The sequence below is a fragment of the Callithrix jacchus genome, chromosome 20 (genome assembly GCF_049354715.1).
Source record: "Callithrix jacchus isolate 240 chromosome 20, calJac240_pri, whole genome shotgun sequence".
In the NCBI taxonomy this organism is placed as follows: domain Eukaryota; kingdom Metazoa; phylum Chordata; class Mammalia; order Primates; family Cebidae; genus Callithrix; species Callithrix jacchus.
In genome coordinates, this window is record NC_133521.1 from 10,232,520 (window position 1) to 10,304,608 (window position 72,089).

General features: G+C 38.5%; 1 protein-coding gene across 4 annotated transcripts; it reads right to left on the bottom strand.

Annotated features, from left to right (window-relative positions):
- Positions 1–3,150: 3,150 nt before the first annotated feature.
- Positions 3,151–39,691, bottom strand: LOC144580513 (uncharacterized). Of its 4 annotated transcripts, XR_013530073.1 has the most exons (7): positions 39,030–39,691; positions 14,037–14,124; positions 10,747–10,825; positions 8,949–8,997; positions 8,419–8,585; positions 5,397–5,435; positions 3,151–4,060 (listed from the first exon to the last, which is right to left on the bottom strand). XR_013530073.1 is itself a non-coding variant. In XM_078357361.1 (5 exons), exons 1-4 carry the CDS (start codon positions 39,202–39,204, stop codon positions 5,433–5,435), a joined length of 345 nt encoding a protein of 114 aa, XP_078213487.1. In that variant the 5' UTR covers positions 39,205–39,691; the 3' UTR covers positions 3,151–4,060; positions 5,397–5,432. The 4 variants fall into 4 exon arrangements, 1 of the variants encoding a protein (XP_078213487.1); XR_013530074.1 differs by lacking the exon at positions 14,037–14,124 and having other exon boundaries at positions 39,030–39,192; XM_078357361.1 differs by lacking the exons at positions 8,419–8,585; positions 8,949–8,997.
- Positions 39,692–72,089: the final 32,398 nt, after the last annotated feature.

Below are 72,089 nucleotides of genomic sequence, written 5' to 3' on the forward strand. Positions count from 1 at the left end.
CATTTGTCCATAATGTTTTAAGATATCTTTTTCTTTAGCTGTATGCTGTAAATCTTTTCATGTCAAAGGGTTTATATATGTATCATTTCCATTAAATGCAATATTCTCCTGTATACCATAGTTTTTTTAACCAGTTCTTTATTGGCATCAGCTATTCTCATTGCTTTAACAACCCTTCACATTCTTCTACAGTTATTTGTTTTATCGTCTTTCTTTTCTCTACAAAAAAGTTCTTAGTTTCTACTCACTTAGAAACACTGAAGAAGACAATAGAATAGTCAGAAAATTACGTGCCATTTTAAATACATACTTGTTATATATCTATTAGCAAAGGAGGTATATGTACTTACAAATATCAACACATTGATTGATGTATTTGCCTTAGCTCTGCTATGTGCAGGAACAAATTGGCACCAAATGTCAGCAGCTAAACCAAACAAATATATATTTCCTTCTCTAGGGAAGTCTAACATGAGACCAGTGGTCTTTCTCTATATTTTAACTCTTCCATATGGAATACATCAATTCCAAAATTGCCTTTGTAGGAAAGGAGAAAGATGAAGGAGGCACATAGGCAGTTAGAGATCTTAGCTCAGAAACGACATGCATCCCTTCTATTCACAGTTCATTGGCCAGAATTGATCCAACTGAGATCTCATGGCCCCAACCCAATTGCAGAGGTAACTGCGAAACTGAGGTGAGTGCACTGAGATTCAGTTAGCATTACTTGCCTCTGCCATACTTGGCTTCAATGTTTTGGGAATTTCCCAAACATCGATTTATGTCTATCTATAATCTAGGTGGCTATCATTATCTCAGTCTTCCAGAAGAAGAAAGTAAGTTCAGAGAAGTTAAGCAACTTGCCTAAGGTCACTCAGCCAGTAAGTGGTAGAGCTGGGATTTAAAGCCCAACTGTCTGAGTCTGAATTCTGTATTCTTAATGGGTAGATTATGAAGTTGCATAAAGATTTATTAAGTTGCATAAAGAGAAACTCTAATTCAAAAATAGTTATGGGGTGTTGAGCCATGAAAATCTACCCGCACATAAGTAAATGATTTCTTACTGACCAAAATACAATGCTAAACTCCTGTGCACACACTTGGTATACATTTATGGATTGAATGGTAAGGTCTAAACAGGCTTGTGCATTTTAAAAAATAAGTCATGATTTGATTCTATGAGGAAACTGTATTTATCTCCTGATAGCAACTAAAGTGAAAATGACTAAGAGCAATAAAAATCCATTTCGCTATTTAGTACAGTTTGTCAGACTAGAGAAATGGGATTGAATTTCAAAGCCACAGGCAAGCTGGCTGCAATCTGCAGCTACACAGTTGATGGGGTTTTTTTCTTCTTTATTTACAACTCTTTTGATAAGCCTTCAGCAAGTTACATAGGTTGTTCTAGTTGTATCTCGTTTGACTGGATTAGAATACTTGATGACAGTTTGGATAAGTTTGAGGCAGATGGTTCTTGACATTTTTCATGGCATCAGTTACAAACCATGCAAGAAACTCTTTCATCCTTTGTTTATCCTTCACTTAGAAGCCACTATAGTAGATCGTTTAACTTTCATTTTTCACAGTGCTGATTAAGGCATACTACAAGGCAGATGTTATTCTGTACCATTTTTAACAATTTACATTTAGCACCAAAGCTGGCTTTGTACTTGTTCCAGTGGATCAATTCACTTTTTTAAAACTTCAAGGTCAATCTCTGAAACACTGTGGCTTCCTTAACAATTTGAATGTTTCGTAAACTTCTCCTGGTTACAGAAGCCCTGCCACCATCCCATTTATATGTGTTTGCAAGTCAGCACACACATACACACACACACACACACACACACACACGCACACGCACACGACAATTCAATAGTTCCCTTCCTCAACAGAGTCAAAGCATTATTTAAGAGGCAGTTCATTAAACAAAGAGAAGAGTCTCAAAAAAGTCTGAATATAACCTGTCAGAATATCTTAATTTTTGCTAAAGCAGTTCTAGAACCAGAAGTGATTGACAGTCCTGAAGTATAAGATTCTTTGCTTCTCACAGCTGAGATGCAGAACAAAGAGTAAAAAAGATTTTCCTTTTCTTTTTCATGTTTTAGTGATTTAGCAAATTACATCCTGTTTAGTTCAAACTAAGACAAATAAGAATAGATAAAAGCATCTTTAGATACAATGCAATGTTGACAAATAGGCTCATTAAGCACAAATTGTGACAAAATTCAATTGCACCTTAGGAAAGCACAACCTTTCACTTTCTTTCTTCTGAAATAACATTAAAGTTTCATCCTCTTTACATACAAAAGATAACATCTTTCTCAGGAAACAAGTGTGTGGAAAATCTGGGAAACGGTCTACATGAATTATGCTCATGTGTGTTCCCCACCTCATTAGAAAGTAAGGAGTTGAGACAGGATTATGGGACATGCAAGTGGAAGAGCTTTTTCTTTAAAAGGAAAAGAAGCAAAAAATAAACAACAATAACAACAAACGAGTAAATGGAGGGATCCATGATCTCCTTCATTCTGCCATTTGAAGAACCAATCCACAAATAAGCAATCATCCTTAAGGGCTAAATGGAACATTGAAAGATCATGTGCTCAAGCCCTTTAGATAAAATACAGTAATTGGAAAACCAGCCTCTTCCTTTTCCCCCTTTTACTTGATGAGGGAAGAGGCAAGGAGAATGTAGACAGGAAATAATTTTATTTTTTAAAGTTGCACTTCCAAACCAGTCTTTATGTAACTCAGGGTAACCATCATGGGCAGCCTGTCCTCTAACAAGGCAGTTCCTTAAATAAGAGTGAGCCTAAGGCAGAATTTGATAGTTGTAATAAACAAAGAAAAACTGATGCCAATTTGCATATTAATAGGCAAGGGAATCCATCCAGATCAAGCGCACTTTCAAAAGTGGTTCTCTTTCTTACTGTGTTTTTAGCTAAGGTGGGTCTCTGTGTAATAGTATTTGCCTTTTGTTATACATGATTATAGACTTTAATTTACTTGAACAATTCAATAATGTATTGAGAGGAGGAAGTATAGGAAATAAGACAAGCAGGTGTTAAGGGGAGTTGTTTTAATATAAGTTTTACTATTAGTCAGGTACGGTAAGACCAACAGATCAGGAAACAATTGCCATCGAATAAATTTTATGCCCACAGATTTCAAGAAGAGGGGACATGCCAAGGGGGAGGGGGCCACATGGAGAAACAGTGGAGTAAGCCAGAAGACAGAGGGAGAGAGGGGAAAACTCTGACAAGTGCCATAATTATGGTTTTCTCAGGAAGAAATGAGCAAGGCAGGGTAAACAGGCAGAGGATTATACAATTTGAATAATTTCAGCGGGCTCTGGGCACATGGGCTGTCCTAGTTGTCTGGTACCCCGTGCTAGGATGATTAGAGCAAGTGGATTGTGGTCTGGAGTGTGAAAACCCCATCAGGGAAGTGGTTGGAGGTGTGGGCTCTGGATTGGTTGGTTTGCATTCGAAAAGCATGCTTGTGGGTGAACTGTTTACTATCTTTAGGAATTGGCTAGCCTTGAGATGGGCAATCCCTTCAGCCCCAGATGTCAAAGCATCAATACACGGAAAGTGAAAGACATGGTTAATGCATGAGGGTAGTTTTCTCCAACCTCTCTGCTGAGGGCAGGCCAAATATATTGAGTTGAGAGCTTCAGTATTCTAAATGGTGACCAGTGATGACAGACAGGCAGTGCAGTGCCTGGCTGAACCAGGAGCAGGAGGCCGGAGCACACAAGTTGTAGTAATAACTGCCCAGAGGGTAAATCAGGAGTCATACTAGATATCTATCACTGCGGAACAGTGTGTCCCCAAATTTAGTGGCTTAAAACAACAAACAAGTATTTTCTCAGAGTTTCTTAGGCACTAGGATCTGGGCACAACTTAATTGGATGTCTTTGACTCAGGGCCTCTCACAAGCATCAACGTTTGGCTGACTGGGGCTGCAGTCATCTTCAGGTTGGACGGGACAAGATAGGCTTCCAAGCTCACTTACACAACTGTTAGCAAGCCAGTGGCCCTTGCTGGATGTTGACCTATAAGACATCAAAGACATTGGTTTCTTGCTATATGGACCTCTCCACTGAGTATTCATAATATGGCACTTGTTCTCCCAGAGCAAGATCCCCGAGAGAGTTATAGGGAATGAAACAGGGTGGGAGAGGTTGGGCAAGATGGAAGCCAGAGTCTCTTTGTAACCTAATCTCAGAAGTGGCATCCCTTCACTTCTGCTGAATTCTGTTCCTCGGAAAGAGTCACCAGATCCAGCTCACACAGTAAGGTGAGACTACCAGGAAGTAGGAATTGTTAGCCAGGGTATATTATAAGCTGCCTGCCACAGGAGTGAGCAGAAATTTTAAAAACAAACAAATGCTAAACACAATGGCTCATGTCTGTAATCCCAGCACTTTGGGAGACTGAAGTGGAAAGATCACTTGAAACCCAGAGTTGAGGACCAGCCTGAGCAACATAGCAAGATGTCTAAATAAATAATGAAAATAATTAAATTAGCCAGCGGTGGTGGTGTGTTCCTGTAGTCCCAACTACTCAGGAAGCCAAGGTGAGAAGATTGCTTGAGCCCAGGAGTTCGAGATTGCAGTGAGCGGTGATCACACCACTGTACTCCAGCCTGGGCAATAGAGTGAGATCTTTCTCAAATAAACAAACAAAAACACCAAACACAAAACATCTCCTTTTCAATTATGTAATAGTACAAAGTAGTACTTGTGGCTGTGCTTGGATTACAACTGCACCCATTTTACAGATGCATCTGAAGAGAGAAGTAGTCTTCTCATTCATCCCTCAGCTAGTGTCAGGAAAGATTAAATGTCAATCCTACTAACTTCCAGGTTCATATGATCTCTTCAATATACAAGAAAAGTACAAATGTAATAAATAGAAGTTCACAGTCTGAAAATATATAGTGTTCTGTGCAAAGGGCTAAATAACACTGACTGTGCAAACTCAAGAAGTATTGCTACTATGGTTGTATTAGCCTTTCAGCTTGGCAAAGATTAATGGGATTGATATTGCCCAGTGTTAAGGAACATATGGAGAAAAGACACTCTCATACCCTGTTGAAGGGAGTATAATGGGTATGAAATTTTGGCAGGCAACTTGGCAATATCTATCAAAAGTTAAACTTGTGCAGACCCGTTGATCCAGCAATTCTACTTCTGGGAATTCAACCCAAGGAAATAATCAGGCAAGCACAGAGAGAAGTATGTGCAAAGATAGTTATTGCTATGTTGTTGAAAGCAAATAAATGGATGGATAGATAGATTAGATAGATAGATGATGGTTGGATAGGTGGAATAAATAAACTACTGATTAGATAAAATAGAGACACTCAATAAAACTGGCAATTTTTACCTGCATTTATTGGCAAGGAACCGCCTCCATAACCTATTACTGGAAGAAAAGAGAACAGGAATATGAAAAAGAAAACACAGTAATTTTATATATGACTAAAAAGTTTTATTATAAAATGTTAACTGTGATTATTTCCCAATAGACGATTTCTTATGATTTCAATCTTTTGTCTGTATTTTCTTACATTTTCTGTAATTTTTTTAGAACTAAATAACAGATGTTACTTTTTATTTGGGCCATTTAGAAACCTGATCTTTGCACAGAGTATGGCAGTTGGCTTTATTTTTAACTTTTTTATGGAAAGGGTTACACAGTAAACACCCATTCTCAGTTTATTAAACATCGCGGAGACAATATTTGTAATGAACAAAGGGCTTAGGCTTTCAATAAAGGAAGCGGGAATTTTTGTCTTTTTTTTTTGGCCGGAGCAATAACAATGCTACTGTAAGTCGGAGATCTAAGGACACTTTATGTAACTCAACCACCATTGAAAAGCTTTTTCCAGTCAAAACGCGTGCTTGAATTAGTTAGAAGAGCATGCTCCCAAACAATAACTTGTTGCTTACATGTTGTAATAATTGTCTTGAAAAACAGTTCATTAAACCTTGCGCACTTGATTTTTCAGCCCTCTGTCTATCTAGATGTTTCCTATCACAGACTCAGCTACAAAATGGGCTTCTTCTTTCACTCTGAACCCAAGCCAAGAAGACATCTGTGCCCTCAGCCCTTCCAATATATTCCATCTGCTTATTTCTCCACGTTGAGAGCAATATGGAATTTACAATGCTGGCTTTTGTATACACCCTTAAGTCATGTTTTTTTTTTTTTTTAATGTGACTTTTCAGCCAGGTGTGATGGCTTATGCCTATAATCCCAGCACTTTGGAAGGCTGAGGTGGGCGGATCACCTGAGGTCAAGAATTCAAGACCAGCCTGGCCAACATGGTGAAATCCTGTCTCTATTAAAAATAGAAAAATTAGGCATGGTGGCAGGCACCTGTAAACCCTCCCTTTCTTCTTTGTTCCTACTTTTACTTTCTTTTGTGGATACCTAAAGGTAATCTCAGCTACTTGGGAGGCTGAGGCAGGAGAATTGCTTGAACCCAGGAGACAGAGGTTGCAATGAGCCAAGATCATGCCACTGCACTCCATCCTGGGTGACAGAGTGAGACTTCATCTCAAAAAAAACAAAAAGTGACTTTTCTAGGGTTACAAGTTTTGTAAAGAAATCCCAGCACTTGAATATTCCCATTTGGACAATAATTGGGAAAGTAGGCTGAATCTATTGCTGTAACTGGGACTGGCATGAAAACTACCTTCTCTACAAAGGTCTGTGAAATTAGCTTATCATCAGAAGTACTCTGGTCAATCAGTTTCCTGCTGCTTGCTCCGTTAAGACAGCATTATCGTCTGCCTTAACAAAGTAGAATGGTGTCTTTAAAATGAACGAGACATTTGTTTGGCATTTGTCTTGCCATACAGAGAAGACATAGGTCAGTCTGTCCTTTTGACAAATTGACCCCAAAGAACAGATCTTAGAAACAATAAATATGTCATACGTGTTCCATAATGGAATAGAAAAATGGCCCTACTCACTGATCTGCTTACTTTGTAAATAAGAAAAGAATTCTTTGTTATGCAAAAGGAGGAATTCAGCTTATTTTCACTGTTAAAGAACATTTCTTCATAATTCTTAAAGTTATTAGGAGACAATTTGATGTAGATTAATGTATGGCTGGCTTTTATCACCTAGATGAAAAGAATATCAGTGCTAAGATAGGCATAGGAAACATTTTATGATTTAATTATTCTAAACAATCTTGTGCTGTAGTATACAAAAGATAACAGCTAATATACTGCTAAACATTTGCTGATATAGAAGTCAAGACAAAGAAAGAAGATTTCATTTCAAAGGAAAAACACACTGTCCAAAGGAAAAGCTGCTGTCATGGGGTTTTCAAACATAAGTTAAAATGATAAAAATTAATAATGGAGCTTTAAAGAGCTTACATAGGAACACGATTGTGGGGCCACAGTTTCCACTTCAATATTTCATTCTTTTTTTTTCTTTATCCTAACAATCTTCTTTCCTGCTTTTCCTTTCCCTTGTGAATTCCTAAAAGCAACCTGTGTTGATATCCCATGGTAATCCTATTTTTGCCTTTGAAACAGACCCTATTTCCATCATTGAATATACCCTCAACATCTGCCTAACAGCGCTTCTCGTTGCAATGAAAATGCACAAAAAGGCATGATAGTGAAAGTGCACTTGGGAGCCCAGCATCATTCTCTTATCCTTTGATACATTCTAGGCTTGGAGAAGCCACACTGAGCCTATTCAAATCCCTCTGACCTTATTCTCTGAAGATCACTGAGGTTAGACTAAATGAAAGACGGAAAAAGAAGACGTCAACAGGCTCCAGCTGGCCTAGTTTTCTCTTACCCACAGCTCTTCTTACTGACTGCTGATCCAACTGCCCAACAATGATTCTGGTTCATCTCTAGACATAGAGGCAACAGCCTTCCAGAAACTTCTTTACCAAATACTTTTTGTGATCCCACTTTTGCAGTTGGACACACCTGGCTCCCTAGATTTTCCTACAAGTTCTAACTTGTTGCCCTGTGCCCATGATTTGAGAGAGCTGGTTAGTGATTTTTATCTGATCCAACAACTCCCCTTTCCAGACCTTATTTGTCCAACTCCCCCAACTTTTTGTAAGATCTAATCCCACAATAGGTCCTATAGTCCCTAATAATTAGAGTGAGTTCTGCTCCCTGGCTGAACCCTGAGTGATATAGCCATTGCTTGGCTCTGACCATTATCCAAAGGAGGAGATGAAACAGGCAAAGAAGTGTGCAAGTCCAAGTCATGCTCAGGGCTGCTGAGGGCACAGGGAAGGGAATGATAAGCCTGGAGAAGTGATGAGTAGGGGAGACCCGAGATCTTCTAAGGCAGCCACGGTCAATTGGCTAATGCATCCCCAACCTCATTCCGCCTTACCTATATCCCTTTCCCAGCTCACCTGTCAGTGAGAGACAGGCATTTCACCCAGTCTTGCCAATGAAAGATGAGCAAATGTCTGCAGGGAGGCTTCAGGGAGGCTTTCGCTTCCTCACAAAGGGGAAGGGAGTGAAAGAAGAGCTTGCAGATACCATTTCTCTCTTTTTTCCTGCCTTGACTTCATGATGCCTGGAACAATAGCAGTCATTTTACAGCTATGCTACAGAAAGCAGGAAGAAAAAAGCCAATAACACTAAGAAGAGTAGAGCAGAGAGATAGAGCCCAGGTTCATGATGAAACAGTGAGCTAATGGCCCAAGCACAGGGCTGTCTATCTTTGAGCTTCCTGCCAAATAAACAACAAACATCTTCATGATTTAAGCCAATGTTATTTCTATTTCCTGTTACTTGTAGCCAGAATGTATTCCTTATCTGTATAGCTAGCTGTTCTCAAGCTCTCTAAGTAATCATGAAAAAAGAAAAAAATGGACAGAAAAGAAAAATTTTGAGTACCCCACTGTGTGTGGAGCATGTGTGAAGCACTTTTACTCACCTGTTCCTATTTAATCCTCACAGTTACTCAGTGATGTAATGCTATCATTCTAGAGAGGAGGGAATTGAGACACAGAAATTAAAAGCCTGTCTAAAGTCAATTAATTTATGGAGCTATAATTTGAATCTTCTGATTCAAAGCTCAATTTAGTTTTAATCAGGCCATAGGTAAGACATGTTCTTTACCCTTTTGAGCATCCTTAGGATTACAAGGGAGAGGTTAGAAATGGAGGTTTCTGACTCATTGGCGTTTACAGGATGAAACTGGTATGAAGAAAGGATCTAACATGCAGAGATAACTAAAAGGCAGAATAATATTTCTTAAAGCTATGAGTTGTTCATCAAGGGAAGTATTGATGTATAAGTGATCATATGGTTGTTTTGGGGGCTGTTCTAAATAAATTCCAGCAGTGTGTAATAGAGTGATCAAAGTGATTTATTTGATTTCATCTAACTCGAAGATTTTTTGACTTCCGAGATATGGCAAGGTGTTTTTCACTTTATTCTGGCCACCGAACATTTCTAAAATGGGAGTTGTTCTTTCCAGTACCTCTATCTTAAAGATGCTATCCCTGAGGGACAGAGCAAAGATCTTTCCTAGTTACTGGTTTAGAAAATAAAAGCCTTTCCCTGCCTCAAGGCCAGACCTTAGAGAAAAATCAACATGACTGACAAGCAACTCATGAAGCTGGGAAAAGAGCACCAGTTCAATTTACAGGGATGGAGAGGTGATTATAGGCTGAGTATAGTCATGAGTTTATATACTAACAATAAAGAAAAGAGTTTCTGGTCCACCAAAAATATACTTTTACTTTTCTACAAATAAAACAACGAGCATAGGCCCAATGAAACACAAAAAGAAGAAAATATTTCCCTTTGACAGGATTTTAAATGATTTTAAAAAACATTTCAGCATAAGGATTTGACTCTACCCAGCCAGAACTTTATTTTTAGCTAATGGTGATCTCTCAGGGAATTGACTTGGAAAATAAAAAAAACATTGTATTATTTAGTCCTGATGATAATTTTGGAACTTATTTCTGCATCTTTAGAGACCCTCTAGAAAGGGTATCAGTGAAATGTAAGTTGTCTTTGAGGTAATATAAGGGAGCTTCTTCTTCCTACTGTAGCATTCATGGATGCTTGATTTAGCTTTTTGAGAGTCTACTACATGACAGGCAACTACAAGCTTTTCAAACAAACCTTGAAATAAAAATATATGAGCATAGAAATGATAAATACAGTGAACAACGTGATTAACAAATACAGGATTTCGGAAGCAGAAGGAACCATATGCATTGTTCACCCTCCCTAGAAGCATCCCAGTACTTCCGCTGTCTCACCCTGGAAAACGTGTCTCTCACTTTTTCACTCTGTGTCTTATAATTAATGCCACCTCTGACCACCCTACTTAATTTGGGTGTTATTTCACTATTCTCTATCAGGAAACCATACTTATTTTTCTCTCTAGTGATTATTACAATTTTAAGTTTTATTTCATTTGTTTGTTGGATTATATATTTTCTGTCTGTTTGCTTTATAATATTATCATCAAGAGGGCAAGAATGATATCTGCATTAACGTAGTTTCACACAGTACTTGGCATTGAGTAGACACTCACTAAATACTGAATTGATGAATAAATGGATGATGAAAAGCTGAGAAAAAGCTTCATGGAGGTGATTTAATCATGATAGGTCTTGAAAAATAAGCAGCATTTGGTAACTGAACACATTCAGGGCTGAGGAAAGGTATATTCTGGGTGTAAAAAACAGCATGAAAAAAACGGCAGCACATACCTTGGAAGGTAAGTCAGTGGCCTTAGAGAAACAATGACTCCTACATGATGTGATGGATTCCCTCCTCAATCTCATATCACTGTAGTCATTCAGGATGAACAGAAAATGGAGTAGAGTAGAAAAGGAAACATCATTCAATTTGTCATTGGTTCGTGACTTCATTTGTCAATCACAATTTCGGAAAATTTTTTAAAACTCACAACACATGAATGCATTTTGACAGCAAAATGATGCAAACATTTTCATATTGTACAAGGCAAAATATAAAACTTACTTTCTTCTCTTTATTTCATCCTACCCTATTCTTTCTTTCTGCTCCAGAGTTAAACACTTAAACTTTGGGAAACTATATGCAGCATTTCCAAACTTCTCCCATGCATTTGTACACATATCTACACACATGCATTCACACCCGCCTCCATATGAATATATTCATGCATATAAACACATACATTCACACACATATATACATAATTACAAATCTCTAGCAGGCAGAAAACAGCTCAATAACCATAGCTAAGAATGTAGAGGATTCCTCTGATTCACCATGGAAGGTCACCATGGAATTTGAGTTTTGTGATTTTTCAACTCTGAAAGTAGAGTCTTGGCCCTCAGCTTTCCTAGACATAGGTGGGAAGTGTCACTTAAGAACAACAGATTTGACAGGAAATGCTCTGGACCTGTATTCGGCATATCTGTACACGTGAGGGGCTTTTCTTCTGTGTCCCCCAAAAACTCTCTAATTTCTATTAAATTTGAGAACTGACTCTTCCTGAACCCCCAGTCCAATCCTCATTCAGTGCACTGGCCCCAGTCTGAAATTCTATAGCCTGCAGCCATTCTGTCAAAAAGAATTTCCTGAGTTCCTGTGCACTCCATGCTACATGCGGCTGCTCCTCCCCACATTCCTTTACCGACTGTAAGTTTGTCTTTTCCCCATGCCTTGTGCCAACGAAGGGATTGCTAGTCTTGGAGGAGAAATAAGAGGAGCCCTGAAGACAGGCTCCAAATGATGGAGGAGACTCCCATTAGTTCTCTAAACACCATGCATGCTCCACTTTATTATGTATCAGCTGCCCAGAACAGACACAATTTAAGGCCTCAGAAACAAACCCGAGCTCTTCCAATAAAACAAATATTTCACAGTTCATTTAATTCAAGATATTGAAAAGACCTGCAAAGCCTCAGGGTTACCCTCTCCCCAGGGAAGCCACTGTGTTTGAGTAATACAGATGCTGCCCCCTTCCCAACTCAGCAGCTGCTATGACAACACCAGCCTCCCTGCCCTTCTGTTTGTTTTCTGGAATCATCATTGGATTCATTCCAAAGGAGGCTCAGGTGGGCTAATCAGGGAGAGTCATAGCAAAGTATGGCTGTGGAATAATTGCAAGTGTCTAAAAAGGTATGTAAGCATTCTCATCAGTCACTGCTGAGTGCCTACTATGTGTTGGGCGCTGTTCTAGGTGCAAGGAATACAGCACTGAACAAGACAGACAAAAATCCATGGTTTGATGGAGCTGATGCCTTAGTGAATAAAAAAGACAACAAATACATAATGCATAGTGTGTCATATGCTAATGAGTGCTGTGGGTAAAATTAATGGGGGCCACTGGGAGCTCTGGGGTAAAAGAAGTACAATTTTAAGTAAGGTGGACAAAGAAGGACTCACTAGATCTGGTAGAGGCATTTATCCAATTTTAAGGACTTTGGTCTTATTAAATCAATTTCAAAAGAAGAGTTTCAAGGCAAGTTTCAGCTCTGGACTGAACATCTAAGAAAATATTCATCCATACCCCATCCCTTCCTTCTCTTGGGAACTGTCATTGGTCCCCACTGATGGCTCCCAAAGAAGCAGCCATGTTCTTACATGACACTGGCCATGTTTGACCCACTCAACAGGAGGCAACTGACTGAGAACAAGTGACCAAGTCTCCTTCCTGAGAACTTTGTAGACTTGAGACTCAGAGAATATGTCAGAAGCTCTCAGGTACAAAACTCAAGAGTATGGGTGGTCATGTTTTCTACTTTGTGGAAATGATGGAGGGTGAGGTTAACCAACAGAGAGCAGCAAAACAAGAGCAGAATATTTCATGTTCCTGGTGAATTCCCCCCAACCCATTCCCACAGTTAGCTTATCTAAACCTTCCTTGGGTATAGAGAGGCATGGAATCAAGTAGCTAGAACCTGCTGAATACAGAGGCTAGGTCTCATGGGAGGACTGCAAAGGACACATCTCTAAGACAATTGGAAATTATTGTAACCCCACATGGTGGTAAAATTCCAAGCCATAGAACACTAAAACATTAGTCTGTCATCACCACACCTTTTCCCTGCTGATAAAATAACTTAGTCCTAACCGTAATTATATTGGTCTCAGTGTTTTATTGCCCTGAAGAGGGGATCCATAGATGCTTTAACCAGAGTAAATTTGGAAATTGCGATGGATTGGATCTAGACAGCCAATCCCCTACAGATCATCTAAGTGGTCTACAAAGACAGATGCCTGGCCACTATTTGTCCCAGATCCACTTAACTGGAATAGCTTGGGCAAGGATTCAGGCACTTGTATTTTTCAAATGCTCTCTAGGATTAGAGATATTCCAGCAAGTATATGGAACTGCTAATACGTGCCATGTTAGTTCAGACCTTGGGCACTTCACTATGCTCCACTATGTAGAGAAAATGTGGGAACAGCAACTATGGATAAAGAGTAAATTCCAGCCCACTGATCTATTGGCTGTTCCTTAAACATGTTACCTCAGAGCCCTTGCACTTGCTGTGACCTTTGACCAGGACATCCTTCCACTAGACATGCTTGGTCTCTGCCTTCCTTTTCATAATTCCTAGAGTGTCACCTTCTCATGAGGACTTTCCTGGCTCCCCTATCTAAGATTTCAAACTCACTCCCATTATTTCCTCCTACTCCTCTCTACTTTTTTCCTCATTAGCCTTTGTCACCCTTGAATACGTTATATTTTGTATTTACTATATTGTGTTCTCTCTCTCTCTCTCTCTCCTCTTCTCTCTCCTCCATTAGAATGTAAGCTCCATGAGTCAGCAATATTTCCAGGATCAAGAATAGTCCTTGACACAGATGAGGTGGTCAAATATTTGTTGGGAGAAGGAGTGCCTTTTGGTTGTGTTTCACGGTAGTTAATGATCCTTTTCTCATAGGTGGATATTAAGAGTCATTTTCATCTTTATAGTTAGGAATCAGGTTTTCAACAAGCGAGTCAACCTTCTACACAGTACCCCAACACATGGTTTTTTGCATCCAAACAGATTTTTACCTGCTTGAAGAGCACCTGAAAAATGTTGCTCTGGCTGAGAAGGGAAAGTTACTGGCCAAAGCAGAGCCCAGGGCCAGCTGGTTGTGATCTGGCAGGAAGATGAAGAGAAAGTTCACACTTGTATCAGCTAGCTCTGGCTCGGGAACCAGACCCACAGGAACACAAAGCCTCCCTCTGTAAAGTCTGCTGCTTAGAAAAAGGAAAAGAGCTCCCTGTAAACTCACCAACAAGTTTCTGTTTCATTTCAGAGTCTCTCTAACAGGTTGAAAAGCACCAAGGAAAATGTGTGCTGAAGGTACAGAAGCAGGATTTAAGGGAGGGGAGAGGTTGCGAAGGTGTCTTTTATACAAAGTGTCCCATATATGTGTAGGAAACTTAGTATTATCCAAATGTTTTCCAGATACCAAGATGAAAACAGAGGCTCAAAGGCTTTTGCAAGAGAGGACTGGAAGGAAAGGTGATTTTTCTGCCTTGGAAAAAGATAAGAAGAAATTATCTCTGCAAGAGCTCAGCCTCCTACCCCCAATTTTCTAGTTAATTTTTAATGGACAAATAGAAATTATATATATTTATGGTGTACCACATGTTTTGATACATTGTGGAGTGGCTGAATCAAATTAATTAACATATGCATCACCTCACATACTTATTTTTTTGTGGCAAGAACATTTAAGATTTACTCTCCTAGGAATTTTTAATTATATAATATGTGGTTGTCACTATGTTGTACAATAGATCTCCTGAACTGATTCTTCTTGTCCAACTGAAATTTCAAACCTATTGACAAACAGCTCCTGAATTTTCCCCCACTCCAACCTGTCATCACCATGCCTGATAATAAAATAACTGAATCCAACACTAGCCACATTGGGATCAGTGTTCCATTGCCCTGAAGAGGGGAATCCACAGATACTATAATCAGGATAAATGTAGAGATTATGATGAATTGCATCCAAAATAGCTGGACAACTATCTGATAAACACCATTTTATTCTCTACTTCTGAGCTTGATTTTTTTAGATTCCACAAATAGGTGAGATTGTGCAGTATAACATTTGTCTTTCTGTGACTGGCTTATTTCACTTAGCCTAATATCCTCCAGGTTCATCCATGTTGTCACAAATAACAAGATTTCCTTCTTTTTAAAGGCTAAATAGTATTCCATTATGTGTATATACCACACTATCTTTCTCTGTTCATTTGTTGCTTTTTTTTTCTGGTCTCCTCTTTTCTTCCCCAACACACAGAAGAATGTCCCATCTTTTCTTAAGTTTCCACTGAGGAACTAAAGACAGGAAGTAAATCCAGAAGAGAAGTGAGGCTACTTCCCATCTTTTCATCTTCCACAATCCCAGTGGGATAGTCTTGAAAGAAATTTACTCTTAACAGCAAAGTGGTGCATACCTTCAAGGTCCATCTCCAAGTCAGAAGTGTGATAAGACCTAAAGGTTGACTTCTTATTTCCTTTATCTAAGAGTGATCTGAATTACCATTAAGGCATGCCACTAAGAAACACAAGGAAAATAACAGGAAATCCTGTTACCTGACCATTTTTTGCCCACCTCACCTATGAATGAAGTGGCTGCCTCAATGTTAGAGTGTAATTGTTGTTGCTCCTTTCCATTCCTTCACTTGAATTTTTGCAATCCCTGCCTTTCTCCTGTTTTACTGAACTCTTTAATACCAGAAACTTCAATTTCTTCTCCTCTGCCTCCTTTTTCCTTTGCCCCATCATATAATCTGCAGTGTCATCAAATTAATCCTCCTAAAACTAAATCCTGACTCTCTCAATTACCCAAATCTTCCATGATTCTCAGTTGCCTCCTAACACTGAAAATCCTTTCCTGGCATTTTATTCTTACTTCCTAGTCCTCTCCTGTAGGTAGGGCATCTATATAATTTATTGTTCAAATGAGGACAATTTCATCTGGGACAAATGCAAGCTGAATGGGATTCTTGAACCTAAGTTTAAAGGCATAGTCAGAATGTCTTAGGAAAACTAGGATGTAGCAAGCAATCAATCTCTCTATAGATACATCTTACTCCCAGGAAACTTGAATGCTCATTTGCTAAACATGTTCTAAACTTGGCTGCCTCTATTTTTACACATTATTTCCCACCTGCAAAGAGTATCCACCTCTGTAACTTGATTTCTTCCTTTTCTGCAACACTTCCAGATCATGCATAGGACCTCTTGTCTTAAGATGTCTTTGTAGCTCTAGAGTGGAAAATTCTAACTTCTTCTTTCTTCCCATTTAACACTACCTATAACCCTTTTATGGCATTTAACTATAATATATATACAAAAATATAAGGGCCTTGAGGGCGGTACCATGACCGATTCATAGGTGTAGCTAATGTGCAATGTAAGTGCAAAAAGACAATAGATGTTCAAAACCAAGGCAGATACTTCAGAAAGAATCAGTACTTGGTGAGTAACTTTAGAAGTGGCCATCTGATTAGGAATCAGTAAGAGGACTGTAAAAGGCTGCAAAAACATAGAAGGGGTCTGCACTCAATTGCTTGAGTTCCATTTAGTTCTCACTCTTCTTAAGGAAGCTGAAGGAAAAATCATAGCCAATATACTGTAAGTATGGTTTAATGCAAGAAGGGTAATATGAAACCCCAATTAGGGAACTCATATCTGCAGAAAAGGACTTGGCCCTAGAGAGGAAGAAAAATAAATGTAATTTACATATATGTGTGTGATGGGGATATATTTAGGTAAAATAATGACTGTAAGGCATCTAAGGTATCAAAAGATTTATGATTCCCAGAATTAACCGACTTTTTCAAGTATCTGAAAAACCTTAAAGTCTCTGTTGCAGCTGATGAAAGGACCAAAAAAAATTTTTTCTTGTCCTTTTCAAGAAGGTTGCCTTTATTTGCTGAGCCTTCCATGTAATCAGGTTCTTCATCCAGAATCCAAATAATTTCTCCAACATCAGTTCCATCTGGCAACAAAAGGTTAGAAGGCAAACAGGGCAAGATAAAATCACTTTAGTACTAGTGAACCTTCTAAATTTGTACTGTAGTAGCAGCCTTACACACAGATAAATTATTATTGTTTTAACAATGTGCTTTTAGTTTGTTTCTTTCTTTTTTTCTTTTCTTTTTTTTTTTTTTTAGACAGAATCTCATTCTCTTGCTTTGTCGCCCAAGCTTGAGTGCAGTGGTGTGATCTCGGCTCACTGCAGACTCTGCCTCCTGGGTTCAAGTGATTCTCCTGTCTCAGCCTCCCAAGTAGTTGGGACTATAGGCACATGACACCATGCCCAGCTAAGTTTTGTATTTTTAGTAGAGATGGAGTTTCGCTACATTGGCCAAGCTGGTCTTGAACTCCTGACCTGAGGTCATTCTCCTGCCTCAGCCTCCCAAAGTGCTAAGCCACTGTGCCCAGCCTAACCATATGTGTCTTTAAAAGCAAGAACCTATCCATGGGATTGGCATATTACATACTTCTGTTCCTTTGATCTCAGAGAAACTCTCATTCCCATTTTACAGATAGATACTGAGGTTCAAGTGGTTTATGTGTTCTTAGTACAAGACTACTTCAACTAATATTTGAAATAAATAGTTATTGTGATGGCTAAAACTGAGTGTCAACTTGATTGGATTGAAGAATGCAAAATATTATTCCTGGGGGTGTCTGTGAGTGTGTTGCCAAAGGAGATTAACATTTGAGTCAGTGGACTGGGAGACGCCAACCTACCCTCAATCTGAGTGCGCACCATCTAATCAGCTGCCATTGTGGCTAGGATAAAAGCAGGCAGGGGAACATGAAAGGACTAGACTTGCTAAGTCTTCCAGCCTTCATCTTTCTCCCTTCCTGGATGCTTCCTGCCCTGGCACATTGAACTCCAAGTTCTTTAGCTTTTCAACTGTTGGACCTTCCATCACAGACTGAAGGCTGCACTGTCAACATTCCTACTTTTGAGGTTTTGGAACTCAGGCTGGCTTCCTTGTTCCTCAGATCGCCTATTGTGGGACTTCACCTTGTGATCACATGAGTCAATTCTCCTTGATAAACTTCCTTTTATGTACACATCTATCTTATTGGGTCTGTCCCTCTAGAGAAACCCTGATTAATATAGTTATGTTCTAGTTACTATTGCTCTCTGAAGAGCTACCCTATAACTTATCAGCCTAAAGCAATCTTAAAATATATTTTAAAATATATTTACATATTCTGCAGGTCAATATCTAGACAGAAGAGCACAGATGGAATGGTTTGTATGTGCTCCAAAATGTCTGGGACGTCTGCTTGGAGTTCTTGATGTCTGAGGATGACTTAATGGCTGCAGACTGAAGTCATCTCAAGGCATCTTTACCCATTTCAGGAAATTCATAATGGCTGCTGGCTGGATCCTCAGGTGGTGCTGTGGACCACAGTATCTACTCCCTGTGGCTTGGGCTTCCCCTACATATATTTGGCAGCCTCAAGTTAAATGGTAGCTCTAAGCTGGGTGTAGTGACTCATGCCTGGAATCCCAACAGTTTGGGAGGCCAAGGTAGGCGGATCACCTGAGGTCAGGAGTGCGAGACCAACCTTGCCAACATGCAGAAACCCTGTCTCTACTAAAAATGCAAAAATTAGTCATGATGGTGCATCCCTGTAGTCCCAGATACTTGAGAGGCTAAGGCAGGAGAATTGCTTGATCCCAGGAGGTAGAGGTTGCAGCGAGCTGAGATTGCACCACTGCACTCCAGCTAGGCGAAGAAGTAGACTCAAGCCTGTAATCCCAGCACTTTGGGAGGCCAAGGCAGGTGGATCACAAGGTCAAGAAATCAAGACCATCCTGGTCAACATGGTGAAATCCCATCTCTACTAAAAATACAAAAAATTAGCTGGGCATTGTGGTGTGTGCCTGTAGTCCCAGCTACTCAGGAGGCTGAGGCAGGAGAATTGCCTGAACCCAGGAGGCAGAGGTTGTGGTGAACCAAGATCGCTCCATTGCACTCCAGCCTGGGTAACAAGAGCGAGACTCTGTCTCAAAAATAAATAAATAAATAAATAAAATAATAACTTTAGACTCAAAAAGTAGGCGTCTTAACAAACAAGATAGAAAGTGCATTGCCTTTTGTTACATGGACTAGGAAGTCACACAATGTTACTTCTGCCACCTTCTATTGAATCTACTTGACTCACAAACCTTCCCAGATTCAAAGGGAGACAGGTAAAAAGAGAAGGGACATAGATACTCTCTTTCACTGGGAAGAGTGTCAAAGATTCGGTGGACATTATTTCAAACCACGACAAGTTACAAATAAATAAAAAATAAAGTGGTTCTTAGACCAATTCTGCTTTAACGATGTATTTTTACTATTCACAATATTCCAAGTATTATATTTATGAAGGAGGAACTTTCAATGTAAAAAAACAGGAAGAGTGAAATATTGAGGAGGAGCTTGCAAACGAAAATTTATACACAGACCATGCAACTAAAGTAAATGAATGAGAGGGGCCAAGTACCTTAGCAAGGAGCTTTCCTCATCAAAGAGAACCAGGAGATCTGAATTTTATGTGAACCTGGTTTTCTAAAATGCTTTGTGGATAGGAAGAATACAAATCACAAGCTACCAGTTTGCTATTTCTGTAACTGATGGATAATGCTCATTTATTTGATAAATATATATTAAAAATGACTAGTGTTTTCCTGGGAATTTTCTAGGCCCTAAAAGTTAATAACAGGCAAACTCCTGTTCTTTATGAAGAGTGAGTTTTCCATATCATAAACAAAATCCCCTGGTTAGGACAAATGAGCTTACTCTTATCTTGAGCATCGACTTTGTAGAAACAGAAATAACTGTCCATCTGTTCTGAAACTTTACAGAATCATTATTTGTTCCATTAGCCCAACAAATGAGCTGTCATCAGTAATTGCCCCATGTATTGTTAATACTTTCACTGACACTGTGTCAAATCTAACTCAGATTTTTGAAAGATTCGTTGATCAGTGTTCAAACACTTTACTGCTGTACTTATATGCCTTGCTTATATACTTTATAATTAGAACACTCTTTCAGTAAAATGTTCTCTATTTTTTGTAATAAATATGTAATGAATATGCCCTCCCCTACTCTGCTAAGTCATCTAAAGAAATATCTGAACCCCAAAAGGATCACACAAATTAGTAACCCTTCCTGTTTTTATCAGTTATCATTAAAAAATAACCTTCAAGGCTTTTATTTCCAGCCAAGATGCAGTAACAGAGACCCTTGCCTCCAAAACCAAGAAAATTCACACAAAATATGTAAAACAATGATTTTTGAGAGAATGGCCATTGGTCAACAAAGGAAAGTGGTCCCTGAAGGAAACAAATGAGGGGAGCATCAAAGTTATCCAAGCTTACTCCATTGAGAGAGTTTCCAGCCTAGGGCACAGGAAGGGGAAGCCCAGGTAGAGCTGGGTAGAGTCACTGGAGTCCAAAAAGAGCAAGACAGTTAGAGCTTATCGGACAGAGCACCAGAAAGAAAGAGTTACATAGAGAGAGATTCAATACATCTGCAGAGAATTCTGCTGGAGTTTTCAGCATAGTATTGGCAAATATCTGACTTCTAATCAAAACTTACCAGGCATGCAAAGATACGGAAAAATTGATTACATAAGAAGGAGAAAAATCAATCCATTGAAGCCAACACAGAATTGACCCTAATGGGAAGGTACCTTAAAATTATTATAATTATATTCTAGATATAAAACAAAAACTAGAGGAAAGATTATCCATGCAAAGTAGAAACATGGAGGTTATAAAAAAGCATCAGTATTGAATTTAGAGAAATAAAAACTACAATATTTAAGAGGAAAAATACACTGAATAGGATTGGACATTGCAAAAGTAAAGATTAGTAAATTTAAAAGTATAAAAACAGAAACTACCGAAAATGGAAACGAGACAGGAACAAGGAATAAGAGAAAGATGAACAGAGCATCTGTAAGCTGTGGGATGACTTCAAGCAGTGTAACGTATGTGTGATTGCAGTGCTTGAAGGATTACAGGAGAAAAAACATATCTGAAGAAATAACAACTGATTTTTCAGAACATACATATTCTTTTCAACTTCACACAGAAGATTTACCAAGACAGACGATATTGTGAGCCATAAAACAAATAAATTTTCAAGGATTCAAGTCATACGAAGTATATTCCCAGACTCCAATAAAACATTAATAACACAACAATATGTAGAAAATCCCCCAAACATTTGGAAACAAATTCATTTTTAAATAATTCATGGATCAAAAAGAAATTAAATTGTATATTACAAATTATTTTGAAATTAATGAAAATAAAGGCATGCATATTATTATTTCCATGGAATACTACTGAAGCATTACTTAGAAATAAATTTGTAGCCCCGAATGGCTATATTGGAGAAAAAAAAGTTTCAAATCAATGACCTTACCTTTCACTCTATGACACCAGAAGGAGAATTACAAATGAAACCCAAAGTAAAGGGACAAAAATAATAAAGATTAGAGTGGACATAAACGTAATTTTTTAAAAGAGAAAAATTAATGAAACCAAAAGCTAGCTCTTTAGGAAGACCAATAAAATTGATAAATCTCTAACCCAACTAATAAGAAAAAAGGAAGAAGACACAAATTACTAGTAGCAGGAATAAAAGAGTCTACAGATCATATCACTATTAAGTCCACAGACATTAAGAAAACTATAAGGAGATATTATAATAATACTATAAATAATTGTATACCAATACTTTTAAGAACTTACATGAAATAGGCAAATTATTTGAAAGACCTAGACTAACAAAGCTCACTCAAGAAGAAATAGATATCCTGAATAGGCCTATATCTATAAAGAAAATTAAGTTTATAGCTAAAAACCTTCACACACAAAAAACCCTCCAAGCCTAGATGACTTTACTGGAAAATTTTACGAAAGTCTATAATGAAAAATTAATACCAATTCTACACAAATTCTTTGAGAAATTGTAAGATGACAGAATTCTTCCCAACCCTTTTTATGAGGCTAACATTGCCCTGATACAAAAATCTGGACAAAGATGTTACGCAAAGAGAGAACTTTAGGGAAAAACCTCTCGTGAATATAGATGTAAAAATTCTCATTAAATTTTAGCAAAGTGAATCAAATGACATATAAAAAAGATAATACATCATGACCACGTGGGATTTATTCCAAATATAAGATTGGTTTACCACTTAAAAATCAGTCAGTATAATTCATCATATTAACAACAAAAACATATGATAATCTTAATAAACATGTAAAAACAAGCATTTGACAAAATTACACATCCATTCCTGACAAAACTCTCAGCAAACTAGAAATAGAAACTTCCTCAACCTAATAAAGCGGTTCCATGCAAAACTATAGTAAACCTCAAACTTAAGAGTGAAATACTGACTGCTTTCCTTCTAATACTAGGTATATGACAAAATGTCTACCCTTACTACTTCTTTTCAACATTGTACTGCATAGTCACGCTGTCGATAAAGCAAGAAAGAGAAATAAAAGGCATCCATATTGGAAAGGGAGAAGTAAAACTATCTTTATCCACAGATAATATGAGAGTCCATAGATAAAATATAATAAAAATCTATCAAAAAGCTAAAAGAACAAGTAAATGAATTCAGCAAGTTTGCAGGATATAAGACCGTATATAAAAAATCACTTTTATTTATCTTTACTAACAACAATCAGAAATTAAAATTTATAAGCAATATCATTTATGACAGCATTGAAAAGATTAAATATTTATGGGTAAATCTGACAAAAGATGTGCAAGACTTATATGTTAAAAACTATAAAATATTGTTTAGAGGCATTAAAGAAGACCTAATAAATGGAGAAATATGTTTTATATTCACAGATTGAAAGATTTGTATGTTAAGGTGTAAATCTCCCTAAATTAAATTATTTGATGTTGGCCAGATAGTTACAAATTTTCTCTCTACAGTGGGGAATCACCAAGCCTTCAGCTTCCTTTAAAAATCCAAATTCTGTATCTTTCTATAGCCCTCTGTTTCATGTTTCTGCATTATACAAGAAAGCCCTGGCTTTTCTATTTCTTAAAACTCTTATACAGTACTAAAGATCAGAGGAGGAGCCACCAAGATTCCAGTTTTCTTTCAAAAATACCTCTCAGGGCATCTGAACTCCATAAATCTACCTGGCACCAGCACGGCATGACCTAATACCAAACAAAGAAGCCCGATATGGTTGCAGGAAAACACAAAACAAAGAACATAAAAAGAACAAAAGCCCTTTTTGCTTTTTCTTACGTAAATATAAACTTCTTAACAACTACAAAATATTCACCAAAGAGTCCCTACTACTTTCCTAATACAATCATGACATGCATGAATACATCATGTGACTTGGCATAGAGTGCAGAGGTGGTCTGCATTCAAGTTCGGGATCCATTCCAAATTTTCTGGGTTTAAATGGCTTAACTTCACTGTCTCCATAAACTGGAGAGAATGCACAAATCTTAATCATAGAATTATTGGGAGGATTCAATGAGATCTTCAACACGAAGCACTTAACACAGTACCTAGAGCATAATTAAGTGTTCATTAAAGAATAATAATATTTCTGATTATTGCATTTGTTAATTATGACTATTATTAACATTTTTAGTGACACCTGGCATCTTGTCACCTTTTATATTGAATTCAATGTTTTTTGGGGCCTGGCATGTAAAATGTATGAGCTAGGAATTATATGGCATGCAAAAATAATGCTCACGTTTAAGAGTTTTCCATTTAAAGGGAAGAAGGTAAGGTGAAGGGGCATTTATAGTCTTATTCTGTCTCCTGCAAGCCTTCTTCCTGGCTACAGCCGTTAGGAAAATCCCCTCAACCAATGACATTTATGAAGCCATGGATTTGTGTTGTAGAAGACATAACTCACTGTTCTGCTCTTTCTGCATTTCCTTCCCCTGTGTTTAAGGGGTAAAAAGCTATGTCAAGGAGAAAAGATCACCTACTCATATTGGTGCTTCCTCGGAGAAGGTGTATGAGTAGACTGCAGAGGGACAGCGGTGTCCGGCCCAGATACTGTGGGGCAAGGGGCTGAGCCATCTTATACCTCTGAGGCCCACCTGATTGGGAGCATTGTCCCACCTCCATACGAGGGGAGAAGTAGCCTGTGGAAGCCTCCAAAAGCTTTCTCATGGCAGGAGAAGAAAGGGAAGCTTTCAACTTAAATAGCTGAACACAGAAGGTTTAATCAGCAGAGAGACCCTCATTCAAGTAACATAAGATCTGGGAGAAAAAGGCAAGAGAAGAGCTGGAATCCAGTCAGGGGTTCCCCCGCCCCCGCCCCTTTCTTTCTTTTGCCAAAGCTCTTATAGGCCATGGGGGAAGAGAGGAAAAGGGATGAGTTGCACGACACAAAAGAGACTGCTCAGAGCTGATGCCAGTTTGGTACCTTAGAATAACCAAGTTAAGGCTGGGATATTGGGGCCTCTTCCCAGATCTCAGTAAATGAGTGAAAATGCTTCTTTCAAAGCCATTTACTCAACGAAAGCAGAGCATACCATTAGGAATCAATGCCAAGGTTTGACAGGGGTTTTGCTGCATTTGGAAGGAGGGATAAAAATTCATGGTAAAAAGTAAAGATGTTAAGAGGTAAAAACAAATAGTAGAGTAGAGTAAAAAAAGAAACCTTGTCATTTAATAACTGGTAGAGAGTTCTGATCATGAAGTGCACTGTAAGTGGTTCACGTCTCTGAGCTGCTTTGGGTGGAAGGTTCTATAAGACAACAATATGAAATCAGAAGACAGCCAAACTTTACTGCATAGAAAGTTGATGGGAATTTAGAACTGGACGGAGAAGCAAGGGATAAGGTGAGAACACCATGGTGGAAGGCAGTGCATACAGCAAATAGTAATGACTGAGAAAGTCTGGCATGTTTTTAAAAGATTTGATGTCTAATATGTATTTTTAAGCCGTTTGCAATTTCAAAACATCAGCATCTCTGCCATTCAGGCTTGGAGCAAGATCTGTTCAACACACCAACGCCTGGTGAGCACAGCTTGTGGTAAGCAAGGTAACAGTGCTATATTCCAGATCTAGGAGGCCGAGGAAGAGAACAGGAGCCAGATGTGAGAACTGAAAATGTTTCAGAGTCCACTAATTCCAGTAATTTGACAGAGAATTTTCACACAATCCCTCCCTCCCCTTCCTCTAGCTTCTGTCCCCTACAACACAAGCATGAATCCCCATGGAAGAAACACTGCCCTTTCCCTCTGCAAGCAGGATGGGAATTCGTACCAAATTTTATATACATCCAAAGGGCAGAGTGACCTCAGCTTATCCTTGAGTTAAATTAATTAGCACACAAAGCAAAACTTGGTCACGGAGAACTTCCTGAAAGAACATATGAGACAAGACTCTCCTGATTGCAAATTGGATTAAGCACAAAGAGCAACTTAACCCAGGAAGCCCAAACCATGGAAAATGGAGCAGAAGCAGTTTCAAGACTGGTAACATCCAGAGCCCCAAATATTGTAGGGGACCCCCTCCGTCTTCCATTTGTCCCTCTCTCAGTGGGTCTGTTTCATTCTTTCCCACCACAGAGAGACTCGTCCCTGTAGTTTTTTAAGTTAGCTTCCAGAGGAAGATAATTTGTCTAAACAAACAAAATATACCCAGAAAGTATGGAGAAAACATTACCCAGGGTATGTTATATCAATCATATTTCCAGATGTTGATGCCAAAAAGCTTTCTGATTTTCATCTGTGATAGGCTGGCAGCACCTCTTACTTCAGGAGTGTGTTTCTTACAAAGGATGAGTTCTGCCTGCTTTTGTCCCTCTTTCTTGTTCTGCCTTCTGCAATGGGATAACATAGCCAGAAAGCCCTCACCAGATGCAGGGCCTTCAAACTTTCACTTCCCAGCCTCCAGAACTGTGAGAAATAAATTTCTGTTCCTCATAAATTACTAAGTCTGTGGCATTCTGTTATAGTAGCACAAACAGACTAAGATATGCCGTGTACTTTTTCCTCAATGTACTCATCATATTTGTGATTGCATGTTTAGGTGATTCTTTGATTAATGTAAGCTTCATGAGGGCAGGAATCATGCCTATTTTGCTCACCATTACTTCCCCAGCACCTAGCAGATGGCCTGGCACAAAGTAAGTACTTCATAACTACTTTGAGTAAATGAACAAATGAGTGAACTAATGAATAAGCACATGAAAGAATAGATTGATGGATGAATGGATGAGAAAGGAAGACTAGGATAATAATCAAGAATAATGGGCTTCAGGCATTGTACATTTTCTTTTAAATTAAAGGGGTGGGAACATTTACATTGCTCTGCATGCATGACGGACATTGAGCTACATATTATAGATTTGATTTAAAATCAGATCATCCTGATTCTAATGCCCATGGCCTTTTAACTCTCCTCTGTGGCCTTCTACAAATGAAACGATAAGTTGGAAACCAAGGAAACTAAGAAATGCAGAAGAACCAATTATTTCTTCAAAGACATCTATAATATATAAGGCTAATGAACATCATTTTATACAACGAACACTTAGATATCACTCACTGTGTGCCAGGCATGGTTCTAACATTTCACAAATATTAACTCATCGCAGTGAGCTGTGTTCCAGCCACTGCACTCCAGCCTGGGTGACAAAGCGAGACTATGTCTCAAAACACACACACACACACACACACACACACACACACACACACACACACAGCATTAACCCTATGAAATAGCTTCTTTTTTTTTCTCCCCCCCGCCCTTTTTTTTTGGTTTTGAGATGGAGTCTCAGTCTGTCACCCAGATTCCCAGACTGGAGTACAGTGGCACAGTCAGGTTCGCTGTGACTTCTGCCTCCTGGGCTCAAGCGATCCTTCTCCCTCAGCCTCTTGAGTAGCTGAGACCACAGATGCATGCCACCACACTCAGCCAATTTTTATATTTTTGGTAGATAATACCAAATAGGACTTCACCATATTGCCCAGGCCGGTCTTGAACTCTTGAGCTAAAGCCATTCTACTTCAGCTTCCCAAAGTGCTGGGATTATAGGCATGAGCCACCTGCACTGGGCCCTATGAAATAGCTTGTATTATTATCAAAGACGTCTCTTGGAGTCAAAGAGATCAAGTAACTTGCCAAAAACTATACACATGACACTTGTGAAATCAAGATTTGAGCCCACGTATGTGGCTCCAGAGCCCACCACTCTGTGAAATTAAAAAAAGAACTAGAGCTTAACTAAAGCCTCAAAAGATTTTTTTCCTCTTTCACAAATTCACAAATAAGAAACAGGGTTCAAATTTTGTTCAAAATGGAGTAGGCACATTTCACTCTGTCTCTCCCACTCAACAAAACTAAAATTACTGAACCAAATGCACAGAGCAGCTAGTACTCTGAAAAGTAAATGGTAGCAGGCAGGTTAGGGCAGAAAACCAAATTCTGAATATCAATAGATTAGTGACGAGCTCCCTGTATTTCCCCCTGTAGCTCCTCTTGACCCAGAGTCAAAGGCATCCTGAGATCAATAACTGCATGTGGAGAGCAGAAGGGAAGGATTAACAAAAATATCTGTTTCTGGTCCAAGGAGTGGAAAAGAGGAGGTCCTTTGGATAAGAAGCAGTGGGGGAAATGCCATTTGTTAATTTTTTAAAAAAATTTTCTCTCAGCCCAGCCCCAGGGCAATTACACAGTGGTGATGGTAGTGGTGGCAACAGAAGCTGGACAAGTGCCTGAAACTCAGATGGAAGAGAGCACCTCTTTCAGACCAGAGAGGCTGATACCAAGGATGTAAGGATAATGGGCACTGGTCTTTTTCTCTATATATTATCTTGCACTTAGCCCCAGAAGCAGACACATTGTGGGAAGACAATGGCAGAGAGGAGAAATTAAGTCACAACTTTTAAGTCTAAAAACCAAGAAAGAGGATTCCTGTGGCCCGTTTAGTATCTGGGAGATCACTGAATGTAGACTTGAGAGAACAGTACCAAAACATTTTGTGTAAACTCAGAAGAACCAATTATTTCTTCAAAGACATCTATAATCTATAAGGCTAATGAACATCATTTTATACAATGAACACTTAGATAACACTCACTGTGTGCCAGGCATGGTTCTAACATTTCACAAATATTAACTCATCACAGTGAGCTGTGTTCCAGCCACGCACTCCAGCCTGGGTGACAAAGCCAGACTATGTCTCAAAACACACAAACACACACACACACACAGTATTAACCCTGTGCTATACATACATTAATCTGATCTCGAACAACATAGCGAAAACTTTAAGAACTGAACTGAATGGTAGACCACTGTTCCATCTTCAAACTGGCACCTGCATGCCATTCACATGGGATGGATCAAAATGGCAGGGCAAAGGCTTTGAAAACTGGACTAACATTCCAACAGGAGCTTAGAGGAGGCAGGTAGAAACTTGTAGCCTGAACAAAACATAGCTGGATGCCTGCTAAAACAAAACAAATAAATAATTAATATCCTTCATATTATTTAATAAAAGCAAGAGTGTCTACGATAACATTCAAAAAGTCCACAGTTGGAAAAAAATAAGACAACATACACCAACCTGAAGATGAGACAAATGCTGCAATTTCCAGACCTAAACATGAAAACATCTCTTTTAAACATGCCCCCAAAGTAAAGGTGAATCATGTTGCCCAGGCTGGTCTGAGGTGAATAATCCTCTAAAGTGAAAAAGATGGAAAATGTCAGTAGGTAAAATACAGAAAATATTTTAAAAAGCAAACGGAAATATTGGAACTGAAACCCCACAATAACTGAAGTCAAAACATTTACTTCATGGGCTCAGTAGCCAATGAAGATGACGGAAGAAAGAGCTGGTGAACTTGCAAATAGATCAATAGAAATATTAAATCTAAATAGCAGTGAGAAATGAAATTGGGGGAAGAAAGGGTGAACAGATTTACAGAGAACTATAGAACAATGTCAAAAATCTAGTATTCATGTCATCAAAATCCCACAAGCTTAAGAGGTAAATTAAAATAAAATATAAGAGATATTTCAATAATCCAAAAAAAGGCAGGAAAGGAAAATAGAGAAACAAAAATAAAAGATATAAGCAGAACATTTAGTGCTTATATTAGAAAATAAGAAAAGTCTCAAGTTAACAGTCTATGCCTCCACCTTATGAAATTAAAAACCCAAGAGCAAAATAAATCAAAGCAAAAAACAATAAAGATAAAATTGAAAATTAATAAAATTGAAACAGAAACTAATAAAAATAAAGTTCCATAAAATTGATAAATCTCTAATAATATTGTCAAAGAAAAAAGAGAGAAGACAAAAATTATCAAAGTCATGAATGAAAGATGGATTATTACAACAGAGCTACAGACATTAAAAGCACATTAGATAAATACCACAAATGACTCTATGCACATAAATTTGACCATTTAATGAAATAGACAAATTCTTCTGAAGCCCTAAACTACCTTAACTCACTCAAGAGGAAACAGATTACTTGACTAGTACTCTAACTATCAAAAATTAAATTCTTAGTTCAAAATTTTCTTCGAAAGAAAAATACACGTCCAGATTCTTGATAAATTCAGCGAAGCATTTGAAGGAAAATATTTCCAATGCTACACAATCTTTTCCAGAAAAAAAAGGAAGCTTCCAGACTCATTTATGAGGATAGAATGACCTCTACCAAAGCCAGACAAAGACGGTTAAAGATATCACAGACAAATATACATCATGAACATAGTAAAAATTCTTAACAAAATGTTAGCAAATCAAATTTAGCAATATAAAAATAAAGAATAATACAACATGATCAAATAGGGTTGATATTAGGAATGTAAGCCTGGTTCAACATATAAAAATAATTTTTAAAAATTCATCATATTAATAGACTAAAGAAGAAAAAACTCCTGAATATATAAATTTGTGCAAAAAAAGCAGACACATAAAAAAGAAAAACTGAATGCTATTTTTCCCCAAGATCAGGAAGAAGCCAAGGATGTCCACTCTCACCATTCCTATTTAACATTATACTGGGAATCCCACCCAGTGCAATAAGTCAAGCAAAATAAATAAAGGGCACACAAATTGGAGAAAAAGATATTAAACTGCCCTCATTCACAGACAGCTTTGTCTATGAAAAATAGAGTAGTGAATCCCCTTGAAAAAAGGTTCTTAGAGAATTCAGTAAGTATAAAATGTTAATTTACAAAAAAAATATCAAATTTCTATGTATTATCAATGAAAAATTAGAAGCTGAAATTTGAAAAGTAATGCCATTTAAAATAGTTTCAAAATATGAAATATTTAGGTCACTAAAAAAGCTTATGCAGATCTATATATTAAAAATTACAAAAGTCTTATGAAATAAATCAAAGAAGTTCTAAGTAAATGCAGAGACAGACTATATCCATGGATTAGAACACTCAATATAGTTAAGATATAAATTGTCACCAAACTGACCTATAGATTTGATTCCATTCCAATCAAAACCCTGTCAGAATTTTTTGGCAGATACACATATGCTAATTATAAAATTTATACAGAAAGGCAAAATAATTAAAATAGTCAAAAAATTTTTGAAAAAATAAATAAAATGAGAGGACTTACACAATTCAATTTTAACACTGCTAAGCTAATCAATACAGTGTGGTGTTGGCAAAGGGATACATTCATAGGTAAATGGTAAAGAACACAGAGCCTATTAGTAAACTCAGACAAATATGGCCAATTGATTTTAAACAAAGATGGAAAGGCAATTCAATAGAAGAAAGATAGGCTTTCCAACAAATACTTTTGGAACAAATGGATATCCAAGTACCAAAAAATCATGTCAACCTAAACCTCACACGTTATACAAAAACTTAATATGGGTCTAGAATCAAATGTAAAATACATAGCTATAAAACTCTCAGAAGAACATAGAGAATCTTTAGTTGAGGTATTGGTAGAGTTCTTAGACATGACCAAAAAGCATAATTTGGAAAGAAAATCTTGATATGTTAGATTTCTTCAAAACTATGACCTCTTCCTCTGCAAAAGACACTGTTGAATGACATCATACAGATGGAGTCAACAGCATGAAGAATCAGTTCCTCCACAGAGCAACCAGAAATATAACATAAGTTTACAGAATCAGCTTGTTCACAATCCTGGGATCTAATTTAAAAAGTTAGAGGCCAGGTGCAGTGACTCATATCTGTAAACTCAGCATTTTGGGAGGCTGAGGCAGAGGATTGCCTGCACCTAGGAGTTTGAATCTAGCATGGGCACCATAATGAGACCCTGTCTGTATTTTAAAAATTAAAAGTAGCCCATTATGTTGGTGCACACCTGCAGTCCCGGTTACTCAGGAGGCTGAGGTTAGAGAATGGCTTGAGCCCAGGAGGTCAAGGCTGCAGGGAGCCATGATAGTGCCACTGCACTCCAGCCTGAGCAACAGAAGAACCTGTCTCAAATAAATAAAATTGGAGCAATCATGGGGGGGCTTCATGGAAAAAAGAAAAGGTAAACTTAGGCTGGAAAGCATTACAGCATTTTTCTTACCAAAATTCTTACCTTTCATGTTAAAAACTCAGAAAATTAGGAATAGAAGGGAGCTTCCTTAACATGACAAAAGCATTCATGAAAAAAAACAGGGTTATTATACTTAATGGTGAAAGACTGAAAGCTTTCCATGCAAGACCAAGAACAGGCAAGAATGTCTAGTCTTGCCACTTTGATTCAACATTGCACTGGAAGTTCCAGTCAGGGCAATTAAGAAAAGAAGAAATGAACAAAGTCCAGATTGCCAAGGATGAAGTAACAGTTCCATTTGCAGATGACATACCACAAAAAAGAATCGTTAGCAGTAATACAAGAGTTCAGCAGTTTACAAGACATCAGATAAATCTACAAAAATTAAATATGTTTCTATATATCAGCAATGAATTGAAAATAAAATTAGGGAAACTATTTTGTTTATAATAACATTACAATGGATAAAATTCATAGGAATAAACTTCACGAAAGAAGGTCAACACTCATACTTGAAAACTATAAAGTGTTGTTGAGAGGAATTAGAGAAGATCTAAATAAATGGAAAGACATCCTGCAATCATAGATTGGAGAGTTAATAATAAGATGTCTTGGCCTTGCATGGTGGCTCAAGCCTGTAATCCTGGCACTTTGGGAGGCAGAGGCAGGTGGATCACGAGGTCAAGAGATTGAGACCATCCTGGTCAACATGGTGAAACCCCGTCTCTACTAAAGATACAAAAAATGAGCTGGGCATGGTGGCGTGTGCCTGTAATCCCAGCTACTCAGGAGGCTGAGGCAGGAGAATTGCCTGAACCCAGGAGGCAGAGGTTGTGGTGAGCCGAGATCGTGCCATTGCACTCCAGCATGGGTAACAAGGCTGTCTCAAAAAAAAAAAAAAGATGTCAACACTCCCTAAATTGATCTACAGATTTAGTGCAATCCTTATTGAAATTTCAGATGGCTTATTTGCATAAATGGACAACAAGATAATTCTAAAAATTATTGAAAACTAGGAAGCCACGGTGGCTCCGGCCAGTTGTCCTAGCTCTTGAGGAGGCGAGGCTATGAATTCAAGGCCAACCTGAGCAACGTAACAAGCTCTCATTGATTAACAAAAACATAAATAAATAAATAAATAAATAAAAATCATGTGAAAATTAAAGGGAGTCAAGAGTCAAAACAATATTGAAAAGGAATAACAAAGATGTAGGACTCACACTTTCCAATACAAAAATTTACTATAAAGCTATGGTAATTTTGAATTTGTGACACTTGTATAAGGATAAGCTATAGATTAATGAAACAGATGAGATTCCAGAAATAAACCCATAAACTTATGGGCAATGATTTTCAACAAAGGTGCCAAGATAATCCAGTAAGGAGAAAATAGTATTTTCAATAAATGATGCTGAGACAACTTCTTAACCACATGCAAAAGAATAAAATTGAATCCTTTTCTTATACCACATACAAAAATTAGCTCAAAATGGATCAGAGACCTACATGGAAGAGCAAAAACTATACAGCATTTAGAAGAAAATGTAAGCATAAATTTTTGTGACTGTGGATTAGGCAATGGTTTCTTAGATATGACACCAAAAGCACAAGCAACAAAAGAAAAAAAGTAAATTGGACAAAATCAAAATTAAAAACTTGAGTTTATAAGCAAGAAAGTGAAAAAAACTGCAGAATTGGGGAAAATTTTTGCAAATCTTCTATGTGATAAGAGATTAGCATCCAGTATACATAAAACCCTACAACTCAACAATATAAAGACAACTAATCCAATTTAAAAATTGTCAAATAATTTAAATAGACATTTCATCAAAGAAGATATGCAAATAGCCAATAAGCACATAAAAAATGTTCAACATCATTAGTCATTAGGAAAATACAAATCAAAGTTACCATGAAACACCACGTCATGCCCACTAGTATTGCTACAATCAAAAAGATAAACAATAAGTTTTGTCAAGAATGTGGAGAAATTGGAAGCCTTATACATTTTTGATGGCAGTGTAAAATGGTGCAGCCACTATAATAAAGCGCACAGGTATCATACTTAATGGTGAAAGACCAAAAGCTTTCCTTGCAAGATCAGGAATAGACAAGGATATCTAGTCTTTCCACTTGTCACTTCCATTTTGTCACTTCCTCAAAAAGGTCAACATAGAGTTATCATATGACTTAGAAACTCTACTATTAAAAAATTGTATCCAAAAGAATTGAAAAAATATATCCACACAAAGCCTTGTACATGATGGGTCATAGCAGTATTTTTCATAAAAGCCAAAAAGTGGAAGCATCCCAAATGCCCATCAACTGATGAATGAATAAACAAAACGTTTTGTACTCATATAATGGAATGGTATCCAGCTAGAAAAGGAAAGGAAGTATTCATACATGCTATGACATGAACGAACATTAAAATTTTAATGCTAAGTTGAAGAAGCCAGTCACAGAAGACCACATGCATATAATTCTATTTATATGGAATATCAGAATAGGCAAATAGGTGCAAAAATTAGATTAGTGGCTCCCAGGAGATGCTAAGAAGGGGAGAAGGGAGAATAACCAGTAACGAGTATAGAGTTTCTTTTTGGTGTGATGAACATGCTCTGAAATTAGTGGTGGTAGTTACTTTATGAATATGATAAAAAAAACTTTATGAATATGGTAAAAAATCCACTAAGTTGTATGCTTCAAAATGGTGAATTTTATGGTATATTTCTCTATTTTTTAAAAAGGGCAGAAGCTATGAGATACCATTATATACCTAGTAGAATGGGTAAAAATAAGATGTAACTGGCAATACCAAGTACTGGCAAGTATGTGGGGCAAATGGAACTCTCATACATTACTGGCAGGAATGCAGTATGGTATCACCACTCTGGAAAACATTTTGATGGTGTCTTATAAAGTTAAACAGACACTTATATGATCCAGCCCTTCTACCCTAAGTAGTTACCATCTCCAATTCTGCCATACGCGTACCAAAAAATGAAAGCATATGTCCATGTAAAGGCTGGCCACGTAAATGCTCATAGACAAGTCATTTGTAATCACTAAAAGCTAACAACAATGCAAACGTTCTTTAATTATCAAACATAAACTTTGGTACATCCATACCATGGCATACCACTCAGCCATAGAAAAGGAATGCTTCACTGATAAATGCAGCTATATGGATGGATTACAATGACATTAATGATGAGTGAAAAAAGTCTCAAAACATTAGATTTATGTTTCTGTTTACATGATATTACGAAAAAGACAAAGTATAGGGATGGAGAACAGATTGGCAGTTGCCAAAGGTGGATAAAAGATTTGACTGCAAAAGTATCACAAGGGAGCTTTTAGGGCATGATGGAATCCTGGCTATGGGAGTGGTTGTGAGAATCTATGCATATGTTAAAACTCATCAAACTGTACATGCCACATACACACGGAGAGAGCTTAAAAATACAAAAAAGGAAGAAATAAAATAAAGAGTACAGAATAAATAATCCTAGATTTCACAAGATGCCAACATATCATCCCTTCTTAAAAAGATGCGTAATCTAGCTAAAGAGACAAAATTACAATTTCTGGAGTGCTATCACTAAAATACACTAATTCATATCATTTATCAAACATTTACCCTCTGCCAAGCCCTTTACTGATACCTTCTGTCATCTAATCCTCTCAACATTATTATGAGGTAGATAAATAGTGTCAAAGCCAAGACTGATCCAACATCCAGCCTACCAAGCATAAAAAGACAGAAGAACAGTTTCTGTCTCTTTATAGTCTCTGTCAGAAACTGGAGTTCCAGGAACACAGTGGCATGTCATTTGTCACAACTGGTTTGTTGCTTATGAAGATGTAAGGATGTTTTTCAATGTGTATTCCTCATCATGACAACACAACAGTCTCAGCAAGAACTTAAGTGATGATTCATATGTGCTCATCATTTCTTGCGGCCACGTGGTACCTAACACCAAATGGCTCCTGATCTAAATAGAAACTGTTGGCAACTTCTCCCCATGAAAAATGAGAGGTAATTGTCTAGTCTGAAAAATTAGATTGGTGCAATCGGAAAGGTAGTTAAGGCACAGCCAGGATTGCAGAAACTTCCCTATAGAAGAAAACTACTGTCAACGTGCTAAAAGCCAGGGACTCTAATGTTACTAAACCCTGAATATAAACTTGGTGCAGCAGCTACATTCAGTGCTAACTTTCAGCATCATTTAAAAGCAACTGTTTTCTAGAAAATGAAATTTTCAGGACTAGAATAAAAGATCCAGTCCTCAAACTCTGATTTTAAGATGTCGTGACCCTGCTCCAAAACTTCCATCAATGACCCTTTGTTTACCAAGTGAAGAGCTAACAACCTTATCTGGGCTTCAAAATCTTCCCCATCCTGTCTTCCCTTGACCATGTAATGGAAAACTCAGCCGCCATCTTCCCCAAGTTTTACTTCTTCCAATCTCAACCCTTAGGGGCATGATGGCCTTCTCAGTTTTCCCAGTTCTTTCCCCCATTTCCTGGGAAAGAACTCTGATTGGCTACCCTTCGGTCAGATAACCATGCTTAGAACAATCAGTTGTGACCAATGAGACCAACACAGCTGTACAATGCTGTGGGAGAAGAGCAGAAAAGACAAAGCAGTGTTACCAATCCGAAGAACACCTGTCTTGAGCAGCCCTACGACTCTCCCTCCTCCTCTGTTTTGTTGCCATAGCTGACATGTGCTGAATATTTATTATATACTAAGCACTTGAGACCATTTTCATTTAATGCTCAGTGAGGTAACTGTTATTATGTCCATTTTATATTGAGAAAATGGAAGCATGTGGAGGTTATATAGCTTGCCTCAAATCACAGAGATAACAGGTAATGGAACCAGGACCTGTGCTATGACCAACGTGATTTACTGCTAATTTTTGGAATATGTACTACTGAATCAACTCTGGGAACTAATATACTCTTTAAAGGTATTTATCATTTCACATTTATTTCTGTGTTTCCAGCTAGATTGGGAACTGAAGCTAGGTTTTCTAGCTTTCCCTGTGCCCCACACCTTAGCCCCAGACATGCCCTGCAATTGAGGCCCAGGAGTGCCAGGGCCCCAGGTGAGATATGATCAGAGAGTCTGCCAAGGAAGGAACAGATGGGTCTGCTAAATGGTGAAATCAAGTCCCTGCCACATGAATGGCAATAAGCATCCCACATAAAATAATTACTTCCAGTTTACTTGGCAGGTTGGATGAAGTCCGAGGGAAGGTTAATTTATCTTTCACAGCTTTGAGCCTTCAAGCTGTGGTTTCTCGAGTGAAAAGGATCTCTTTTCAGTGATTCTTTGCAAGATCCATTTAGTCATTACAGAACTACCTCCTCCTCAATGAGTCGCAAAGTTTATCTGGAGTCCCTTTGCTGGCCGAGGACCACAGTGTGGGGGCTGAGCCATTTAAGTCATATGGAGATTTACATGTATAGCAAAGGTCTGTGGTACAGTAGGAAGGATAGTAAAATAGCTTCAAGTTCTAGATGCCAATTAGCTGTACCATGTAAAAACTGTATAAAGATTGCCTCATCTTTGGAATAGGTATAATCATACATAGCTAATCAATTTAGGAATATAAGGAATATTAAATAAGATAAAGGTTTTTAAATAAAACTTGGAATGATTAAGGGTGCTTAGAAACCTCCAGGAACAGAATCCAAACATAAATGGAGCCTATTGCTCTATGCTCAAATGGCAAATCTCCCTGTTTTCCCCGCCTGTTAATGCTTCTGCCCTTCTTCCTCACCTCTGTTTCTGAGGTCCTCCCGTCTTCCCCTTAGGGTCCTAACTGTTAAGGCTTTTGCATTGCGGGATCAGAAGAACTAATATTTTTGTGTGTCTTTCAATAACCAAATGCCTACTTCCGTTGAATGGTAAAGGTCTAATGTAGATAAGAATTTGGTGCCATCATTACGAATATCTGATCCAACTCAATTCAGTCTTTTTCAGAAACTTAGTTCGCTCAGGCAATCCATGGTGGCCAAAGACAGTTAAAGGATTTCATCTCCAAAATGCCTGATACAGTGTCCCAAAGAGACACACTCATTCTTCATTCAGTCTTGCTTACTCTGCCTGGGACAGAAATTATTCCCCAGTTGTAGCAAAGCAGGTAATTTCACACACTGGGAAGAGAAACATGTAATGGTAAATGTTTTGAGATTTGTCGGTGATGGAAAACATCCAGAATTATTTCTAAAAAATACAGAAACAGTCATAATTGCAAAAAGAAAAAAAATATTTTAGTTTGAAAATAACTGTAACCCTTGCATTGTAAGATGACATGTATTGTTTTAGTAGCCTTACTCCCTTCTGTGAATAGCACTTTCTATGTGTAACCTTCACCCCTCTGTGCGTCCCCACAGCAAATACACATCGTTTGACCCCACATGTAGAATTCATGGGCAACGGTTCACTGATTTCAGTGCTTGAACAATATCATATCACTTCATTCTGGCTTCCACTGTTTCAAATGAGAAACTTACTGTTATTTGAATTGGTGTGTTCCTATAAATAATGCCTTGTTTCTCTGCGGTTGCTTTAAAGATTTTTTATTTGTCTTTACTTTTCAGAAGTTTAACTGCAATGTGTGTTGGTGTGGACTTGTTTGTATTTATTGTTTGGGGTTATCCCAGCTTCTTGAATATGTAGTTTTATTATTTTTACCAAATTTAGACAGTTTCATTATTTTTCCCAAATACTTCTTCAGTACTGCTCTCTCGCCTCTCCTCGGGTACCCCGATGACACAAATGGCAACCCTTTTGTTTTTGTCCCACAGGTCCTGAGACTTTGTTCATTTTTCTTTTATTCTGTTTCTCTCAGTGGTTGAGATTGGGTAAACTTTATTGATTTATTCTTAAGTTTACAGAGTCTCTCCTCTATAATTTCTCTGCTATACCATTGAACCCATCCAGTGAGCCTATCATTACCATATTTTTCAGTTTTTTAATTTTCATTTTGCTCTTTTTGTAAATTTTTTGCTGAGATTTTCTACTTGTTTCAAGAGAATTCATAATTGCCTATTAAAGCATTTTTAAGATTGCTGTTCAAAAATCCTTATCAGATAATTCCAGCATCTGATTCATCTTAATATTAATATCTGTTGATTCTCTTCTCTCCTTCAAGTTGTGATTTTCCTGGTTCTTGGTGTGATGAATAACTTGTATTATATCTTGGACATTTTTGTATATTATGAGACTCTAGATTCTATCTACTCTTCTGTTTTGAGAAGGAAGGCCTCTCGTGGAGGTATAGTACAAGGGCTGGGTGAATGTGTTTGTTCAGCTTTCCCCTGGGTTCCTTCCTTCAACAACATCTCAAAAAAATGAAGAAATGATTCATACCACTTCACTGCAGACAGATGGGGTAAAAGTTTAGTTTCGTCCTGAACGCACTGACACTTCCTGGCAAAAGTAAGCCTCCAATTCAAACCAACTTACTGCTTTTAAATTGAAGTCTAAGCTCAGATCCCTGTTGGGCCCCACTGACACAGAGGGGAGGAAGGAGACAGATGGCTGAAGTGGCACTTTGTTGCTGCAGTGTAAGAATGGAAGCTCTGCTTCTTGTTGGTCCCTGCTGGGGAGCAGTGAGGAGTGGAATGCCAATTAGTTCCATCTTCTACCTTCCCATTCCATCATAATGATGACAATTGGGGGTGAAGACCCAGAAGAGAGGAGCAGAAACCAGAGTGCTGACTGGCCCTGCCTCACACTGCCTCATTCAGTCTTCTTGCTGCAGGTGGTTGTGGGGGTTCAGCTCTCTACTGAGCCTTATTGGCACTAGGAATTGGGAAAAGTGGAAATGGGGTGCTAACTAGCTCCAATACATGCTACCTTATTCAGTCTCATTGATACAGGGTGTGGGTAGAGATTCAGCTTACCACTGGAGCAGGTCTAACACTATAATTTGACCCCCAATGGTTTATTTAAGAAAGGACCTAATTAATCCAAAAGAATGCATAATTGGGATTTTTGTGGGAACAATCGGGAAATATAGGTGTGTTAAGAAGACCTCTCTCTTTCTGTTGCACTTGAACCTATGAAGAAATCACCTGGAGACTCAGGAGACTACAGACTCATTTGGCTGCTTCATGTAGCAAGCATAAAGGTTAGGAACATAGATTTGATTTCAAAGTCTAGCTCAATTATGAGACTGTGGGCACAATGTACTAGGAGTAAAATGGAGATAATGAGGGTATGTCTCTTACATGATTATTTGAAGTATTTATTTAAGTAATATACGTACAGCAGTTCTGCCAATGCTTGGCATGTTGTGAATTCTCACCAAATGGCAGTCATGATGAATAATTGACAATGCTGTTAATAGCAAGCCCATGTCGTCCACTGTCTTTTATCTCTCATAGGACTGAGCTCATGGTAAGTGCCTAATAAATATACCAGCATGAACCAGTATATCGGAAAGGACCAGAATAAACCCAGCTAACTCAATTTCCTGTCCCACTGCAATACTTGTTTTAATGTAAAGATTAGACCTGGATGAAAAACTGCATTCTCAAAATAATCACACAACATGACACCACTCTGTCTTCCACATTCGTCTCTCCAGAGATTCGTGTATCAAAAGAAATTTCCCATGGGACTGACATCCTTATAGCACAGGATAAACACCCTCAACCCGTAATGATGTACATACTAACTCTTTCCTCCCTTCTCTTGTCCACCATTTTCCTAATGCTATGTTTTAAAAATATTCCAGTAGAATGTGGGTTTAAGGAATAAAAATTATGAGAGATAGACAGTGGAGACTTGTTGATGCCAATATTAATATTGCACGTATACATTCATATTAGGGTTTTCAAGCTAGTTAAATAAAGAGAAATGTAGACAGATTAATGGAACTTTGCACTCACTTATGTAGTCAAAACCATCCCTGCCAAGTTGACAAAACCACAAGCAGAGATAGAGTACTGAAGTGCGTTAATCCAAGGGCAACCATGTTGAAAGAGATTTCTCAAAAACTAATTCCTAACCTCTATGTTTGCTATGTAAAGCAGTCAAATGAGTCTATAGTCTTCTCAGTCTCCAGGTGATGTCTTCCTAGGTTCACAGATTCCCTTATTCTAAGCTCTAATTGTAAGCCTCATTAAAAAATACGGCCTGGCATTCACCTCTATGTCATTCGCCACTATCTGGTTAGACATTTCCATTCCACTTTAGAAACAGAAATTAGTATATCTAAAATGATATTTTTATTTGTATTTCTGATACTTTAGATATCATGGACTTTCTTTTTCTACTACACTAACTTCCTACTAATCTATTTTGCAGCCTGTGACAGCTTCTTAGTCCCATTTCTATTTCATCCTATCATGCCTTTGTAAACCTAGAGTAGTACTTCTCAACTAGAGGCAATTTTGCCCCTCAGAGGATACTTGGCAATGACTGAAAACATTTTTGATTGCCACACCAGTTGGGGAGGGTAGGGGTTGACACTATTGGAATCTAGTAGTAGGGACCAAGGATGCAGCTAAACATCCTACAACATACAAGATGCTTCACATCCCCCAACAAAGATATATCTGGTCTAAAATGCCAATAGTGTGGAAGTTGTGAATCCATCCCTAGGGGCTAAAAACAAGATTATATTTTCGAGACATTCTTGAAGCTAAAGTTCTACTTGTAGTCAATTGAAAAGCAGAAGGGAGATACATGAGACCACAGTTGTGAAGTCCTCCTACAAACTCATTGACAGAGATGTTTAGTTCTGCCAAAACTGTAATTCTATTTCTAGTATTTGGTCCCTGGTGTCTGAGTGTTCAGTGTTGGATAACAGCATCAAGGTTTCTACTGAAAGTATCCCACCTTTTTTTACTCGGTTCCTTTGCTCCCAGCTGTGTGCCTTTAATATTGTTTCTCTGGCCCTCCTAGAAACTTTTAATGACCTATAATAAATCCTTTTCTTCTTAAACTGGAGTGTATTGTCTGCAATTAAGGACCTTAAATGATACAGTAACTTATTATAGGCAATCAATCTTCAAGAAAATGAGAGTAAGAGATTGATTATAGGACCATGTTGAGTTTGAAGTCAATGCAAATCCAGTTAGCATTAGAAGATGAAACTCTTGTAAGGTTTTGGAGGACTAAGTGTCAGCTGCTCTAGACTACTGCAAGGCACAAGGAATGACAAGACATAAAGTAGGTTGGTGTGGTGGATTAAAGATGGCCATACATTATTCATCCCTTACCATCTATTCCTTCATTCCCTTGAAACTGGGTATCCCTGTTACTTGACTCAATGAATAGAAATATAACAAGATTAATTATTTGTAACTTCAAAGGCTGAACCTTAAGATATCTACAATTTCCACCTTTACTTCTTGGAGCACTCCTTTTTGGGACCTAGCCACCATGCTATAAGGAATCTCAAGCCAAGATATCCTTAGCTGACAATCTCACCTGAATCCTTAGCCAACACCTACCATCACCTACCAGACATTTTTATCATTTATCTTGAATATTTCAGCCTTTGTTGACCCTCAGATGACTGCAGTACCAGTGGTCACCACTAAGTCCAGTCAATACATAAAATTGTGAAAGAAGAACTGGTTGTTGTTTTAAGTCACTAAGTTTCGAGCAGTTTGTTACACAGCACTGTATAACCAAGACAGCTGACTACTTTCATTGCACTGGCACACTCAAAAAATAAAATGACAAGTTCAGTTTTAAATTTTCTATTCAAGGCACAGTCAGAAAATCGGAAGGTTTCTATGACTAACCTAAAAGAATGTGGACACAAAAATAAGATGCTAATTTTAATCCTGTGGGTTGCTTAAAATTTGACATAGATTGAATGAACAGCCTCATTGGATGACTTGAATGCAGGCTAGAGAATGGTTTGAGAAATAATTGGATGTTGAAAACAAGAATCATGACATTTGGGGAAGATCTGAATAATTCTGAGAATCCCTAACCTTCCAAATCTGACCATTTATGTAAACAGAAGCAGCCCCTCTTTTCCTGTCTGATGAAGCTGACCCTGCCTCCTAGAAAAACCAATATAGATGGCATAGAAGATATTCACTCTCACAGAAATATCAATTATACTTTTGCTTCAACGTACTACCTCTTATAGAATCCAGACCTAAAACTAGATAGAGTCAGATCTCAACATGCCCTGGGGCAGCAGTTACAGAATAAACTAGGACAAAAAGAGATGCACTAAAATAACTGAAAGTTTATGCTACATTAGATCAGAAAAAACTTGGAAAATATATGTAATAAGATCATAGATCACAGAGGGAATAATATAATTTTGAATGAGGCTGATTTTATACTATTAGTTTATTTAGCACAGATTCTAAAGTCAGTGGGCTCACTCGAGCAGATAAGAGGGGTTCTACACAGCTGACTGAAATCTTGACTCAGTAGTGGTCTATTATAAATAAAGCTGATAGTCATGTAATTCCTTGGTATAATGTAGAATGAAGACTCCAAAGATAGAGATAAAGAAATGTTTGAGCAAATTCATTATGTTTCATTTACTCACCCACTTTTGAGAGGGGTCAAAAACACTCTGTTTAGCAAAGCATTGAGAAATGCATTGATGAAAGGAGTAGTAGGACTCTTAAGAAGCACTTCAGTGTCTGCACTTTGTCAGCTAAATTGAAGAATTCAAGATGCTGCCATTGAAATGGGCTTTCTGATTTCATTAGAGAAGGTAGAATGGCAGAACAAGCAGAAGCAAAATGGGCATGATTACAATAAGTCACTGTCTTCATTTATTTTGTGTTACTATAACAGAATACATGAGACTCGGTTACTTATAAACAATAGTAGTTTATTTGGCTTGTGGTTCTGGAGGCTGGAAAGTCCAAGAGCATGGTGCTGGCATCTGGTCTGGGCTTTAATGTTGTATCATTTCACAGCAGAAGGTAGAAGAGTAAGAGAGTGCAAGAGCAAGAGAGCAAGAGGGGGCCGACCTTTCTTTTACAAGTCTATTCTCATGATAACTAACCTACCTCCAGTAATGACATTAATTTATTCATGAGGGCAGAGTCATGTCCTAATTTCCACTTTTCAGGTTTTACCTCCCAACACTGTAGCTTTGGGGATTAAGTGTCCAACACATAAGCTTTTAGGGACACATTTAAATCATGGCAGGCACCATGACTAAGGGGATGGTCAGAATGGTTTTATTCACTGAATCTTTAGCAATGACTAATTTATCATGGGGTTCTTAAGATAGTTCGTTAAGATCCAACTTGATCTGTATCATTGAAAAATGCCACATCTGGTATTAGAAGCTCCACTTGCATTAGCATGACAGGAGATAAATGTTATGACCCAATTATGTGGTCTAATTCTGGTTACAGATCCAGAATCCTTTGAATAAAAGAGAAACCAAGTACACTTGATGAAGAAGCCTACAATTCTCTCACAGCTATGTATTGCAAGTCTTACCTCTATTGTTCCCCCAAAGGAAACTCTGGCCTCACATTATACTATGCAGTGGAAAAAGGAAGATACACAGACCCTTGCAGCAGCATTGGACTGAGTTGTGAATTATTATGAATTGCTGAGGACTAATTGTGGACTGAAGCTAATAAATAGAATTTAGGCCTGAGCCATCTAACAGTGGGTTCATTGGATACATTAACCCAACTTGGTTATTCTCCCAGTTCTTGAGTTCATAGTAGGAAAAATATTCTCAGAATGCCTGTGGAATGAGAGGTTTATTAGAAACGAACCAAAGGGAAGTTCCTAGAACTCTCTGCTATACAATAATAGGTAACCAAAAATAGTACCAATTCCTACTGGAATGCAAAGATTAGGGCCACCAACTAAATCTTAGGAGATCTACCTTCTTATTGTCTCATGTACTTTGCCTATTTAATCTGTGCAGGAGATGGATGGATCTTGAATAATTACAGTGGATTATTCTAAACTTAATAAGGTTTTAACTTCAATTATATCTACTATTCCAGATAGTCTGTATTAGTCAAAGTTCTCTAGAAGCAAAACCTAATGTTAATATTACATTATCATATTTAAGTTACAAGATATGAGTAAGTATAAACATAACTCATTTACTTTGTCATACTTTTTTCAGGAAGGAGTTCATGTGTTTTCAGTTGCATGCAGGATAGTTGTATCATGTTAGGTGGCATTATGATCATATTATTGCCTATTTGGAGACTACGTATGATTTAAGGGATGCATATGAGTGCCAAGTTAACAAGAAGTGGACTTCTAAGGGTTAATTTTATATTTCAAGTTGACTGGATTATGGAATGCTCAGATATCTGGTTAAATATTATTTCTGGGTCTGTGTATGAGGATATTTTCACATAACATTAGCATTTGAATTGGTAGACTGAGTAGCAGTTTGCCCTTCTAAATACAGGTGGGCATCATCCAATCTGTTGAAAGCCTAAGCAGAATGAAAAGGTGAATGAAGGGAGAATTGGCTCTCGCTCTTGACTCTGATTCTGTCACCCTAGTGCTTGAGCTGAGGCTTTAATCTTTTCCTGCCCTTTGCACTCATGGTTCTCAGATATTTAGACTCAAACTAGAATCTGTACCATTGGCTCTCCATCTCCCGGGCCTTCTAGCTACAGCATCAGCCTTCCTGGGTCACAGCTTGCAAAGAAAAGATCATGGGATTTATCAGCCTCTATAATCACTGAAGGTAAACATGAACAAATATATGTGAATACACAGGCACATGCACACTCACACACACACACACACACTCACACACACACTCTTCTATTGGATCTGTTTCTCCAAAGAACCATGATAAATACTGATATTGGTACTGAGAAGTGGGGCAGTGCTATAACAAATACCTAAAAATGTGGAATCAGCTTTGGAACTTGGTATTGGGTAGAGGCTGGAAGAGTTTTGAGATATGTGCAAGAGAAAGCCAATATTGCTATGCAAGGACTTTTAAAGTAATTCTGGTTAGGGCTCAGAGAGAAAAGAGTAGAGCTGTAAAGAAATCTTCCATCTTCTTAGAGAATACATAAATAACCATGTACAGAATGTGGATAGAAATAAGAACAGTGAAGGACATACTTTGGGATCTTGATAAAAATGAGAAGCATGTTATTTGACAATGGGAAAAAGGAGATTCTTATTATAAAGTGGCAAAGAGTTTGGGTGAATTGTGTTTGAGTTCTAGTGTTTTGTGGAAAGCAGAATTTCCAAGAGATAAAATTGGAAATTTAGCTGAGATTTCTTAGCAAAGTGTTGAAAGAGCAGCCTGACTCCTCCTGACTGTTTATTATAAAATGTGAGAAGAGAGAAATTTATTGAAGACAGAATTGTTAAACAAAAAGAAACTAGAACTTAAAAATTTGAAAAATTCTCAGCTTGCTCATATTACAAAAAGTAAGAAAGTGTGTTCAGAAAAGAACACCAAAGGGGTGACTGATTGACTTTCCATAGGGAGATTAGTATGAATATGAACTACTAACCTAATAAGCCATCTCAGCAGGGGTGAGGAATAGAAATGGGATTATACCAGCAAAGACACTGTCCATTTGAACTAAAGGGGACAGAAAAAGCAGAAAGAAATGAAAAAAAAAATCTGTCACAATTCTTAAATTCTACAGGACTAGACCACAGGGATATTTGGCTGCAAATATTCTACAAGACAAGGGAAGAATAACCTTGAAAGCAATTCAGAGATCATCAAGGCTGTCACTCACCAAAGGCCCAAAGTCCACATGCCTTGGGGAAGTGTAGGTGTCTCCACCTCAGTTTCAAAGGCCAAGACCAACACCCAGCAGAGCTGTGTGAGTTGGGCCATCACCTGCATCCTAACAGGTCAGACGGAGAGGTCCAGGAGCTGTAGAGGTGGGACCACTTGGAACCATGGGGCAGAGCCACAAGCATGTGATCCCCACCCAGCAGAGCTGTGGAGGTGGGATTGCTGCCAGTGGGCCCAGAGGACAGAGCATTTAACCAAAAAGGATTATTCTCACTCCTCAATATATAACAGAATTTATCTTGCTGAGTTTCAGACCCTCAGCCCATCATCTTTTCTTTCTTTCTTATTTTTCCTTTTTAAAATGGGAATGTCTATCTTATGCCTGTTCTACCATTGTATTTGGAAGGACATAATTTGTTTGGTTTTACAGGTTCACACCTAGACAAGAATTTTGCCTCAAAATATTGACTTAAATATTATTTAAATCAGTTATGAATGAGACTTATAACTGATTTAAATAATATTTAAGGAGAATTTGTACATTAGACTTTAGAGTCTCAGGGCTGTTAAGAGAGGATCAATGTATTTTGCATGTGAGAAGAACATGAATTTTGGGAGGCTGAAAATGTTATGAACTGGATCTTTGGGCCACCTCTCAAATTCATATGTTGAAATTCTAATTCCCAAAAGGATAGTATTCAAAGGTGAAGTTCTGAGGGGTAATTAGGTTTAGATAGGGTCATGAGAGTGGAAAACCCATGAGAAGACTAATGTCCTTATATGAGGAGAAAGAAATAAGAGCACATTTTCTTGGCCATGTGACCTGATCGTGCATCATGAAATATGGAGTGAGAAGGCAGCTATCTACAAGCCAGGAAGCAGGCCCTCACCAGATACTGGATCTGTCAGCATCTTCCTCTTGGACTTCCCAACCTCCAGAACTATAAGAAATAAAGTGTTTATGGTATAAGTCACTGACTATGTGGTATTTTTGTTACAGCAGCCTGAACCCACTAAGACCAAGTCTTTTTAGTGGAATAAATCAATACAGTTCTTGGCACCTATTGTACAGAGATATTGATCTGTCTAATGCATTTTGCTCTATCTCAATTAGCAGAAAATACCAGAAGCAATTACTAAGTAACTCATAAAACTGACAATTTAGAAGAAGATTCAGAGCAAAAGAAGGCACTCCAACTTGTCTAGCTCAGCCAGTTAAACTTTATGATTCTGCAGATCCAGTCATGTTTGATTTGTGGTTGATTCAGGTGCTATATAAGGCTTGAGTCAAGACATGTTAGGAGAATCACAGTTGCAGCTCTTAGAATCACAGTTGTAACAAAGACAGTCGCTGTTTTCAAAAAGTAGATGTTCTCCTTGTAAGAAACAGTTCTTTCTCAAAGCTCCTGAATGCCAAGAAGCCTCACAAACTGAGCTATCCTTCATGAAGTAGGAGTTGTCAGCTCCACCAAGCTATAGCGTCAAGCAGAGTCTTCTGCATCCAGTAAATGTGGTACCTATGGAATTGGACTTGAGCAGATCTTTAAGGCATACATTATTCACAGGAGCCTCACACTTCCAGTACTCCTGCCCATTGCAGCCTCAAGACTCATGGGAAATCCCATCTATAATCAGTTGGCTGAGGAGGAAAATCAAGTCTAATCTATGGTGCCAGTGAAAAATGAATTGCTGTGGTTTGCACTCCCACTCAAGGATGGCCTTGAAGGACAATGGAGAAAGGAGAGTTTTCATGTAGGTCGGATTTTAAGTAGTCAGTCTCATCATGCAAGGTCCAGGCATTCAAAAAGAATACTATTACAGGATCAGTAACAAGGAGGATTTAATGAAGAATGGGCATCTCTAAATGGATCCAGAACATGAACGTACTTGTGTCCCATATGAAAGCTCAGCAAAGAGCCCATTGTAGAGGAGATTCTCAATAGTCATATGGTAAATCAAACCCCTGTTGATATCTGTCAGTCTCTTTCCAGACACTCTTTTGAATGGGTTCATGGATAATGTAGCCATGGTGGCAAAGACAGAGGTATGAACAGGTTCAAGAGCACAAAGTTAGTCTCAGGGATCACCATTACTGAGTGTATCAGGGTCCTAAACACTACAAAACTGCCTGAGGATCAGCCTACAGCCTGGTGGCAATTGATTATTTTGAATCCTTTCCTTTGTTGAAGGGACAGACATTTGTCTCTGGACTAAATACTTATTCTCTGTAAGTTTTGTGTTTTGTTCATAATGTCTCCCACAGCCCTACCAGGCATGCAATCACTCAATGCTTTGTTCATGATCACAGCAGGACACACAATGCTGTATACTCATTTTCTAGCACGAGTAGCAAGATAATATCTAACGTTCATGGCGTTTACTTGTCTTTCCCAATACCTTATCACTCAGAAGTAGTTGGTCTTACAGAATGATGGTGTGGTCCATGGAAGTATCAGTTGTTAGAAACAACAGTCTCTTGGGAGTTGACTAAAATTGCTTTAGGTAATATGTGTTCTGAACAAACCACAGACCAATGTATGGTATCATTTCTCTCATAGCCACACTACAATGGAGCAGGACACAGTGGATGGGAGGCTATGTGGCTCCTCTCACTATCACAACTCACAAGTAGAGAAGTATTTCCTTTATATTTACACAATTCTGGACTTTGCTGGCTTAGGGGTTTTGATACCTAAGGATGAAACGCTTTCTTCCACAAAGGTAATGATTGTTCCATAGAATATGAAGTGAGACTTCCTGCTGACTACTTCATGGTCTTCAAAAGACAGAAAATGGCAGAAACACGAAATTGATCATACTTCCAAGACTCAAACACCTAGAAATGAATGACCCTCCAACCTCTGAAGATGCCTCCAAGAAGCTGAATACTAATAGAGGCAAAGGAATATGAAGTAGGATGTGGAAGAAAAAAGCTTTAAATGGCAACCAAACCTCATGACACATCTCAGAAACAAACACTGAAGAAGGTAGCTACATTTTTCACTTGCCCTGGTACCTAGATATTTATTATATTAACCATTTTATTTTCCCCTATTGTTTTCTAAATTTTTTAATTAATTAATTAATTAATTTTTATAATACTTTAAGTTCTGGGGTACATGTACAGAACATTCAGGTTTGTTACATAGGTATGCACGTACCATAGTGGTTTGCTGCATCCATCACCCCATCATCTGCATTAGGTATTTCTCCCAATGCTATCCCTCCCCTAACCCCCACACTTTGCTACCCATCCCTTAGCCCCCTACCCCCTGACAAACCCCGGTGTATGTTGTTCCCCTCCCTGTGTCCATGTGTTCTCATTGTTCAACACCCACTTATGAGTGAGAACATGTGTTGTTTGGTTTTCTGTTCTTGTGTCAGTTTCTGAGAATGATGGTTTCCAGCTTTATCCATGTCCCTGCAAAGGACATGAACTTATATTTTTATGGCTGCATAGTATTCCATGGTGTATATGTGCCACATTTTCTTTATCCAGTCTATCACTGATGGGCATTTGGGTTGGTTCCAAGTCTTTGCTATTGTGAACAGTGCCGCAATAAACATACATGTGTATGTGTCTTTATAGCAGAATGATTTATAATCATTTGGGTATATACCTAGTAACGGAATTGCTGGGCCAAATGGTATTTCTATTTCCAGATCCTTGAGGAATCGCCACACTGTCTTCCCCAGTGGTTGAACTAATTTACCCTCCCACCATCAGTGTAAAAGCATTCCTATTTCTCCACATCAGCTCCAGCATCTGTTGTCTTCTGACTTTTTAATGATTGCCATTCTAACTGTTATGAGATGGTATCTCAATGTGATTTTGATTTGCATTTCTCTAATGACCAATGATGATGAGCTTTTTTTCATATGTTTTTTGATGGCATAAATGACTTTTTCTGAGAAGTGTTTGTTCCCTACTGTTTCATATGGAATATGTTCTTGGCAATTACCTTTATAAATTACACTTTAGCTTGCCAGTATCAAGATAGGATTAAGACTAGAGAGAGAAAGTCTATAACATAACTTGGAAATGGGTGTGATGACTGATAAGAATGAGACCCCATCAAAAAAAAAATAATGAGTCTTCCTTTTTTGGAAGTAAGGGTGAGGTTTTTTGTTCATTCAAGAGGCAGATTTAATTACATTAAGCAAGAGCATGTTATTGATGCTATTCTTATTTTCTGGAAGCTCAAGGTAATAGGGAGTGTAGGTAAAAAACATGATAGAATGAGATGGAAAATGCAGAATGGCTCACTCACTACTACTCCAAACACCTTCTCACGTTTCTTCTTCACAGTAGGAGACACAAAGCTAAAGATGACATTTCCTTAGCTCTCTTGCAGCTGCAGCTCTGCAAGTAGCCTTAATTCATCAGGTGGATGCATCGTTATGAAATTAAAAAGCTGAAACAATATCACATGTCTAAGGACACTTGGCTTTTCTGGCATAGTGTAAACAAATATTACTTCTGTGGTAGTTGCATCAAAGTTTCTCATGTTCACTCCCTAGCTTCATGGGTGCTGAGCTTAAACCAGTAGCAGAGGCAGCTGGAATAGCCATTTGGTAGGGCAGATAGATTATTTGTCCCAGTGTATAGCATCCATGCCTGGTTTCCCAGCTCTCCCAGACCCAGACCTTAAATAAAATACTTCATACCATGTACTGTATCAGAATGGATATGTTGTATACAAAATTAAATCTCAAACATTCAAATAGAAACTATTATCTTAACAATTTTTTTTCTAGAAAGACTCACTTCCCCTTCTTTGCACTCAGTGCGTGCTGTATGATCTCATCGTTCATTTTTCTCAGTATAATATTTTATGTTATTGCTCAACTCTCTCTTACCTCACCCTCTACAGTGGACATATTCTGATGACAGTCCCCTGTAATTTATCCATATTCTGATGAAAGTATATTGTGTTGCCTTTGGGAAACTACACTCCCGTAATCTCAGTCCCGGTGGTTAGGGTGTGTGACCCAAACATGGCCAATCAGCATACTCTATGATCTAAACTGTGATGCAGGGTCAGACCAAGGAGAGTAAGCTTGAGACTTCATGTTAGAACTATCATGAACATGGCACTCTTGCACTGGGCTCCCTAGGGTGACAGAACATAAGTCTGGGATATTTTATATTAGTATCATTTGAGAAGACATTGAAAATAAAACCAACAGAAAATAGAACTCAGTGGTAAAAAAAAAAAAACATTAATTCTGATGTCATTATTTGACCACATCTTGAAAAAAAAGTATGATGAAAACATAAACACCTAAAATCCTACTATTCAGAGATAATCTAAGTTAACTTGTTCATGCCCATGCTTTTATATATCTCTAAGTAAAAATGTACACATGTAGTTTTTCATAAATGCAATCATATTATGTACTATTTTACCATAAACATTTTTCATTTTATTCTATAATTTAATTTTGTTTACATCTTGCTTTTCCCTCTTCCTCTCCCCACTTTCGTTTCTCCACCCAACCTTCCAGCAACAAATATTAAGGACCTAGTGTTTTTGTTTCTGTCTATTTCTTCATGACCAAATAAATATAAATAATCATGAATATGCTTATTAGAATTATATTGTTATTGCTGTTTTTCTTGTATAACAATGATATATTGTATACCTACCTTTGCATGCAGCTTTTCTCCTATAGCAATACATTCTGGAAATATTTCAGGTTAAATGATACAAATTTAATTCATTATAGTTGCTCCTCAACTTATAATGAGGTTATGTGCTGATAAACCCATCATAAGTTGAAAATACTATAAATCCAAAATGTACTCAATACACCTAACCTACCAAATATCATAGCCTAGTCTCACCTACTTTAAATATGCCTAGAACAGTTATATTAATTGATAATTGAGCAAAATCATCTAACACAAAGCTATTTTATAATAAGGCATTGAACATCTCATGTAATTAGTTGAAAACTATACTGACAGTGAAAAACAGAATGGTTGTAAGCAGCAAACCACCTTGCCATGTATGTACCAATGCAACAACCCTGCATGATCTGCACATGTATCCCGGAACATAAAGTACTATTTAAAAAAAGTACTTGAGGTAGAGTTTCTACTGAAAGCGTATAGCTTTTGCGCCACTGTGAAGTTGAAAACTCTTAATTAGAACCACCATAAGTCAGGGATTGTCTATTTTTAATGGTCGCAAAATATTACCTACTGTGGTTGTACCATGTTTTATTCAGCTCTTCCTTATCACTTGGTATTTAGTTTGTTTTATTTCATTTGTTTCATTCTTTCCTCTCTCTTCCGCTAAAAACCATGCTAAAATAAAGATATTATTATATCCCAGTGTCTTTTTTTATCAGCCAAATTCCCATAAGTGAGATTGCAGGGTCAAAAGATCTATATGTTTCACTTTAAAGGCATATTGCCAGGTTGCTTTCCAAAGGGCTGACATAATTTTCATTTCCATCAGCAATGTGTGATGCCTCTTTCTCTTTGGCATATCACCAGGTCTGAGTGATAATACACTTAAAATATTTGCACTGTATCTTTAATTAGAAATGTCCCTGATTAGTATTGAGGTTAAGCATCTTTTCATATGCTTACTGACCATTTGGATTTGCTCTTCTCTAAATAAGCTATCCATATACTTTTCTATTGCACTGTTGTTTTATTATTAATGTGATGATACACAAGATGCAATCAAAATCACAAGATATTATTTTAGGAAAATAAGCAACATACATATGTATACGTATGTATGTGTGTAGAACAGATAAATGATTAATACTTATAATATACTAAAAGGGTCTTTGTGATTCTAAACTTTTACCCTTAGACAACAGAACATGGCATGGAGAAGAATAAAAAAGCTGGTTGATTTGCTCAAAAGTCTATAACTGTTGCAACAGCATATTTGAGAAGCATTTGGAACCCCAATGAAAAGCCCAGTGAAAAAGAGAGGTTTCACTCCAAAACTCAAAACAGAATAGGAAATGTGAACTGAAAACGATGACAAGAAAAAAGAGGCTGCAGCTTTAAATAATAATGAGCCAAGCAAGTCAGGGTTGTTCAGGCTCAAAGTCAAGGGCAGGGGTGAATCCCAGTCTGATCAAGTTCACCCTGACCCTTTTTTTCCTGTGCCTCCTATGTTGTTCACCACTTTTAACCACAGTGGGGACATCTCATCAACTACACCATGCAGAGGCCCAGGTCTTCATTTGCTTGTTATTCCACAGCAGATCTGAAAAGTAGAGCACCTTTGTGATCTATACACTTGGCAAGAAGACCAGAGTCACAGAAGTGTTTGCAGCCTAGCCCCTCTATAGCTGCCAACATTTGGTCATTGCTAATCTGTCTTATATTTTTCAAGTTACCATGACAATATACTGTTCTTCAGTATAAAGATAATCGTACTGATCCACCTTTCTTAATATGGCAGTTTAAATTGGTTTCCTGCATGTAAAATGGGTTGCTGAGACATAATCACAGAATATTTTATATGAAAGAAACTTAGAAACCAACCAGGTCAATGCATAGCACATGCACACACACATACACACACTCTCCCTGTCCATATACATGGCAGACATCACCAACTGATCACAGAACTCTCTTTTTTGGAGCCTGAATATAGCTCAAAATTTCTCTTTCATTTGGTGCTCTCTAAAAATGGATCCAACTTTGTATGTGAGATAAATACAGTTTGGTAAAGGTGAGGATCAGAGGGGAAAATGTCTCGTAGCATGAAAGAAGTAAGCAGTAGAACCAGGGAGAATGGCATAGGGAGATGTTTGGGAAAGGAAAGAAATTCAACTTCCTGAGTGCATCTGTGCCATGTTTATTGAGGTGTTGTGTTTGCTGCTTTGAATATGTCATCTCAAGGTAGAACACAGTTCTAGTCTGAGTGTGCTGCATTAGTTACTCTCTTGATCACTGTCCTTTATGGACAACAGCACAGATATACAAGACAATGTGCCAAGATCATGAATCCAACTGTGGCCAAGAGCCGAGTGATGCTAACTAGGACATGAGTGCAATGTGATGAAAGCCATGACCTCATTTCCCTTATCTCTGTGCTCTTGTCACCCACTTCCACTTTAGCATTATGGCTTTGAGCCTATGCCCAGAGAGAATGGCCCTTTTAAAGGGTTGTGCCTCATCCAGTGATGAGCTCAGTCATGTATATACTTAATATGTGTGAGAGCCAATTAGCTTGGCCCGGAAAAACTGCTCTAGACCCACATGTTGTATTAATCTCAAGTACTTTATTTTCCACTTTGGCCAAGAACTATCCTTTATCACAAAAAGAGCCAAGTAAGACAATGAGCAGCTCAGTATAACTCATCTGCTCTACCAGACACCATCTAATCCTCTCCCTGACACAAAATACTACCACCATCGCCACCGCTGATATGTAGCAAGATTATGGCATAGTGATAAGATTGCCATTGGTGATGACATTAAAGTTATCTAACTCATAGGCTCTCTGCTGCTCCACTGCTCATAGAATTTAATCACCATTTGCCGTATGCTCTGGCGTATCAGAAAGAGAGATTTAGGGAAGCAGATTCAACAGCTTATAGTCAGTAAATATGCATGGGCTTTGAGGTCAGACAGACATGGGTGTACATCCTGACTCTGCCACTTAATTATGTGGCCTTAGATAAGTTACTTAACTTCTCTGAGTCTCAAGTGCTTCAACTTTAAAATAAAATGTAGGTAACAATGAGATAATGAAAGTAAAATATGAGGCATCATTCTTGGCATATAGTAAACTTTTCATGAATGCTTAATATTATTAAATATTTTCATATTGAGAGTAAAAAGTAATGAATAGTAATAATTTCTACTATTGCTACTAGTAATAATAATAGACATTTGCTTATCTCCCTCAGCCCCATAATTACTTACCTTCACCACCCTTGCAACTCATTAGTCTCAAACTTTCCCAAATTAGCTTTAATTCATTCAGCTTCTCAGGGAAAGGCCAGCCTTCCTCCAGCTAGCCATAAGAAAGAAGTGCCAGAGGGCATGGTACAGAAAATCGAAACAAAGGGCATCTCCTAGGTGGTGAGAGAGAGCTTCCCAGAATGTCTTCTGTACCATGCTCTCTGGCATTTCTTTCAGTACATATATGCTTATAACACGCCTATGTTGTGCTAAGCATTGGAGCCCCACTCTGTGCTATCATGTGGGATTGCATCTGGGCCTTGATTTGCTGGTCTCTAATTGCTGTGTTTTGCTGCCTCCCCACGGTTGGATCTTCTCCGTTTTGCAGATGTCAGGTCAAGTGTTGCCTCCGCAGAGCAGCCTTCCTTTATTCTGATCTTCCAGTAGCATTCCCCTTCTCTCCAGTTACTTTTCAATCGTCTTTTTAAAAAGTTATTTATTTAGTTATTTACTTTTTAGAGACAGGATCTGGCTTTGTTGCTTAGGCTGGAGGGCAGTGGTACAATCATAGCCTACTGCAAACTGGAACTCCTGGGCTGGACTGATCCTCCCACCTCAGCAACTCAAAGTGCTAGAATTACAGGCATGAGGCATTGTGCCCAGCTCAATCTGCTTTTTTCATTTGTTTTCATTTTTACATATTTCTTTCCTATAGGAAGGTAAACTTTATTAGAATAAGACTACTGTGGGCTGGGCACGGTGGCTCACGCCTGTAATCCCAGCACTTTGGGAGGCCAAGGTGGGCGGATCTTGAGGTCAAGAGCTCAAGACCAGCCTGGCCAATACAGTGAAATGCCATCTCTACTAAAATTACAAAAATTACCTGGGCATGGTGGCACTTGCCTGTAGTACCAGCTACTCAGAAAGCTGAAGCAGGAGAATCGCTTGAATCTGGGATGAAGAGGTTGCAGCGAGCCAAGATCACACCAGTGACTCCAGCCTGGGCCACAGAGCAAGACTTCATCTCTAAATTAATTAATTAATTAATTAATTAAAATAAACTTCTCTATCTTGTTCCTTGCTGTACCTGTACTCCCAGCATGTAGAACATTACCTAGCACATAGAATGGGCTCAATAAATAGTTACTGGATAAAAAATTTTTTCTTTTTTCTTAAATATTATTAGAAGCTTCGGGACAATATCATCTGGAACAGATACTACTTTTAGAGTCAATTTACTGTGCTTGAGACAGTATTTACTCAACAGTTAAATAAAATAGCTGCCAATAACTAAATTCAATGGCAAGTATTGTTAGGATATGAATCCTTGGCATATCCCCACTAGATTATAAGCTCCTTGGGGGTAAAAATCAACTCTTCTTCAGTGTTGTGTTTCCTATAGTGCCCAGCAAGCACCATGAAATGAACTTTTATAATAAGAGCTTAGCTATATCAAATGGAATTGAACAGAATAGCACAAGCATCTGCAGAAATGTTCAAACATCCGCAAGAGGCAACAATAAAACTGCAAACTCATACCCTCTTCCTCTGCAGCATTGGCTCGGATCTCAGAAAAGCACTATCTATAATTAGAATTCTGTTCTTTTTATATCTGCAGGATAAAAAAGGAGCTCCTACTTTCTGGGTGGCTGGAGAAACAGAAAATAAACTGCTATGTAAAACAAAAATGAAGATGCTCAAATTATTTTCATTACCAGATCCCTGATTAAATGTGCCTGTCTGCATTCCATTATTCTTCAATAGACCATCTTTCTAATCTAAGCCTTGTTATACCTGACCAAATATATCTTTTTCCTCTGGAAATTTGGGCTGATAACAGAGATAAGATAGATTAGTGTACGCGAAGCATCCTGCAGTTGCTGGGGCTAATGACCTCATTAACTCATAACTCATCATAAGGAGGAAGGTGGTGGCTTCTATTTATTAAGTGCATACCATATGGCCAGTGCCAATAATATGTTAAGTGAGCCACGTGTATTAACCATGCAGCATTTTACATATATTAAAAAAGAAAATGCCAAACCTGAAACTGGTGAAATCTGAATACTGCCTAATAGTTTGGTTGATAGTATTCTACCAATGTAGGTTTCTGGTATTGATGATGTACTAATTTATCTAATATATTACATATTAGGAAGCTGACAGGAGGTGAAAGAAAACTGTCTCTACTCTTCTTATAACTTTCTATGGATCTCAAATTATTTCAAAATAAAAAGTTTACTTTAAAAAGCAAAAACAACTCCTGGGACACAAGTAGGTTAAACAGCTTGCCCAGATTACAAAGCTCAAATGTGAAGGGGTGGGTCCCTTTGAACCCAGGTTCACCTAGTGAGAGCCCATGCCTAACTAGCATTACACTATTTACAGGCCATGCTTTCAATTTCTCAGCCTTAATCCTCTCAGATAACACAAGCTCCTTAGCTCCATGTTGTTCCTCACCTTGGCTACCAGGAAGCTCAGAGCTAAATGATACTAAATTACAGCATCTATTGACTATTACTGAAATATCAGTTTCAATTCTCTTGGGTCAATTTCCTTTTAACATTCACCTAGTTTGGACTTTCTTAGATTCATTTTTATTTTTCTATTTTTTATTATTTTTTTGCTTTTGGTAAGTCACAACTCCTTTGAAAAAATATTCCAGATTACAAATAAAGTTAAGGCTCTTTCTCCTCAAGCTGTAACAATACTCTTACCTTCAAGTTTGTTTCTGAACCTAGAGATCAATTTCTACCACTCAGTCAGCATCCCACAATACAGATCCTAACAGTGGGAAGGTAACCAAGGCAAAAGATTAGATATAAACTGATGGCCTTAAGATTGCAAAAGGTGACAGGCCTTTCCTATCTTTATTTTATTTTCTCAAAATTAAATACTTGGCAGGGTTTTCGTTGAGCTAATTAGCATCTCTTCTTAACATTTTAAGTAACTGCTCATTTAGAGCAGTGAATGATTGCTCTGAGATTAGAGTGTAGGGAAAATCTTTCTGTTGGGAATAATCTACTTATGCGGCTGTTTGTTTGAAGCAGAGATAAACAGAGATTTTTTTTTTCCTTCTCAACATGCCAGGCATAAGAGAACAGGGTGATTAATGAAACTCTGCTTTTGGCCAATACATTTCTGACTTCAGACACAAGCTCACAGTTGCCGAGTTTTTGAGTTAATAAATTTTTTAACCCATAGGAAAAAGAAAACGGCACCATGAAGATTCTAGAGCCCATTTAAATCTGTTACATTGTGAACTATTTTTGGTTCTTAAAATGGTTTAGGTAATTTTTCATTGGCTCTACTGGGAATGCCACTTTGTGCTCTGTTATTTATAATCTGCAGAAATTAATTATGCTGCTAATTAACAGCTTGCAAACAAATTATTGCTCAAGGAGTTATTTATTCAGTTATGAAAGCACAACTTCAGGGTTCTATGTAGATCCTTTCTGACAGCTCTTTTATTTCTTGCTTTTGTTTCTGAATTTTTCTGCTTCTAATATTTGCTGAAGTTCTGCTTGGAGAGGTGGGGATTAGTCAGGATCTCCGCAGCCAGGAAGTGTGTCAGCTGCTCTACTGGGAGGAGTAGAAAGGCAAGAGGGTTGCACGGCCTGCCTGCTGTGTGCCCTGGGGTTGATAAAGAAATTCCTGATGTGAGTGGTGTTTCCTCTAACAACCACCACAAAGCTTCACACCTCTACTTTCGCATTTCTCAGGCTCGCAGGAGAGTTCTGGAGACAATACTGGCATCGGATAAGGGAAAGGTGGAAATGTAAACATGTGCCACATGGGTGCACATGCTTATGACAGACAGTAACCAACTAATTCAGCTTCAGACTCTGAATCCTTCTTGATACAGCATTCCAGGTAGGCATTACCAACCGTTGCTACCTCTAGAAGGAGGAAAGCACCAGTGAGAGTAGGTGGCTTGATATTTCTAACTCATGCAAACAACTCACATCCGTAGCTAGGCTGTGGGATATTTCTAACTCATGCAAACAACTCACATCCGTAACTAGGCAGTGGGATGGGGAAAGCTCTAGATTAAAAAGCACTTTCTCTCTTGGCAAGATCTTAGAGGGGCAATCAGGATACTGCCTGACTCTAACTGACCCCACCTTGCCCAAAGAGACACGAAATTATTGGGTACTGGCAAGAACATGAAGAGTGGTATTAGTCTATTCTCACACTGCTATAAAAAAAAAAAAAAAAACAAATGCAGCAAAGTGATGAACATGGACTGAATTTGAACTCTGTCCCTAACTGGATCAACTACCTGACATCAGACAAGTTCCTTAAATACTTTGAGCCACAGTTTCCTTTTCTGGAAAATGGCAACAATAAACTGTTACAGTGCACAGAGAAAAATGTACAAAGATGTTGGTTACAGCCTTGTTTACTCTAGTAAGAGTAATTTATAAAGAAAACACATTTAATTGGGTCATGGTTCTGTAGGCTACAGAGAAAACATGATGCTGGCATCTGCTAGGCTTCTGGGGAGGCCTCAGGAAGCTTACAATCATGGTGGAAGGTAACGAGGAAGCCAGCACTTCACACGGCTGAAACAGCAAGGACGGTAAAAGGAGGTACCACATGCATTTAAATAACTAGATCTCACAAGAACTCACTATCGCTGATGACAGCACCAAGGAGGATGGTGTTAAACCATAAGAAATCACCTGCCGGGTTTTGAGTTTTTTTGATCTTGCTCCTCTAGCTCTTTCAATTTTGACGATAGGGTGTCAATTTTGGATCTCTCCATTCTCCTCATATGGGCACTTATTGCTATATACTTTCCTCTAGAGACTGCTTTAAATGTGTCCCAGAGGTTCTGGCATGTTGTGTCTTCGTTCTCATTGGTTTTGAAGAACTTCTTTATTTCTGACTTCATTTCATTGTTTACCCAGTCAACATTCAAGAGCCAGTTGTTCAGTTTTCATGAAGCTGTGCAGTTCTGGGTTGGTTTCTGTATTCTGAGTTCCAACTTGATTGCACTACGGTCTGAGAGGCTGTTTGTTATGATTTCAGTTGTTTTGCATTTGTTGAGCAGTGCTTTACTTCCAATTATGTGGTCAATTTTTGAGTAGGTGTGATGTGGTGCTGAGAAGAATGTATATTCTGTGGATTTGGGGTGAAGAGTTCTGTAAATGTCTATCAGGTTTGCTTGCTCCAGGTCTGAGTTCAAGCCCTGGATATCCTTGTTGATTTTCTGTCTGGTTGATCTGTCTAATATTGACAGTGGAGTGTTAAAGTCTCCCACTATTATTGTGTGGGAGTCTAAGTCTCTTTGTAAGTCATTAAGAACTTGCCTTATGTATCTGGGTGCTCCTGCATTGGGTCCATATATGTTTAGGATCGTTAGCTCTTCTTGTTTTATCGATCCTTTTACCATTATGTAATGGCCTTCTTTGTCTCTTTTGATCCTTGTTGCTTTAAAGTCTATTTTATCAGAGATAAGAATTGCAACTCCTGCTTTTTTTTGCTCTCCATTTGCTTGGTAAATCTTCCTCCATCCCTTTATTTTGAGCCTTTGTGTATCCTTGCATGTGAGATGGGTTTCCTGGATACAGCACACTGATGGGTTTTGGATTTTTATCCAATTTGCCAGTCTGTGTCTTTCGATTGGTGCATTTAGTCCATTTACATTTAGGGTTAATATTGTTATGTGTGAATTTGATACTGCCATTTTGATGCTAAGTGGCTGTTTTGCCTGTTAGTTGTTGTAGATTCTTCATTATGTTGATGCTCTTTAGCATTTAGTGTGATTTTGGAATGGCTGGTACTGGTTGTTCCTTTCTATGTGTAGTGCCTCTTTTAGGAGCTCTTGTAAAGCAGGCCTGGTGGTGACAAAATCTCTGAGTACTTGCTTGTTCGCAAAGGATTTTATTTTTCCTTCACTTCTGAAGCTCAGTTTGGCCTGACACCTTACACTAAAATTAACTCCAGATGGATTAAAGACTTAAACATAAGACCTGGCACCATAAAAACCCTAGAAGGAAATCTAGGCAAAACTATCCAGGACATAGGAGTAGGCAAGGACTTCATGAACAAAACACCAAAAGCATTGGCAACAAAAGCCAAAATAGACAAATGGGACCTAATGAAACTCCACAGCTTCTGCACGGCAAAAGAAACAGTCACTAGAGTGGATCGGCAACCAACAGAATGGGAAAAAATATTTGCAGTTTACCCATCTGACAAAGGGCTGATATCCAGAATTTACAAAGAACTCAAACGGATTTACAGGAAAAAAACAAACAAGCCCATTCAAAAGTGGGCAAAGGATATGAACAGACACTTTACAAAAGAAGACATATATGAGGCCAACAATCATATGAAAAAATGCTCATCGTCACTGGTCATCAGAGAGATGCAAATCAAAACCACATTGAGATACCATCTCATGCCAGTTAGAATGGCGATCATTAAAAAATCTGGAGACAACAGATGCTGGAGAGGTTGTGGAGAAAAAGGAACACTTTTACACTGTTGGTGGGAGTGTAAATTAGTTCAACCATTGTGGAAGACAGTGTGGCGATTCCTCAAGGCCTTAGAAATAGAAATTCCATTTGACCCAGCAATCCCATTACTGGGTATATATCCAAAAGACTATAAATCGTTCTACTATAAGGACACATGTACACGAATGTTCATTGCAGCACTGTTTACAATAGCAAAGACCTGGAATCAACCAAAATGCCCATTGATAATAGACTGGATTGGAAAAATGTGGCACATATACACCATGGAATATTATGCAGCAATCAGAAATGATGAGTTTGTGTCGTTTGTAGGGACATGGATGAATCTGGGGAACGTCATCTTCAGCAAACTGACACAAGAACAGAAAATGAAACACCGCATATTCTCACTCATAGGTGGGTGATGAAAAATGAGAACACATGGACACAGAAAGGGGAGTACTAAACACTGGGGTCTATTGGGGGGAAAAGGGGAGGGCCAGTGGGAGGGGGAGGTGGGGAGCGATAGCCTGGGGAGAAATGCCAAATGTGGGTGAAGGGGAGAAGGAAAGAAAAGCACACTGCCATGTGTGTTCCTACGCAACTGTCTTACATGCTCTGCTCATGTACCCCAAAACCTAAAATCCAATAAAAAAAAAAGGAAAAAAAAAAATGACACCAGAAAACCACAAAAAAAAAAAAGAAAGAAAGAAATCACCTGCCCTCCTGATCCAATTACTCCATGAGGCCTCACCTCCAACATTGAGGATTACAATTTTACATGAGGTTGGGGTAGGACACAGATCTAAACAACAGCAAAACTAGTCCCAGGAGATGGGCAAGTGGAACAGGCCATGACCCTGCAAAGGGCAAAAAGGCCACAAGAAAAAGGAAAAAGAACACTGGGCAGGGGTTAGTCTATCTGATTCTGAGTCCTTGAATGCCATTCAGTGGCCGTGAGATCCTAAGTAAGTTACTTCCCTATATGGCCCTTAGTCTTTCTCCCTCTGCCATATGAGGGAGGTAGGCTCAGGGCCCACCTGAACGTGAACGTTTCAATGCTGCTGCAGATGTTGGATATACCTGGAGCTACCCAAAGCCAAGTCTCTTCCAGTCAGTAAAATGAAGATGCTAGTACCGTTCCAGCACATAGCTAAGGGAGCACAGAGCTGGACTTGTGGATAAAATTGAAGAATGCTGAGGACAACAGGAGAAAAGCAGGTGCAAGTGTGAAAGTCACCATGTTGTCTTTGATGGTTGGCATACCTAGCAGCATTTACCCCCAAATTCAAAAGAACCAAATGTACCTCGTAGTCCTGGAGATATTTAGTCTCTCAAACTCCCTTCACTTCAACATCCCTCAAAGCACATCTTCCTCTTTCTAACTAACCAGCCCACCTTTCTTCCAATCTAGATCCCAAGGCCTCACCCATTCTAAGCAAATGGATTTGCTGCCTTTCAGCATCTGTCTTAATGCTAAGAAACAAGGACCCACATTCACGTTATCAGAAAAGCCCAGAACCTTGGTCACTTGTCGCTGCAGTTATACACTTCCATGCTGCCAGGACCAGAATTCTGCCATAAGCCAGAGCAGACATCCCTGCAGCATAAACCATCCCCTCACACCTCACAGAACTCAAAGCAGCCAGTCCCTGAGGCAGCACCTCATTTCTGCTTTCAGACCTTAACTCTCCGTGTTCAAGGAAACCAGATTTACTCCTGTTTGCCAGAGTAAAGCTGACCTTAAATTTAACATATTCTCTCCAGCCTACAAGTGACAAATTGTCAAGAGTCAAAAACTGAGTGACATTTTCTGAATTCCCACCTACAGATTTAACAATGTCCATGATTACAACATACGTTCATCATAAAATTTTCCCCTGCACATTGTCTTCCTTGAGGATCACAACCAGCCTATAAGCTGCTGTTATTATAATCCCCATTTCAGAGATGACCTTCAGAAAGGTGAAGCAACAGGCCTCAAGTTCCAAAGCTGAGAGGTCACAAAGCTGAGTCTTGACTCCATGACTTCTGAGAGTCAATCCTTTCCTGGCCCCCACACCATAGGCCCCTCTATGTGTCATTGCTCAGTGACTGGCTCTGGGAAACAGGAGTGAATTTCAGGTCAATGAAGCATCCATGAAACTTCCTTTTTCAGATCCCCCTCCAAACAGTACCCTCGTTGTCTGGAGGGCCTTCGAGCCTTCCAGAAAGCCAAATGCTGCAAAGGAATGAACATGGACTGGATTTGAACTCTGGCCCTAACCTGATTAACTGTCTGCTATCAGACAAGTTCCTTAAATGCTTTGAGCCACAATTTCCTTTTCTGGAAAATGGCAACAATAAACTCTTACCATGCACAAAGAAAAGTGTACAAAGATGTTGGTTACAGTCTTGTTTACTATAGTGAAAACGGAAACAATTTAATTATACATCAGTAGGAGACTGAACAAATAGACTGATGTTTAGTTATAAGATGGAATACTCTGCCACAATTAAAATGAACAAGCTAGACAGTTGTTGGATGGATAGATAGATAGATAGATGTGATAGATATGATAGACACAATTAGGTGGACGAATCTCAAAAACCAGGAATGAATACAGCAAAATGAAAATAATAGGAGGTATATAACATAACATATGGCATATATCCTATATTTTAACATTTATTTGTCTATCTACTAAAAGAATAAAAATATGGTTGGGAATGATATTCAGCAATCTATGGATATTGTTTCCTCTGTGGAAGGAAAAAGGTAAAGGCACATAAGTAGAAATTTCGATGTTTCTGATATAAGCACTACACGATTGCCTGTAGGTCCAGTTCATGTTTCTAGTAAAGTTTCGGTAATTTGGGGTTTCTCAAGCTGAATCTTATTTTAGATGTACCATGTAAAATCAATATTAAAAGAACCTTTGATAATTTCAGCCTTAGCAAAGAATCCTTCTGTTACATAATTCTGCTCCTAATTCTGTCTATGGTTTAGATTAATACTTAAAAACTCTTTTCCAAAAGTTACTCATTTATTCAATGTCTATTTCATGAAGACAAACTGTGCCAGTCACTGGGTTAGGAGAGGCGTACAGAGATGAATGAAATAAATATGGATCCTGCACTGAGAACTTATAGTGAGGGGCAGGGGGGAATGAAAAAGTAACAATTGTGCTAAATTCTGTGAAAGATATGGATACTGTGTTATAATTTTATATATATATTTAACATATATCATTTTTGGTGGATAAATCCCAAAAACTAAGAGTGGATAATGCAAAATGCAAGTAATAGGAGATGTATAATACAACATATGGCAAAATCTCATATTTTAATGTAGCAGAGTCTCAGTTACCTATTGTGTATAATAAACTACCTCAAAATTTAGTGTCTTAAAATAGCAACTTTATTATTTCTCACAATTCAGTAGTTTGACAGGATCTGCTTTCTGTGGTGTTGGTTAGGGTGTGGAGATGGCTGGAAGGCCCAAACTGGCCTCACCCATAAACTGGGCAGATAGTGCTGGCTGCCAGAGGAGGATTCAACTGGGTCTACCAGTCACGAGCCCCAGTTCTTGCCCACAGACACCTTCCTATGAAGCTTCCTGAGCTTCACCAGCATGGTGGTTGGGTTCAAGAAGGAATATTACAAGTAGAAAAGATGGAAGCCTCATACCTCTTAAGATCCAGCCCCAAAGTGACACTGGATCAATTTTGCCACATTCTATTTATCAAAGTAAGTCATGGGCCCATCCCAGTTTCAAAAGTACGGAAATTCAGCTCTACCTGTTCATGGAAGGACATGCAGAGAACTGAGGGCCATCTTTAGTCCACCACACAGAGCTAAGGACTGCCTGTAGTTAAGGAACGCTGGGTACCATGTCTTTTTTTAGATACTAACCATGTTTATTATCAAAATGGAGTTTAAAAAGTCCCAAAGTAAAGATTATTATTTTACTTACCTTTATAAAAATACGTTTAATTGATTTAACCTCTACATATTTTTTACTTTTATAACCCGGTGTTTTCCAAAGTTAGTTGAAAAAAGGTGCTCTTGTTTTTCACAGAATTCCTAGAACTAGCATTTTTGCACTCAGTTTGAGAAATGACTGTTTTAAATGAAATAGATTTTTGTAGTTTAGAGTTGCTTAAAGCAGGGTCCAAATGAGGGTACCTTGTGTTCTTTGGAGTAACAGCTCTGCATAAATCAGATAAATTAATAAACACTGAGACACAGACTGTATGACAAAGCCCAGACCTGAGATAGGGAGGGGCCTTCAGCAAAGAGGGGAGAAAAGGGATCTGGGTTTTGTCACCTGCTCAGGTCTCCCCAGACTTTCAGCATTTCTCTGTTAATTCCTCTGGCCTAGAAATGACAAACTCTAGAATTTAATTTGCATCTGGAATAAAAATCTACATCAATGTGTAATACTACAAGCAACTGGACAATTATTAGAGATGAACTGCTGTGAGTCACATGAAAGACCACTGTACCCCTCTTGAACGCAATCCAGCATCCAGCAGACAGGTTGCAATGTTCAGCAGCCTCGGCGGCCGTGTTACAATTGAATTACAAGGGGGAAAACAGCTCTGTGCTGATTTCATAATTATCATGATCTACTATTATGATCCATCACCAACAGAGCAGTTGGCGAAGCCGCAATAAATCATCGTTATTTATATTGCAACAAATCACAAGGAAGTATCATTGAGAATCATAATTCACAGTCACTTCAGATCGTAATTACCTATATATGTCTGTCTAGGTATGTCATGAACATAACACAGGAAAAAATATTATAACCTGTGCTGTCTTGAAGACTTGGTTTCTCTAAACAAGCTTTTAAGCTTTGCAAGGAGGGGAGTAGTCTTGCTATTTCTTCCCCCCCAGTGTCTTTCCTGGGTTTCAGGGAATCACATTGGAAGTGGGCTGAGTTCTGGGATCCACCTTTAAAATGAACACTGGCCAACATTACAAGCTCTTAGACTTGACACTATTCTTTTGAAAAACAGCTAGAGAGATTGGGAATATTTATCCTGGTGGAAATATGACTCACAGGAATGAAATATTTGGAGATTGTCCCACAACTGTGCTCCCTTAATAGGAGTAAAGCTGTGTCTCCACTGGTGTGCAAGTAACGGCTAGATGGGATTATGGCTCCAGATAAAAGTTGGGTTTGATAAAACAGTTTCACTTATTTTTAGCCACCAAATTCTCAGAATCAGTAGCAGTGCTGTGCTGGCCATATTGGAGACTGCAGAAAGAGGAAACACAATAATACTGATCTTGTCTTTACTTAAAATATTACAAAAAGAATTTGATATTTTGTTCATCTTTTTGCATAAATTTTTACTTTTAAAAATATTGCAGTAAAGTATTACTTATCTAAATTACTGGTTTTGAGGTGCTCCCTTAGATTTTGCAACCTAGGCGAGTGCCACAGCTATTCATGCTAGTCCCATCTGTTGAATTTTCTCAGCAATTCCGTGAAGTAGATAGAACTATGATCCCTACTACGGAGATGAGAAATCTGAAGCCCTAGCAGGTGAAGTTACTTGCCTAAGCTATGCTCTGTACAGGGTTGAAAGCTTGCTAGAGTAAGAGCAACTCAGGGACTTCTTTTGCCTCCTCCTTTACTCCTACACTATATTGTTGAATAATGAAGCTGAATTGGAGTGATTTTCAGTCCAAAGGCAGAGACCTAGAGTAACAATGGACCATAAATGAGATTGCCCTTATCTGTAGCTCACTTTATTATTCACCACAGAGCATGAACACCTAACAAAGAGTCTACTACCTTTCCAGGGTCCAACAACCAATAACTCCCCCAGTGTTATCTAAAAAGGTGTTTCTCTATGCGTGTGTGTGTGTGTGTGTGTGTGTGTGTGTGTGTGTCTGTGTGTTGGACAGAGGGGGTCTATAGGTGTCATCAAATTCTCGAATGGATCCTTGACTTCCAAAAGTTGAGAATCAAGCTATAAGAATTTGGATAACTTTCACTATGAAAACTTACATTAAATGATCTGAGGCCGGGCACAGTGGCTCACACCTGTAATCCCAGCACCTTGGGAGGCCAAGGCGGGTGGATCATGAGGACCGGATATCAAGACCATATTGGCCAACATGGTGAAACCACGTCTCTATGAAAAATACAAAAATTAGTTGGGCATGGTGGCATGCGCTTATAGTCCCAGCTACTCGGGAGGCTGAGGCAGGAGAATTGCTTGAACCTGGGAGGCAGAGGTTGCAGTGAGCCAACATCACACCACTGAACTCCAGCCTGGCACCTGGTGACAGAGCGAGACTCTGTCTCAAAAAAAAAAAAAGGTCTGAAAACAATCTTCAAATTGTATCTGTCACAACCAAGGTGTCTCCAGGAGAGCAACATGCAGTTATTGGAACCAAATATTGTTCTCTCTACAAGCCTGGTTGGGCATAATGTATTAACAGTCCTCCAATACAATAACCTTAAGAGATCACCTAGTCTTAAAACCCAATCTTAAATTCATTTTACTTATATGTCAATAAAATGAGGCTCAGATAAATGGTGTGACCTGTCCCCTGTCCCAGCTGGGTCATCACAGGGCTGAAGTTAAAGCTAAATCTCGACCCCTGAGTGTCCCCTTCTCCATTCAAGCATCTGGCTTCCTCTGGATGACCACACCTAGGACCCAGTTAACTCAGGTGTGACTGACAAACATACTGGCATGCTTTAAGGTCTGAGCCACTGGTGCATATAAGCTAATGCTTTATGTACCTTAGCACCAACTCACCTGGGACTTAAACCCTAAGCCTCCACTTCTTTGCATCTGCTTTCTTATATAGACAAATGTAAAGCTTTTGTGAAGACCTTCTGCACTAAACCAGAGACTCCCTCCAGTTCAGGATATGGAACCAACCACTCTGTAATTGGCACCACTACCCAGAATCTTATGACTGCTCTCTCTGGGCCCAATTTCTTAAGAATTTCTCTCTGAAGCCAACATGTGTAGTGGTGATTATTCTTTAAAAATAAAGAGAATCTGGCTTCAGAGAGTATATGTGAAGCCTGGTCTCAGAAATGGTAAATGATCTCATTTGGAAATAAAATGGCTTGATAGCATGGTTTTCTAACAATTAAATTAAGGAATGCAAAAAGAAACGAAGCTGAGGGTGGCAGGACTGGACAGATAAGCTTTAATGGAGTCTCAGGCCTCAAGAAAGAAAAACAGTTTAACCAGGTAGAAAAAAGGTATCAAACAAAAACCACTAATAAACATTATCAACAATCTGAAAGTGGTGAAGTTCCTGTATACAGTAGCCTGTCCTGTGTTCAAGCTACTGTGAGCCCAAAACTTGTGGGCACACTATGACACAGAGATAGAGAAGAAATAGCCACTGTTGGCTGGGCACAGTGACACACGCCTGTAATTCAAGTGCTTTGGTAGGCCAAAACGGTTGAATCACCTCAGGTCAGGAGTTCGAGACCAGACTGGCCAATATGGCAGAACCCCATCTGTACTAAAAATTCATTGTTGGCCGGACATGGTGGCGGGCCCTGTAATCCCAGCTACTCGGGAGGCTGAGGCAGGAGAATCACTTGAACCCAGGAGGCAAAGGTTGCAGTGATCTGAAATCATGCCATTGCACTCCCACCTGGGCAACTAGAGCAAAACTCAGTGTCAAAAAAAGAAAAAAAGAAATAGCCATTGTCCTCAGGGAGTTTACAAACTAGTTGCTTTGCTAAGCATAAAGCGTGGCAATCTATCAGTGAGTAATGTGAGATACTACATAACGGTGGTGCCATTATATTGGCAAAAAGAGCTACCAGTATGAGTTGAAAGCAGTGGAAGTTAAGGCCTCCAATTAGGTAAGCCCTAACTCTAATCTCCCCCCCGTGCATGCACCTCTGCACTCTATTACGGTCCGAAGCTGTCTTCCAGTATCAGGTTAATTCAAGATGAGCTTGTTGTATCAGTTTATAGAAAAGCAATTGCAAAATCACAGTTTTGATATATCCAAAGTTCAGAAAAGGAACAAAAGTGTTATAAGGCTAGGGGTATTCTACTAGGTAGGACTGCGTGCAGATTAAAATACAGCATTAGGCCTTTTTTTTGAGAATTGTCTATTTGTGTCCTTTGGCCACTTATTAATAGGATTATGTGGGGTTTTTTGTTTGTTTGTTGTTTTTTGTTTTTTGAGATGGGAGTCCCACTATGTTACTCAAGCTGGTCTCTAACTCCTGGGCTCAAGTGATCCTCCCACCTTGGCCTCCCAAAGTGCTGGGATTACAGGCATAAGCCACAGTGCCCAGCCTGTTTGATTTTTTTCATTGTTGAGTTACTTGAGTTCCTTGTATATTCTGGAAATTAGTCCCTGGTCAGATAAACAGTTTGTAAATATTTTCTTTCATTCAATAGACTGAAATGATAAATACTCAAAGTGATAGACACCTCAAATACCCTGACTTGCTCATGACAGGTTATACATGTAACAAAGTATCATATATGCCCTAGAAATCCATGAAATATTATGTATCAATTTTTAATGCATATGAAATTATTAGGCAATCAAAAGTATGTTGAATTCCTTTCCCAGATTCTTTGAGATAATTAAAAAAAAAAAATAGAAAGTCAGCTGTATACCTGGAATAGAACATTGCACCAGCAAATTTCTTTTTTTTTCCTTTCTTTTTCTTTTTTTAAACAGGGTCTCATTTCCGTTGCCCAAGCTAGAGGGCAGTGGCATGATCACCGTTCACTGAAGCCTCAATTTCTTGGGCTCAGCCAAGTCTCCACCTCAGTCTCCTGAGTAGCTGGAACTACAGGCTTGCACCACCACATCCAGCATTTTTTTTTTTTTTTGTATTTTTAGTAGAGATGGGGTCTCACCATGTTGCACAGGGTGGTCTTAAACTCCTGGGCTCAAGTGATCCACCCTTCTCAGCTTCCCAAAGTGTGTGAATTATAGGCATGAACCACCATGCCCAGCCACAACATATTTCTTGAAAGTGACCCTCACACTCACACCTAGAAGTAGAAATGTATAAACAGGAGGCTGGGAGAACCATAGACATCAGAGGAGGGTTGAGGCTACCACAGCTGGAGGAAAATTAGTAAACTAGGAAGGAGGAGACACTGGAAAAAATGGAGAATTCTAGAAGAGAGAAAGACTCAAAAGGACAGAGAAACTGAAAAGGGAGAGAGGTATAGAGGGGAACTCAACAGGGCATGTGCTGGCTTTAGGTCTTGGTAGTGAGGTCACTGTGACTTCACAGAGGACAAACCAGAGCATGGATCAATTGCTGTCCCCTCTACCAAGCCATTTTGCCCCTTTGTGATGTAAACTTTTATCACTAGGAATATCAACAAGTGAAGAGCTCTTTGAACCTCTGTTTTTGTGTCTATGAGGTATGTGCAGCAAAAGTGATGAAAACACAATAGCTGACGTTTTTTATTGAGTTGAGTGAGTGCTTTCCAAGAAATAACTCATTGAATCCTCCTAGGGATCAACTAACACAGGGGGCCAATCACTGCCTCTTTCTCCATCAATGATGAGAACTTGATACCTCTTTCATGGAAAATTTGGGGCAAAAGGGTTCACTCTTACAAGAGCCTCATCTAGAAATAAAGATACAATCAGATGATGGCCTTGTTTTCCTTCCTCACTCATCTCTCTCCAAAGCATCCCACCAATAAAGAAAAGCTTTAGAATTCCTATGGCCAAATAAGGAGACTGGTACCAAATTAAACTCACAATTCAAGCCCGCTGGTCCACCTGAGGCAGCGTAAGCATTCCTCCAGTTTGTGAAACAAACCAACCAACAAATACTCCCGTGATTAAGACATACATACTTTGTAAAAATGTCATTGACATAAACTCAAGTTTTCCTTTGCACACACGCGCACGCGCAAACACACACACACACACACACACACACTCCCCTTATTGAATGGGAGCATCCTCCAGCTCTTGGAAATTTACTCTGTAGCTCATATTTTCTAATACCTGATCCTTCCCAGAATGTTCCTTATAGTTACCTTGCAGATAATGCCACGACCTTACCAGCCCACTCCAAAGTAGTGTCCCAGTCACCTCACCTCTCATCCACATCTTGATACTCTCAGCCAACACTGGGCACTGCACAGTCAAAAATGAGTACAGTTCATGTTCCTGACCATTGATCTGCCATCAATTTTTTCCAAGCCTGAGGCATGTGATTATCTGCAAAGCTGACTTACAAGATAAAATCCCCAGGCCTCTCCCCTCCCCCTCCTCCTCCAACAAGCAGACATTGATTTTACACAGAATGTGCATGGCTTTGATGGTGTTATTGCAATCAACATGAAAAATACCACCACAGTGCTTATCCGGACGTCTCAGTTGTTTTGCCTCATAGCACAAGTGATTGTTTAAAGAGGCTTGACACTTGGAGTCTTTTGTTTTATGGATTTTGCAAAACATTGCTCTTTGTCTTTTGGGCTAGCAGAGGAGAGAGC

Coding starts and splice junctions, on each gene's coding strand:
- LOC144580513 (XM_078357361.1), bottom strand. CDS start 39,204: ATGGAACTAATTGGCATTCCACTCCTCACTGCTCCCCAGCAGGGACCA. Junction 14,125..39,029: donor TAGACTTCAATTTAAAAGCA/GTAAGTTGGTTT, acceptor TCTTCCTGCCAG/ATCACAACCAGCTGGCCCTG. Junction 10,826..14,036: donor TTCAGGTGCTCTTCAAGCAG/GTAAAAATCTGT, acceptor GAATGACTACAG/TGATATGAGATTGAGGAGGG.